Here is a 72089-nt window from a genome sequence, read left to right as displayed (position 1 = left end):
GCCTTTAAAGCACAGGAAAAGCTGCAAAACCTCGAAAATGATGCCCTTGGCCAAAAAGGGCGTATGCGTTTTTTCCTGAATATATTCAGGAAAAAACGCATACGCCCTTTTTGGCCAACCAAGCAACCTGGAAAGGCAAATCAGCACTACAAAGAAGTCTCGCTTCCCATTGGACAAAAGGGTCATGCTGAATAAAGTGTCAAAACCAGAAATGCAGGACAGGCCATGGAGAAACGGGAGCCTTGCTACGCTGATGGGCGGGATGTAAATTGCCAACAGCCACTCTGGAGAAGTGTACGGTGTGTCCTGAAACATCTAAAAAACTCAGCTTACAGAGCATAGGGCACTTCCACTCATGGGCGTATAAATTGGGAAAACTAAAAATCACCAAGAGACAGGCACCCCAAAGTTTACGGCTGCTCTGTTGACAAGAACCTCCACTTCGTTACACCTTAAATATCCCAGGAAAGAGAAAAATGGATAAAGAAGTTGTGGTCCTTATGTACAATGGAATATCACTCAGCCATGAAATCAATGTCCTAAGGCTAGTAGCAGCATGCTGAGTGGATTTAGGTACGCCGATTCTAAGTGAAATAAGTCACACAGAAAAAGACACTTATCATAAGATATCACTTATAGAGGGAATGTAAAAACCGCTACCCATGAACTGAATTACAAAACAGAACAGAGTCACACGTTTAGAAAACACACTGTGGCTGCTTAACGGGAAAGGTGAGGTGGGGTGAAGCATAAAACAAAAGTTTCAAATTAGCTCAGATACCGTTCCATAAACCCGATATGTAATAGACAAGACCTACTCCTTGCTCAGTGAACTGGACTCAACACCCCCTATTCACCGCCCAAGAATATATCTGACTAGTAAGAATCTTAAAACCTATGTATTGATATCTCTCTGTAAGTGAGTCAAGTGGGTGTAAAGCGGCATAAACACAGCAGTGAAAAGCAGCTAAACCCCATTATAAAAATCAATTACTTTGAAAAACCCGTGAAACAAAGACAGTGAAAGAGAGAGAAATTCTTACAAAATTCGTTCAAGGGCTGTGATGCCCCCTGGATTGACCATATCTAGACCCACAGCTGATTGAGACATAAGGGTGGATATTCTTGGGACTGAGAGGTTTGGTGAGCTTGGGTGAGCAAACGCAGACCCTTTAAAGTAATACTGCGTGGTACCCATCCCATGGGTCCCACATCTCCAGGTTCAAGGGCATCTTCCTACATCGAAAACATGCATGAGAAACCCAGAAGATGGTACACCGTGTGATCGGGAAAGGTTTCTAAAACGCACTTCATTTCTCATCTCCTTGTGCTCGGGTTCACCATTCCAGCCGCTTTACTAGCAATCTCCCTCCTTGGAGAATCAGCACCTTTACCTCCTGTTCCGTACAGGCTACAATTTGTCCTGAGGATGAACGGGAAGAGGGGGAACCAATGAGAGACTAGCTCTAGGTGTTGGGACAGGCACAGGTCACTCTATCTTCCCATCAGGAAGAAGAATTAACCACAGGCTCAGTGTGCCGCCCGGAACCAGAATAAGGCCTGAAGCAATCCTGCGCTTTTGCGGCCAGCTCCCAAGAAAGAGAGTTGAAAAATGGAGCTCAGGGGCACTGCAATTCACAAACCTGCAGAGTTATAAATGATAACTCTCGTCCACTAATATATTGAGGGAAGGCAACGAAGAGGATTTGAAAGCAAGGCAGAATTGCAGGAAACAGATTTCAGGAGGTAGATTCGAATCGCCTTTAAAGCACAGGAAAAGCGGCAAAACCTCGACAATGATGCCCTTGGCCAAAAAGGGCGTATGCGTTTTTTCCTGAATATATTCAGGAAAAAACGCATACGCCCTTTTTGGCCAACCAAGCAACCTGGAAAGGCAAATCAGCGCTACAAAGAAGTCTCGCTTCCCATCGCTCAAAAGGGCCATGCTGAATAAAGTGTCAAAACCAGAAATGCAGGACAGGCCATGGAGAAACGGGAGCCTTGCTACGCTGATGGGCGGGATGTAAATTGCCAACAGCCACTCTGGAGAAGTGTACGGTGTGTCTTGAAACATCTAAAAAACTCAGCTTAGAGAGCGTAGGGCACTTCCACTCATGGGCGTATAAATTGGGAAAACTAAAAATCAGCAAGTGACAGGCACCCCAAAGTTTAGGGCTGCTCTGTTGACAAGAACCTCCACTTCGTTACACCTAAAATATTCCAGGAAAGAGAAAAATGGATAAAGAAGTTGTGGTCCTTATGTACAATGGAATATCACTCAGCCATGAAATCAACGTCCTAAGGCTAGTAGCAGCATGATGAGTGGATTTAGGTACGCCGATTCTAAGTGAAATAAGTCACACAGAAAAAGACACTTATCATAAGATATCACTTATAGAGGGAATGTAAAAACCGCTACCCATGAACTGAATTACAAAACAGAACAGAGTCACACGTTTAGAAAACACACTGTGGCTGCTTAACGGGAAAGGTGAGGTGGGGTGAAGCATAAAACAAAAGTTTCAAATTAGCTCAGATACCGTTCCATAAACCCGATATGTAATAGACAAGACCTACTCCTTGCTCAGTGAACTGGACTCAACACCCCCTATTCACCGCCCAAGAATATATCTGACTAGTAAGAATCTTAAAACCTATGTATTGATATCTCTCTGTAAGTGAGTCAAGTGGGTGTAAAGCGGCATAAACACAGCAGTGAAAAGCAGCTAAACCCCATTATAAAAATCAATTACTTTGAAAAACCCGTGAAACAAAGACAGTGAAAGAGAGAGAAATTCTTACAAAATTCGTTCAGGGGCTGTGATGCCCCCTGGATTGACCATATCTAGACCCACAGCTGATTGAGACATAAGGGTGGATATTCTTGGGGCTGAGAGGTTTGGTGAGCTTGGGTGAGCAAACGCAGACCCTTTAAAGTAATACTGCGTGGTACCCATCCCATGGGTCCCACATCTCCAGTTTCAAGGGCATCTTCCTACATCGAAAACATGCATGAGAAACCCAGAAGATGGTACACCGTGTGATCGGGAAAGGTTTCTAAAACGCACTTCATTTCTCATCTCCTTGTGCTCGGGTTCACCATTCCAGCCACTTTACTAGCAATCTCCCTCCTTGGAGAATCAGCACCTTTACCTCCTGTTCCGTACAGGCTACAATTTGTCCTGAGGATGAACGGGAAGAGGGGGAACCAATGAGAGACTAGCTCTAGGTGTTGGGACAGGCACAGGTCACTCTATCTTCCCATCAGGAAGAAGAATTAACCACAGGCTCAGTGTGCCGCCCGGAACCAGAATAAGGCCTGAAGCAATCCTGCGCTTTTGCGGCCAGCTCCCAAGAAAGAGAGTTGAAAAATGGAGCTCAGGGGCACTGCAATTCACAAACCTGCAGAGTTATAAATGATAACTCTCGTCCACAAATATATTGAGGGAAGGCAACGAAGAGGATTTGAAAGCAACGCAGAATTGCAGGAAACAGATTTCAGGAGGTAGATTCGAATCGCCTTTAAAGCACAGGAAAAGCGGCAAAACCTCGACAATGATGCCCTTGGCCAAAAAGGGCGTATGCGTTTTTTCCTGAATATATTCAGGAAAAAACGCATACGCCCTTTTTGGCCAACCAAGCAACCTGGAAAGGCAAATCAGCGCTACAAAGAAGTCTCGCTTCCCATCGCTCAAAAGGGCCATGCTGAATAAAGTGTCAAAACCAGAAATGCAGGACAGGCCATGGAGAAACGGGAGCCTTGCTACGCTGATGGGCGGGATGTAAATTGCCAACAGCCACTCTGGAGAAGTGTACGGTGTGTCCTGAAACATCTCAAAAATTCAGCTTACAGAGCATAGGGCACTTCCACTCATGGGTGTATAAATTGGGAAAACTAAAAATCAGCAAGAGACAGGCACCCCAAAGTTTAGGGCTGCTCTGTTGACAAGAACCTCCACTTCGTTACACCTTAAATATCCCAGGAAAGAGAAAAATGGATAAAGATGTTGTGGTCCTTATGTACAATGGAATATCACTCAGCCATGAAATCAACGTCCTAAGGCTAGTAGCAGCATGATGAGTGGATTTAGGTACGCTGATTCTAAGTGAAATAAGTCACACAGAAAAAGACACTTATCATAAGATATCACTTATAGAGGGAATGTAAAAACCGCTACCCATGAACTGAATTACAAAACAGAACAGAGTCACACGTTTAGAAAACACACTGTGGCTGCTTAACGGGAAAGGTGAGGTGGGGTGAAGCATAAAACAAAAGTTTCAAATTAGCTCAGATACCGTTCCATAAACCCGATATGTAATAGACAAGACCTACTCCTTGCTCAGTGAACTGGACTCAACACCCCCTATTCACCGCCCAAGAATATATCTGACTAGTAAGAATCTTAAAACCTATGTATTGATATCTCTCTGTAAGTGAGTCAAGTGGGTGTAAAGCGGCTTAAACACAGCAGTGAAAAGCAGCTAAACCCCATTATAAAAATCAATTACTTTGAAAAACCCGTGAAACAAAGACAGTGAAAGAGAGAGAAATTCTTACAAAATTCGTTCAGGGGCTGTGATGCCCCCTGGATTGACCATATCTAGACCCACAGCTGATTGAGACATAAGGGTGGATATTCTTGGGGCTGAGAGGTTTGGTGAGCTTGGGTGAGCAAACGCAGACCCTTTAAAGTAATACTGCGTGGTACCCATCCCATGGGTCCCACATCTCCAGGTTCAAGGGCATCTTCCTACATCGAAAACATGCATGAGAAACCCAGAAGATGGTACACCGTGTGATCGGGAAAGGTTTCTAAAACGCACTTCATTTCTCATCTCCTTGTGCTCGGGTTCACCATTCCAGCCGCTTTACTAGCAATCTCCCTCCTTGGAGAATCAGCACCTTTACCTCCTGTTCCGTACAGGCTACAATTTGTCCTGAGGATGAACGGGAAGAGGGGGAACCAATGAGAGACTAGCTCTAGGTGTTGGGACAGGTACAGGTCACTCTATCTTCCCATCAGGAAGAAGAATTAACCACAGGCTCAGTGTGCCGCCCGGAACCAGAATAAGGCCTGAAGCAATCCTGCGCTTTTGCGGCCAGCTCCCAAGAAAGAGAGTTGAAAAATGGAGCTCAGGGGCACTGCAATTCACAAACCTGCAGAGTTATAAATGATAACTCTCGTCCACTAATATATTGAGGGAAGGCAACGAAGAGGATTTGAAAGCAAGGCAGAATTGCAGGAAACAGATTTCAGGAGGTAGATTCGAATCGCCTTTAAAGCACAGGAAAAGCGGCAAAACCTCGACAATGATGCCCTTGGCCAAAAAGGGCGTATGCGTTTTTTCCTGAATATATTCAGGAAAAAACGCATACGCCCTTTTTGGCCAACCAAGCAACCTGGAAAGGCAAATCAGCGCTACAAAGAAGTCTCGCTTCCCATCGCTCAAAAGGGCCATGCTGAATAAAGTGTCAAAACCAGAAATGCAGGACAGGCCATGGAGAAACGGGAGCCTTGCTACGCTGATGGGCGGGATGTAAATTGCCAACAGCCACTCTGGAGAAGTGTACGGTGTGTCTTGAAACATCTAAAAAACTCAGCTTAGAGAGCGTAGGGCACTTCCACTCATGGGCGTATAAATTGGGAAAACTAAAAATCAGCAAGTGACAGGCACCCCAAAGTTTAGGGCTGCTCTGTTGACAAGAACCTCCACTTCGTTACACCTAAAATATTCCAGGAAAGAGAAAAATGGATAAAGAAGTTGTGGTCCTTATGTACAATGGAATATCACTCAGCCATGAAATCAATGTCCTAAGGCTAGTAGCAGCATGCTGAGTGGATTTAGGTACGCCGATTCTAAGTGAAATAAGTCACACAGAAAAAGACACTTATCATAAGATATCACTTATAGAGGGAATGTAAAAACCGCTACCCATGAACTGAATTACAAAACAGAACAGAGTCACACGTTTAGAAAACACACTGTGGCTGCTTAACGGGAAAGGTGAGGTGGGGTGAAGCATAAAACAAAAGTTTCAAATTAGCTCAGATACCGTTCCATAAACCCGATATGTAATAGACAAGACCTACTCCTTGCTCAGTGAACTGGACTCAACACCCCCTATTCACCGCCCAAGAATATATCTGACTAGTAAGAATCTTAAAACCTATGTATTGATATCTCTCTGTAAGTGAGTCAAGTGGGTGTAAAGCGGCATAAACACAGCAGTGAAAAGCAGCTAAACCCCATTATAAAAATCAATTACTTTGAAAAACCCGTGAAACAAAGACAGTGAAAGAGAGAGAAATTCTTACAAAATTCGTTCAAGGGCTGTGATGCCCCCTGGATTGACCATATCTAGACCCACAGCTGATTGAGACATAAGGGTGGATATTCTTGGGACTGAGAGGTTTGGTGAGCTTGGGTGAGCAAACGCAGACCCTTTAAAGTAATACTGCGTGGTACCCATCCCATGGGTCCCACATCTCCAGGTTCAAGGGCATCTTCCTACATCGAAAACATGCATGAGAAACCCAGAAGATGGTACACCGTGTGATCGGGAAAGGTTTCTAAAACGCACTTCATTTCTCATCTCCTTGTGCTCGGGTTCACCATTCCAGCCGCTTTACTAGCAATCTCCCTCCTTGGAGAATCAGCACCTTTACCTCCTGTTCCGTACAGGCTACAATTTGTCCTGAGGATGAACGGGAAGAGGGGGAACCAATGAGAGACTAGCTCTAGGTGTTGGGACAGGCACAGGTCACTCTATCTTCCCATCAGGAAGAAGAATTAACCACAGGCTCAGTGTGCCGCCCGGAACCAGAATAAGGCCTGAAGCAATCCTGCGCTTTTGCGGCCAGCTCCCAAGAAAGAGAGTTGAAAAATGGAGCTCAGGGGCACTGCAATTCACAAACCTGCAGAGTTATAAATGATAACTCTCGTCCACTAATATATTGAGGGAAGGCAACGAAGAGGATTTGAAAGCAAGGCAGAATTGCAGGAAACAGATTTCAGGAGGTAGATTCGAATCGCCTTTAAAGCACAGGAAAAGAGGCAAAACCTCGACAATGATGCCCTTGGCCAAAAAGGGCGTATGCGTTTTTTCCTGAATATATTCAGGAAAAAACGCATACGCCCTTTTTGGCCAACCAAGCAACCTGGAAAGGCAAATCAGCGCTACAAAGAAGTCTCGCTTCCCATCGCTCAAAAGGGCCATGCTGAATAAAGTGTCAAAACCAGAAATGCAGGACAGGCCATGGAGAAACGGGAGCCTTGCTACGCTGATGGGCGGGATGTAAATTGCCAACAGCCACTCTGGAGAAGTGTACGGTGTGTCTTGAAACATCTAAAAAACTCAGCTTAGAGAGCGTAGGGCACTTCCACTCATGGGCGTATAAATTGGGAAAACTAAAAATCAGCAAGTGACAGGCACCCCAAAGTTTAGGGCTGCTCTGTTGACAAGAACCTCCACTTCGTTACACCTAAAATATTCCAGGAAAGAGAAAAATGGATAAAGAAGTTGTGGTCCTTATGTACAATGGAATATCACTCAGCCATGAAATCAACGTCCTAAGGCTAGTAGCAGCATGATGAGTGGATTTAGGTACGCCGATTCTAAGTGAAATAAGTCACAGAGAAAAAGACACTTATCATAAGATATCACTTATAGAGGGAATGTAAAAACCGCTACCCATGAACTGAATTACAAAACAGAACAGAGTCACACGTTTAGAAAACACACTGTGGCTGCTTAACGGGAAAGGTGAGGTGGGGTGAAGCATAAAACAAAAGTTTCAAATTAGCTCAGATACCGTTCCATAAACCCGATATGTAATAGACAAGACCTACTCCTTGCTCAGTGAACTGGACTCAACACCCCCTATTCACCGCCCAAGAATATATCTGACTAGTAAGAATCTTAAAACCTATGTATTGATATCTCTCTGTAAGTGAGTCAAGTGGGTGTAAAGCGGCTTAAACACAGCAGTGAAAAGCAGCTAAACCCCATTATAAAAATCAATTACTTTGAAAAACCCGTGAAACAAAGACAGTGAAAGAGAGAGAAATTCTTACAAAATTCGTTCAGGGGCTGTGATGCCCCCTGGATTGACCATATCTAGACCCACAGCTGATTGAGACATAAGGGTGGATATTCTTGGGGCTGAGAGGTTTGGTGAGCTTGGGTGAGCAAACGCAGACCCTTTAAAGTAATACTGCGTGGTACCCATCCCATGGGTCCCACATCTCCAGGTTCAAGGGCATCTTCCTACATCGAAAACATGCATGAGAAACCCAGAAGATGGTACACCGTGTGATCGGGAAAGGTTTCTAAAACGCACTTCATTTCTCATCTCCTTGTGCTCGGGTTCACCATTCCAGCCGCTTTACTAGCAATCTCCCTCCTTGGAGAATCAGCACCTTTACCTCCTGTTCCGTACAGGCTACAATTTGTCCTGAGGATGAACGGGAAGAGGGGGAACCAATGAGAGACTAGCTCTAGGTGTTGGGACAGGCACAGGTCACTCTATCTTCCCATCAGGAAGAAGAATTAACCACAGGCTCAGTGTGCCGCCCGGAACCAGAATAAGGCCTGAAGCAATCCTGCGCTTTTGCGGCCAGCTCCCAAGAAAGAGAGTTGAAAAATGGAGCTCAGGGGCACTGCAATTCACAAACCTGCAGAGTTATAAATGATAACTCTCGTCCACTAATATATTGAGGGAAGGCAACGAAGAGGATTTGAAAGCAAGGCAGAATTGCAGGAAACAGATTTCAGGAGGTAGATTCGAATCGCCTTTAAAGCACAGGAAAAGCGGCAAAACCTCGACAATGATGCCCTTGGCCAAAAAGGGCGTATGCGTTTTTTCCTGAATATATTCAGGAAAAAACGCATACGCCCTTTTTGGCCAACCAAGCAACCTGGAAAGGCAAATCAGCGCTACAAAGAAGTCTCGCTTCCCATCGCTCAAAAGGGCCATGCTGAATAAAGTGTCAAAACCAGAAATGCAGGACAGGCCATGGAGAAACGGGAGCCTTGCTACGCTGATGGGCGGGATGTAAATTGCCAACAGCCACTCTGGAGAAGTGTACGGTGTGTCTTGAAACATCTAAAAAACTCAGCTTAGAGAGCGTAGGGCACTTCCACTCATGGGCGTATAAATTGGGAAAACTAAAAATCAGCAAGTGACAGGCACCCCAAAGTTTAGGGCTGCTCTGTTGACAAGAACCTCCACTTCGTTACACCTAAAATATTCCAGGAAAGAGAAAAATGGATAAAGAAGTTGTGGTCCTTATGTACAATGGAATATCACTCAGCCATGAAATCAACGTCCTAAGGCTAGTAGCAGCATGATGAGTGGATTTAGGTACGCCGATTCTAAGTGAAATAAGTCACACAGAAAAAGACACTTATCATAAGATATCACTTATAGAGGGAATGTAAAAACCGCTACCCATGAACTGAATTACAAAACAGAACAGAGTCACACGTTTAGAAAACACACTGTGGCTGCTTAACGGGAAAGGTGAGGTGGGGTGAAGCATAAAACAAAAGTTTCAAATTAGCTCAGATACCGTTCCATAAACCCGATATGTAATAGACAAGACCTACTCCTTGCTCAGTGAACTGGACTCAACACCCCCTATTCACCGCCCAAGAATATATCTGACTAGTAAGAATCTTAAAACCTATGTATTGATATCTCTCTGTAAGTGAGTCAAGTGGGTGTAAAGCGGCATAAACACAGCAGTGAAAAGCAGCTAAACCCCATTATAAAAATCAATTACTTTGAAAAACCCGTGAAACAAAGACAGTGAAAGAGAGAGAAATTCTTACAAAATTCGTTCAGGGGCTGTGATGCCCCCTGGATTGACCATATCTAGACCCACAGCTGATTGAGACATAAGGGTGGATATTCTTGGGGCTGAGAGGTTTGGTGAGCTTGGGTGAGCAAACGCAGACCCTTTAAAGTAATACTGCGTGGTACCCATCCCATGGGTCCCACATCTCCAGATTCAAGGGCATCTTCCTACATCGAAAACATGCATGAGAAACCCAGAAGATGGTACACCGTGTGATCGGGAAAGGTTTCTAAAACGCACTTCATTTCTCATCTCCTTGTGCTCGGGTTCACCATTCCAGCCACTTTACTAGCAATCTCCCTCCTTGGAGAATCAGCACCTTTACCTCCTGTTCCGTACAGGCTACAATTTGTCCTGAGGATGAACGGGAAGAGGGGGAACCAATGAGAGACTAGCTCTAGGTGTTGGGACAGGCACAGGTCACTCTATCTTCCCATCAGGAAGAAGAATTAACCACAGGCTCAGTGTGCCGCCCGGAACCAGAATAAGGCCTGAAGCAATCCTGCGCTTTTGCGGCCAGCTCCCAAGAAAGAGAGTTGAAAAATGGAGCTCAGGGGCACTGCAATTCACAAACCTGCAGAGTTATAAATGATAACTCTCGTCCACAAATATATTGAGGGAAGGCAACGAAGAGGATTTGAAAGCAACGCAGAATTGCAGGAAACAGATTTCAGGAGGTAGATTCGAATCGCCTTTAAAGCACAGGAAAAGCGGCAAAACCTCGACAATGATGCCCTTGGCCAAAAAGGGCGTATGCGTTTTTTCCTGAATATATTCAGGAAAAAACGCATACGCCCTTTTTGGCCAACCAAGCAACCTGGAAAGGCAAATCAGCGCTACAAAGAAGTCTCGCTTCCCATCGCTCAAAAGGGCCATGCTGAATAAAGTGTCAAAACCAGAAATGCAGGACAGGCCATGGAGAAACGGGAGCCTTGCTACGCTGATGGGCGGGATGTAAATTGCCAACAGCCACTCTGGAGAAGTGTACGGTGTGTCCTGAAACATCTAAAAAATTCAGCTTACAGAGCATAGGGCACTTCCACTCATGGGTGTATAAATTGGGAAAACTAAAAATCAGCAAGAGACAGGCACCCCAAAGTTTAGGGCTGCTCTGTTGACAAGAACCTCCACTTCGTTACACCTTAAATATCCCAGGAAAGAGAAAAATGGATAAAGATGTTGTGGTCCTTATGTACAATGGAATATCACTCAGCCATGAAATCAACGTCCTAAGGCTAGTAGCAGCATGATGAGTGGATTTAGGTACGCTGATTCTAAGTGAAATAAGTCACACAGAAAAAGACACTTATCATAAGATATCACTTATAGAGGGAATGTAAAAACCGCTACCCATGAACTGAATTACAAAACAGAACAGAGTCACACGTTTAGAAAACACACTGTGGCTGCTTAACGGGAAAGGTGAGGTGGGGTGAAGCATAAAACAAAAGTTTCAAATTAGCTCAGATACCGTTCCATAAACCCGATATGTAATAGACAAGACCTACTCCTTGCTCAGTGAACTGGACTCAACACCCCCTATTCACCGCCCAAGACTATATCTGACTAGTAAGAATCTTAAAACCTATGTATTGATATCTCTCTGTAAGTGAGTCAAGTGGGTGTAAAGCGGCTTAAACACAGCAGTGAAAAGCAGCTAAACCCCATTATAAAAATCAATTACTTTGAAAAACCCGTGAAACAAAGACAGTGAAAGAGAGAGAAATTCTTACAAAATTCGTTCAGGGGCTGTGATGTCCCCTGGATTGACCATATCTAGACCCACAGCTGATTGAGACATAAGGGTGGATATTCTTGGGGCTGAGAGGTTTGGTGAGCTTGGGTGAGCAAACGCAGACCCTTTAAAGTAATACTGCGTGGTACCCATCCCATGGGTCCCACATCTCCAGGTTCAAGGGCATCTTCCTACATCGAAAACATGCATGAGAAACCCAGAAGATGGTACACCGTGTGATCGGGAAAGGTTTCTAAAACGCACTTCATTTCTCATCTCCTTGTGCTCGGGTTCACCATTCCAGCCGCTTTACTAGCAATCTCCCTCCTTGGAGAATCAGCACCTTTACCTCCTGTTCCGTACAGGCTACAATTTGTCCTGAGGATGAACGGGAAGAGGGGGAACCAATGAGAGACTAGCTCTAGGTGTTGGGACAGGCACAGGTCACTCTATCTTCCCATCAGGAAGAAGAATTAACCACAGGCTCAGTGTGCCGCCCGGAACCAGAATAAGGCCTGAAGCAATCCTGCGCTTTTGCGGCCAGCTCCCAAGAAAGAGAGTTGAAAAATGGAGCTCAGGGGCACTGCAATTCACAAACCTGCAGAGTTATAAATGATAACTCTCGTCCACAAATATATTGAGGGAAGGCAACGAAGAGGATTTGAAAGCAACGCAGAATTGCAGGAAACAGATTTCAGGAGGTAGATTCGAATCGCCTTTAAAGCACAGAAAAAGCGGCAAAACCTCGACAATGATGCCCTTGGCCAAAAAGGGCGTATGCGTTTTTTCCTGAATATATTCAGGAAAAAACGCATACGCCCTTTTTGGCCAACCAAGCAACCTGGAAAGGCAAATCAGCGCTACAAAGAAGTCTCGCTTCCCATCGCTCAAAAGGGCCATGCTGAATAAAGTGTCAAAACCAGAAATGCAGGACAGGCCATGGAGAAACGGGAGCCTTGCTACGCTGATGGGCGGGATGTAAATTGCCAACAGCCACTCTGGAGAAGTGTACGGTGTGTCCTGAAACATCTAAAAAATTCAGCTTACAGAGCATAGGGCACTTCCACTCATGGGCGTATAAATTGGGAAAACTAAAAATCAGCAAGAGACAGGCACCCCAAAGTTTAGGGCTGCTCTGTTGACAAGAACCTCCACTTCGTTACACCTTAAATATCCCAGGAAAGAGAAAAATGGATAAAGATGTTGTGGTCCTTATGTACAATGGAATATCACTCAGCCATGAAATCAACGTCCTAAGGCTAGTAGCAGCATGATGAGTGGATTTAGGTACGCTGATTCTAAGTGAAATAAGTCACAGAGAAAAAGACACTTATCATAAGATATCACTTATAGAGGGAATGTAAAAACCGCTACCCATGAACTGAATTACAAAACAGAACAGAGTCACACGTTTAGAAAACACACTGTGGCTGCTTAACGGGAAAGGTGAGGTGGGGTGAAGCATAAAACAAAAGTTTCAAATTAGCTCAGATACCGTTCCATAAACCCGATATGTAATAGACAAGACCTACTCCTTGCTCAGTGAACTGGACTCAACACCCCCTATTCACCGCCCAAGAATATATCTGACTAGTAAGAATCTTAAAACCTATGTATTGATATCTCTCTGTAAGTGAGTCAAGTGGGTGTAAAGCGGCTTAAACACAGCAGTGAAAAGCAGCTAAACCCCATTATAAAAATCAATTACTTTGAAAAACCCGTGAAACAAAGACAGTGAAAGAGAGAGAAATTCTTACAAAATTCGTTCAGGGGCTGTGATGCCCCCTGGATTGACCATATCTAGACCCACAGCTGATTGAGACATAAGGGTGGATATTCTTGGGGCTGAGAGGTTTGGTGAGCTTGGGTGAGCAAACGCAGACCCTTTAAAGTAATACTGCGTGGTACCCATCCCATGGGTCCCACATCTCCAGGTTCAAGGGCATCTTCCTACATTGAAAACATGCATGAGAAACCCAGAAGATGGTACACCGTGTGATCGGGAAAGGTTTCTAAAACGCACTTCATTTCTCATCTCCTTGTGCTCGGGTTCACCATTCCAGACGCTTTACTAGCCATCTCCCTCCTTGGAGAATCAGCACCTTTACCTCCTGTTCCGTACAGGCTACAATTTGTCCTGAGGATGAACGGGAAGAGGGGGAACCAATGAGAGACTAGCTCTAGGTGTTGGGACAGGCACAGGTCACTCTATCTTCCCATCAGGAAGAAGAATTAACCACAGGCTCAGTGTGCCGCCCGGAACCAGAATAAGGCCTGAAGCAATCCTGCGCTTTTGCGGCCAGCTCCCAAGAAAGAGAGTTGAAAAATGGAGCTCAGGGGCACTGCAATTCACAAACCTGCAGAGTTATAAATGATAACTCTCGTCCACAAATATATTGAGGGAAGGCAACGAAGAGGATTTGAAAGCAACGCAGAATTGCAGGAAACAGATTTCAGGAGGTAGATTCGAATCGCCTTTAAAGCACAGGAAAAGCGGCAAAACCTCGACAATGATGCCCTTGGCCAAAAAGGGCGTATGCGTTTTTTCCTGAATATATTCAGGAAAAAACGCATACGCCCTTTTTGGCCAACCAAGCAACCTGGAAAGGCAAATCAGCGCTACAAAGAAGTCTCGCTTCCCATCGCTCAAAAGGGCCATGCTGAATAAAGTGTCAAAACCAGAAATGCAGGACAGGCCATGGAGAAACGGGAGCCTTGCTACGCTGATGGGCGGGATGTAAATTGCCAACAGCCACTCTGGAGAAGTGTACGGTGTGTCTTGAAACATCTAAAAAACTCAGCTTAGAGAGCATAGGGCACTTCCACTCATGGGCGTATAAATTGGGAAAACTAAAAATCAGCAAGTGACAGGCACCCCAAAGTTTAGGGCTGCTCTGTTGACAAGAACCTCCACTTCGTTACACCTAAAATATTCCAGGAAAGAGAAAAATGGACAAATAAGTTGTGCTCCTTATGTACAATGGAATATCACTCAGCCATGAAATCAACGTCCTAAGGCTAGTAGCAGCATGATGAGTGGATTTAGGTACGACGATTCTAAGTGAAATAAGTCACACAGAAATAGACACTTATCATAAGATATCACTTATAGAGGGAATGTAAAAACCGCTACCCATGAACTGAATTACAAAACAGAACAGAGTCACACGTTTAGAAAACACAGTATGGCTGATTAACGGGAAAGGTGAGGTGGGGTGAAGCATAAAACAAGGGTTTCAAATTATCTCAGATACCGTTCCATAAACCCAATATGTAATAGACAAGACCTACTCCTTGCTCAGTGAACTGGACTCAACACCCCCTATTCACCGCCCAAGAATATATCTGACTAGTAAGAATCTTAAAACCTATGTATTGATATCTCTCTGTAAGTGAGTCAAGTGGGTGTAAAGCGGCATAAACACAGCAGTGAAAAGCAGCTAAACCCCATTATAAAAATCAATTACTTTGAAAAACCCGTGAAACAAAGACAGTGAAAGAGAGAGAAATTCTTACAAAATTCGTTCAGGGGCTGTGATGCCCCCTGGATTGACCATATCTAGACCCACAGCTGATTGAGATATAAGGGTGGACACTCTTGGGGCTGAGAGGTTTGGTGAGCTTGGGTGAGCAAACGCAGACCCTTTAAAGTAATACTGCGTGGTACCCATCCCATGGGTCCCAAATCTCCAGGTTCAAGCGCATCTTCCTACATCGAAAACATGCATGAGAAACCCAGAAGATGGTACACTGTGTGATCGGGAAAGGTTTCTAAAACGCACCTCATTTCTCATCTCCTTGTGCTCGGGTTCGCCATTCCAGCTGCTTTACTAGCAATCTCCCTCCTTGGAGAATCAGCACCTTTACCTCCTGTTCCGTACAGGTTGCAATTTGTCCTGAGGATGAACGGGAAGAGGGGGAACCAATGAGAGACTAGCTCTAGGTGTTGGGACAGGCAGAGGTCACTCTATCCTCCCATCAGGAAGAAGAATTAACCACAGGCTCAGTGTGCCGCCCGGAACCAGAATAAGGCCTGAAGCAATCCTGCGCTTTTGCGGCCAGCTCCCAAGAAAGAGAGTTGAAAAATGGAGCTCAGGGGCACTGCAATTCACAAACCTGAAGAGTTATAAATGATAACTCTCGTCCACAAATATACTGAGGGAAGGCAACGAAGAGAATTTGAAAGCAAGGCAGAATTGCAGGAAACAGATTTCAGGAGGTAGATTCGAATCGCCTTTAAAGCAAAGGAAAAGCGGCAAAACCTCGACAATGATGCCCTTGGCCAAAAAGGGCGTATGCGTTTTTTCCTGAATATATTCAGGAAAAAACGCATACGCCCTTTTTGGCCAACCAAGCAACCTGGAAAGGCAAATCAGGCTACAAGGAAGTCTCGCTTCCCATCGGTCAAAAGGGCCATGCTGAATAAAGTGTCAAAACCAGAAATACGGGACAGGCCATGGAGAAACGGGAGCCTTGCTACGCTGATGGGCGGGATGTAAATTGCCAACAGCCACTCTGGAGAAGTGTACGGTGTGTCCTGAAACATCTAAAAAACTCAGCTTAGAGAGCATAGGGCACTTCCACTCATGGGTGTATAAATTGGGAAAACTGAAAATCAGCAAGAGACAGGCACCCCAAAGTTTAGGGCTGCTTTGTTCACAAGAACCTCCACTTCGTTACACCTTAAATATCCCAGGAAAGAGAAAAATGGATATAGAAGTTGTGGTCCTTATGTACAATGGAATATCACTCAGCCATGAAATCAACGTCCTAAGGCTAGTAGCAGCATGATGAGTGGATTTAGGTACGCCCATTCTAAGTGAAATAAGTCACACAGAAAAAGACACTTATCATAAGATATCACTTATAGAGGGAATGTAAAAACCGCTACCCGTGAAGTGAATTACAAAACAGAAAAGAGTCACACGTTTAGAAAACACACTGTGGCTGCTTAACGGGAAAGGTGAGGTGGGGTGAAGCATAAAACCAGGGTTTCAAATTATCTCAGATACCGTTCCATAAACCCGATATGTAATAGACAAGACCTACTCCTTGCTCAGTGAACTGGACTCAACACCCCCTATTCACCGCCCAAGAATATATCTGACTAATAAGAATCTTAAAACCTATGTATTGATATCTCTCTGTAAGTGAGTCAAGTGGGTGTAAAGCGGCATAAACACAGCACTGAAAAGCAGCTAAACCCCATTATAAAAATCAATTACTTTGAAAAACCCATGAAACAAAGACAGTGAAAGAGAGAGAAATTCTTACAAAATTCGTTCAGGGGCTGTGATGCCACCTGGATTGACCATATCTAGACCCACAGCTGATTGAGACATAAGGGTGGACACTCTTGGGGCTGAGAGGTTTGGTGAGGTTGGGTGAGCAAACGCAGACCCTTTAAAGTAATACTGCGTGGTACCCATCCCATGGGTCCCAAATCTCCAGGTTCAAGGGCATCTTCCTACATCGAAAACATGCTAAGAAACCCAGAATATAGTACACCTTGTGATCGGGAAAGGTTTCTAAAACGCACCTCATTTCTCATCTCCTTGTGCTCGGGTTCGCCATTCCAGCCGCTTTACTAGCAATCTCCCTCCTTGGAGAATCAGCAACTTTACCTCCTGTTCCATACAGGTTGCAATTTGTCCTGAGGATGAACGGGAAGAGGGGTAACCAATGAGAGACTAGCTCTAGGTGTTGGGCCAGGCAGAGGTCACTCTATCTTCCCATCAGGAAGAAGAATTCACAACAGGCTCAGCCTGGCGCCCAGAACCAGATCAGGGCCTGAAGCAATCCTGCCCTTTTGCGGCCAGCTCCCAAGAAAGAGAGTTGAAAAATGGAGCTCAGGGGCACTGCAATTCACAGACCTGCAGAGTTATAAATGATAACTCCCGTCCCAAATATACTGAGGGAAGGCAACGAAGAGAATTTGAAAGCAAGGCAGAATTGCAGGAAACAGATTTCAGGAGGTAGATTCGAATCGCCTTTAAAGCACAGGAAAAGTGGCAAAACCTCGACAATGATGCCCTTGGCCAAAAAGGGCGGATGCGTTTTTTCCTGAATATATTCAGGAAAAAACGCATACGGCGTTTTTGGCCAACCAAGCAACCTGGAAAGGCAAATCAGCGCTACAAAGAAGTCTTGCTTCCCATGGGGCAAAAGGGCCATGCTGAATAAAGTGTCAAAACCAGCCATGCAGGACAGGCCATGGAGAAACGGAAGCTTTGCTACGCTGATGGGCGGGATGTAAATTGCCGACAGCCACTCTGGAGAAGTGTACGGTGTGTCCTGAAACATCTAAAAAACTCAGCTTACAGAGAATAGGGCAGTTCCACTCATGGGCGTATAAATTGGGAAAACTAAAAATCAGCAAGAGACAGGCACCCCAAAGTTTAGGGCTGCTCTGTTGACAAGAACCTCCACTTCGTTGCACCTAAAATATCCCAGGAAAGAGAAAAATGGATAAAGAAGTTGTGCTCCTTATGTACAATGGAATATCACTCAGCCATGAAATCAACGTCCTAAGGCTAGTAGCAGCATGATGAGTGGATTTAGGTATGCCGATTCTAAGTGAAATAAGTCACACAGAAAAAGACACTTATCATAAGATATCACTTATAGAGGGAATGTAAAAACCGCTACCTATGAACTGAATTACAAAACAGAACAGAGTCACACGTATAGAAAACACACTGTGGCTGCTTAACGGGAAAGGTGAGGTGGGGTGAAGAATAAAACAAAGGTTTCAAATTAGCTCAGATACCGTTCCATAAACCCAATATGTAATAGACAAGACCTACTCCTTGCTCAGTGAACTGGACTCAACACCCCCTATTCACCCCCCAAGAATATATCTGACTAGTAAGAATCTTAAAACCTATGTATTGATATCTCTCTTTAAGTGAGTCAAGTGGGTGTAAAGAGGCATAAACACAGCAGTGAAAAGCAGCTAAACCCCATTATAAAAATCAATTACTTTGAAAAACCCGTGAAACAAAGACAGTGAAAGAGAGAGAAATTCTTACAAAATTCGTTCAGGGGCTGTGATGCCACCTGGATTGACCATATCTAGACCCACAGCTGATTGAGACATAAGGGTGCCCACTCTTGGGGCTGAGAGGTTTAGTGAGGTTGGGTGAGCAAACGCAGACCCTTTAAAGTAATACTGCGTGGCACCCATCGCATGGGTCCCAAATCTCCAGGTTGACGGGCATCTTCCTACATCGAAAACATGCATGAGAAACCCAGAAGATGGTACACTGTGTGATCGGGAAAGGTTTCTAAAACGCACCTCATTTCTCATCTCCTTGTGCTCGGGTTCGCCATTCCAGCCGCTTTACTAGCAATCTCCTTCCTTGGAGAATCAGCACCTTTACCTCCTGTTCCGTACAGGTTGCAATTTGTCCTGCGGATGAACGGGAAGAGGGGGAACCAGTGATAGGCTAGCTCTAGGTGTTGGGACAGGCAGAGGTCACTCTATCCTTCCATCAGGAAGAAGAATTAACCACAGGCTCAGCGTGCCGCCTGGAACCAGAATAGGGCCTGAAGCAATCCTGCGCTTTTGCGGCCAGCTCCCAAGAAAGAGAGTTGCAAAATGGAGCTCAGGGGCACTGCAATTCACAAACCTGCAGACTTATAAATGATAACTTTCCTCCACAAATATATAGAGGGAAGGCAACGAAGATGATTTGAAAGCAAGGCAGAATTGCAGGAAACAGATTTCAGGAGGTAGATTCGAATCGCCTTTAAAGCACAGGAAAAGCTGCAAAACCTCGAAAATGATGCCCTTGGCCAAAAAGGGCGTATGCGTTTTTTCCTGAATATATTCAGGAAAAAACGCATACGCCCTTTTTGGCCAACCAAGCAACCTGGAAAGGCAAATCAGCACTACAAAGAAGTCTCGCTTCCCATTGGACAAAAGGGTCATGCTGAATAAAGTGTCAAAACCAGAAATGCAGGACAGGCCATGGAGAAACGGGAGCCTTGCTACGCTGATGGGCGGGATGTAAATTGCCAACAGCCACTCTGGAGAAGTGTACGGTGTGTCCTGAAACATCTAAAAAACTCAGCTTACAGAGCATAGGGCACTTCCACTCATGGGCGTATAAATTGGGAAAACTAAAAATCACCAAGAGACAGGCACCCCAAAGTTTACGGCTGCTCTGTTGACAAGAACCTCCACTTCGTTACACCTTAAATATCCCAGGAAAGAGAAAAATGGATAAAGAAGTTGTGGTCCTTATGTACAATGGAATATCACTCAGCCATGAAATCAATGTCCTAAGGCTAGTAGCAGCATGCTGAGTGGATTTAGGTACGCCGATTCTAAGTGAAATAAGTCACACAGAAAAAGACACTTATCATAAGATATCACTTATAGAGGGAATGTAAAAACCGCTACCCATGAACTGAATTACAAAACAGAACAGAGTCACACGTTTAGAAAACACACTGTGGCTGCTTAACGGGAAAGGTGAGGTGGGGTGAAGCATAAAACAAAAGTTTCAAATTAGCTCAGATACCGTTCCATAAACCCGATATGTAATAGACAAGACCTACTCCTTGCTCAGTGAACTGGACTCAACACCCCCTATTCACCGCCCAAGAATATATCTGACTAGTAAGAATCTTAAAACCTATGTATTGATATCTCTCTGTAAGTGAGTCAAGTGGGTGTAAAGCGGCATAAACACAGCAGTGAAAAGCAGCTAAACCCCATTATAAAAATCAATTACTTTGAAAAACCCGTGAAACAAAGACAGTGAAAGAGAGAGAAATTCTTACAAAATTCGTTCAGGGGCTGTGATGCCCCCTGGATTGACCATATCTAGACCCACAGCTGATTGAGATATAAGGGTGGACACTCTTGGGGCTGAGAGGTTTGGTGAGCTTGGGTGAGCAAACGCAGACCCTTTAAAGTAATACTGCGTGGTACCCATCCCATGGGTCCCAAATCTCCAGGTTCAAGCGCATCTTCCTACATCGAAAACATGCATGAGAAACCCAGAAGATGGTACACTGTGTGATCGGGAAAGGTTTCTAAAACGCACCTCATTTCTCATCTCCTTGTGCTCGGGTTCGCCATTCCAGCTGCTTTACTAGCAATCTCCCTCCTTGGAGAATCAGCACCTTTACCTCCTGTTCCGTACAGGTTGCAATTTGTCCTGAGGATGAACGGGAAGAGGGGGAACCAATGAGAGACTAGCTCTAGGTGTTGGGACAGGCAGAGGTCACTCTATCCTCCCATCAGGAAGAAGAATTAACCACAGGCTCAGTGTGCCGCCCGGAACCAGAATAAGGCCTGAAGCAATCCTGCGCTTTTGCGGCCAGCTCCCAAGAAAGAGAGTTGAAAAATGGAGCTCAGGGGCACTGCAATTCACAAACCTGAAGAGTTATAAATGATAACTCTCGTCCACAAATATACTGAGGGAAGGCAACGAAGAGAATTTGAAAGCAAGGCAGAATTGCAGGAAACAGATTTCAGGAGGTAGATTCGAATCGCCTTTAAAGCAAAGGAAAAGCGGCAAAACCTCGACAATGATGCCCTTGGCCAAAAAGGGCGTATGCGTTTTTTCCTGAATATATTCAGGAAAAAACGCATACGCCCTTTTTGGCCAACCAAGCAACCTGGAAAGGCAAATCAGGCTACAAGGAAGTCTCGCTTCCCATCGGTCAAAAGGGCCATGCTGAATAAAGTGTCAAAACCAGAAATACGGGACAGGCCATGGAGAAACGGGAGCCTTGCTACGCTGATGGGCGGGATGTAAATTGCCAACAGCCACTCTGGAGAAGTGTACGGTGTGTCCTGAAACATCTAAAAAACTCAGCTTAGAGAGCATAGGGCACTTCCACTCATGGGTGTATAAATTGGGAAAACTGAAAATCAGCAAGAGACAGGCACCCCAAAGTTTAGGGCTGCTTTGTTCACAAGAACCTCCACTTCGTTACACCTTAAATATCCCAGGAAAGAGAAAAATGGATATAGAAGTTGTGGTCCTTATGTACAATGGAATATCACTCAGCCATGAAATCAACGTCCTAAGGCTAGTAGCAGCATGATGAGTGGATTTAGGTACGCCCATTCTAAGTGAAATAAGTCACACAGAAAAAGACACTTATCATAAGATATCACTTATAGAGGGAATGTAAAAACCGCTACCCGTGAAGTGAATTACAAAACAGAAAAGAGTCACACGTTTAGAAAACACACTGTGGCTGCTTAACGGGAAAGGTGAGGTGGGGTGAAGCATAAAACCAGGGTTTCAAATTATCTCAGATACCGTTCCATAAACCCGATATGTAATAGACAAGACCTACTCCTTGCTCAGTGAACTGGACTCAACACCCCCTATTCACCGCCCAAGAATATATCTGACTAATAAGAATCTTAAAACCTATGTATTGATATCTCTCTGTAAGTGAGTCAAGTGGGTGTAAAGCGGCATAAACACAGCACTGAAAAGCAGCTAAACCCCATTATAAAAATCAATTACTTTGAAAAACCCATGAAACAAAGACAGTGAAAGAGAGAGAAATTCTTACAAAATTCGTTCAGGGGCTGTGATGCCACCTGGATTGACCATATCTAGACCCACAGCTGATTGAGACATAAGGGTGGACACTCTTGGGGCTGAGAGGTTTGGTGAGGTTGGGTGAGCAAACGCAGACCCTTTAAAGTAATACTGCGTGGTACCCATCCCATGGGTCCCAAATCTCCAGGTTCAAGGGCATCTTCCTACATCGAAAACATGCTAAGAAACCCAGAATATAGTACACCTTGTGATCGGGAAAGGTTTCTAAAACGCACCTCATTTCTCATCTCCTTGTGCTCGGGTTCGCCATTCCAGCCGCTTTACTAGCAATCTCCCTCCTTGGAGAATCAGCAACTTTACCTCCTGTTCCATACAGGTTGCAATTTGTCCTGAGGATGAACGGGAAGAGGGGTAACCAATGAGAGACTAGCTCTAGGTGTTGGGCCAGGCAGAGGTCACTCTATCTTCCCATCAGGAAGAAGAATTCACAACAGGCTCAGCCTGGCGCCCAGAACCAGATCAGGGCCTGAAGCAATCCTGCCCTTTTGCGGCCAGCTCCCAAGAAAGAGAGTTGAAAAATGGAGCTCAGGGGCACTGCAATTCACAGACCTGCAGAGTTATAAATGATAACTCCCGTCCCAAATATACTGAGGGAAGGCAACGAAGAGAATTTGAAAGCAAGGCAGAATTGCAGGAAACAGATTTCAGGAGGTAGATTCGAATCGCCTTTAAAGCACAGGAAAAGTGGCAAAACCTCGACAATGATGCCCTTGGCCAAAAAGGGCGGATGCGTTTTTTCCTGAATATATTCAGGAAAAAACGCATACGGCGTTTTTGGCCAACCAAGCAACCTGGAAAGGCAAATCAGCGCTACAAAGAAGTCTTGCTTCCCATGGGGCAAAAGGGCCATGCTGAATAAAGTGTCAAAACCAGCCATGCAGGACAGGCCATGGAGAAACGGAAGCTTTGCTACGCTGATGGGCGGGATGTAAATTGCCGACAGCCACTCTGGAGAAGTGTACGGTGTGTCCTGAAACATCTAAAAAACTCAGCTTACAGAGAATAGGGCAGTTCCACTCATGGGCGTATAAATTGGGAAAACTAAAAATCAGCAAGAGACAGGCACCCCAAAGTTTAGGGCTGCTCTGTTGACAAGAACCTCCACTTCGTTGCACCTAAAATATCCCAGGAAAGAGAAAAATGGATAAAGAAGTTGTGCTCCTTATGTACAATGGAATATCACTCAGCCATGAAATCAACGTCCTAAGGCTAGTAGCAGCATGATGAGTGGATTTAGGTATGCCGATTCTAAGTGAAATAAGTCACACAGAAAAAGACACTTATCATAAGATATCACTTATAGAGGGAATGTAAAAACCGCTACCTATGAACTGAATTACAAAACAGAACAGAGTCACACGTATAGAAAACACACTGTGGCTGCTTAACGGGAAAGGTGAGGTGGGGTGAAGAATAAAACAAAGGTTTCAAATTAGCTCAGATACCGTTCCATAAACCCAATATGTAATAGACAAGACCTACTCCTTGCTCAGTGAACTGGACTCAACACCCCCTATTCACCCCCCAAGAATATATCTGACTAGTAAGAATCTTAAAACCTATGTATTGATATCTCTCTTTAAGTGAGTCAAGTGGGTGTAAAGAGGCATAAACACAGCAGTGAAAAGCAGCTAAACCCCATTATAAAAATCAATTACTTTGAAAAACCCGTGAAACAAAGACAGTGAAAGAGAGAGAAATTCTTACAAAATTCGTTCAGGGGCTGTGATGCCACCTGGATTGACCATATCTAGACCCACAGCTGATTGAGACATAAGGGTGCCCACTCTTGGGGCTGAGAGGTTTAGTGAGGTTGGGTGAGCAAACGCAGACCCTTTAAAGTAATACTGCGTGGCACCCATCGCATGGGTCCCAAATCTCCAGGTTGACGGGCATCTTCCTACATCGAAAACATGCATGAGAAACCCAGAAGATGGTACACTGTGTGATCGGGAAAGGTTTCTAAAACGCACCTCATTTCTCATCTCCTTGTGCTCGGGTTCGCCATTCCAGCCGCTTTACTAGCAATCTCCTTCCTTGGAGAATCAGCACCTTTACCTCCTGTTCCGTACAGGTTGCAATTTGTCCTGCGGATGAACGGGAAGAGGGGGAACCAGTGATAGGCTAGCTCTAGGTGTTGGGACAGGCAGAGGTCACTCTATCCTTCCATCAGGAAGAAGAATTAACCACAGGCTCAGCGTGCCGCCTGGAACCAGAATAGGGCCTGAAGCAATCCTGCGCTTTTGCGGCCAGCTCCCAAGAAAGAGAGTTGCAAAATGGAGCTCAGGGGCACTGCAATTCACAAACCTGCAGACTTATAAATGATAACTTTCCTCCACAAATATATAGAGGGAAGGCAACGAAGATGATTTGAAAGCAAGGCAGAATTGCAGGAAACAGATTTCAGGAGGTAGATTCGAATCGCCTTTAAAGCACAGGAAAAGCTGCAAAACCTCGAAAATGATGCCCTTGGCCAAAAAGGGCGTATGCGTTTTTTCCTGAATATATTCAGGAAAAAACGCATACGCCCTTTTTGGCCAACCAAGCAACCTGGAAAGGCAAATCAGCACTACAAAGAAGTCTCGCTTCCCATTGGACAAAAGGGTCATGCTGAATAAAGTGTCAAAACCAGAAATGCAGGACAGGCCATGGAGAAACGGGAGCCTTGCTACGCTGATGGGCGGGATGTAAATTGCCAACAGCCACTCTGGAGAAGTGTACGGTGTGTCCTGAAACATCTAAAAAACTCAGCTTACAGAGCATAGGGCACTTCCACTCATGGGCGTATAAATTGGGAAAACTAAAAATCACCAAGAGACAGGCACCCCAAAGTTTACGGCTGCTCTGTTGACAAGAACCTCCACTTCGTTACACCTTAAATATCCCAGGAAAGAGAAAAATGGATAAAGAAGTTGTGGTCCTTATGTACAATGGAATATCACTCAGCCATGAAATCAATGTCCTAAGGCTAGTAGCAGCATGCTGAGTGGATTTAGGTACGCCGATTCTAAGTGAAATAAGTCACACAGAAAAAGACACTTATCATAAGATATCACTTATAGAGGGAATGTAAAAACCGCTACCCATGAACTGAATTACAAAACAGAACAGAGTCACACGTTTAGAAAACACACTGTGGCTGCTTAACGGGAAAGGTGAGGTGGGGTGAAGCATAAAACAAAAGTTTCAAATTAGCTCAGATACCGTTCCATAAACCCGATATGTAATAGACAAGACCTACTCCTTGCTCAGTGAACTGGACTCAACACCCCCTATTCACCGCCCAAGAATATATCTGACTAGTAAGAATCTTAAAACCTATGTATTGATATCTCTCTGTAAGTGAGTCAAGTGGGTGTAAAGCGGCATAAACACAGCAGTGAAAAGCAGCTAAACCCCATTATAAAAATCAATTACTTTGAAAAACCCGTGAAACAAAGACAGTGAAAGAGAGAGAAATTCTTACAAAATTCGTTCAGGGGCTGTGATGCCCCCTGGATTGACCATATCTAGACCCACAGCTGATTGAGACATAAGGGTGGATATTCTTGGGGCTGAGAGGTTTGGTGAGCTTGGGTGAGCAAACGCAGACCCTTTAAAGTAATACTGCGTGGTACCCATCCCATGGGTCCCACATCTCCAGGTTCAAGGGCATCTTCCTACATCGAAAACATGCATGAGAAACCCAGAAGATGGTACACCGTGTGATCGGGAAAGGTTTCTAAAACGCACTTCATTTCTCATCTCCTTGTGCTCGGGTTCACCATTCCAGCCACTTTACTAGCAATCTCCCTCCTTGGAGAATCAGCACCTTTACCTCCTGTTCCGTACAGGCTACAATTTGTCCTGAGGATGAACGGGAAGAGGGGGAACCAATGAGAGACTAGCTCTAGGTGTTGGGACAGGCACAGGTCACTCTATCTTCCCATCAGGAAGAAGAATTAACCACAGGCTCAGTGTGCCGCCCGGAACCAGAATAAGGCCTGAAGCAATCCTGCGCTTTTGCGGCCAGCTCCCAAGAAAGAGAGTTGAAAAATGGAGCTCAGGGGCACTGCAATTCACAAACCTGCAGAGTTATAAATGATAACTCTCGTCCACAAATATATTGAGGGAAGGCAACGAAGAGGATTTGAAAGCAACGCAGAATTGCAGGAAACAGATTTCAGGAGGTAGATTCGAATCGCCTTTAAAGCACAGGAAAAGCGGCAAAACCTCGACAATGATGCCCTTGGCCAAAAAGGGCGTATGCGTTTTTTCCTGAATATATTCAGGAAAAAACGCATACGCCCTTTTTGGCCAACCAAGCAACCTGGAAAGGCAAATCAGCGCTACAAAGAAGTCTTGCTTCCCATGGGGCAAAAGGGCCATGCTGAATAAAGTGTCAAAACCAGCCATGCAGGACAGGCCATGGAGAAACGGAAGCTTTGCTACGCTGATGGGCGGGATGTAAATTGCCGACAGCCACTCTGGAGAAGTGTACGGTGTGTCCTGAAACATCTAAAAAACTCAGCTTACAGAGAATAGGGCAGTTCCACTCATGGGCGTATAAATTGGGAAAACTAAAAATCAGCAAGAGACAGGCACCCCAAAGTTTAGGGCTGCTCTGTTGACAAGAACCTCCACTTCGTTGCACCTAAAATATCCCAGGAAAGAGAAAAATGGATAAAGAAGTTGTGCTCCTTATGTACAATGGAATATCACTCAGCCATGAAATCAACGTCCTAAGGCTAGTAGCAGCATGATGAGTGGATTTAGGTATGCCGATTCTAAGTGAAATAAGTCACACAGAAAAAGACACTTATCATAAGATATCACTTATAGAGGGAATGTAAAAACCGCTACCTATGAACTGAATTACAAAACAGAACAGAGTCACACGTATAGAAAACACACTGTGGCTGCTTAACGGGAAAGGTGAGGTGGGGTGAAGAATAAAACAAAGGTTTCAAATTAGCTCAGATACCGTTCCATAAACCCAATATGTAATAGACAAGACCTACTCCTTGCTCAGTGAACTGGACTCAACACCCCCTATTCACCCCCCAAGAATATATCTGACTAGTAAGAATCTTAAAACCTATGTATTGATATCTCTCTTTAAGTGAGTCAAGTGGGTGTAAAGAGGCATAAACACAGCAGTGAAAAGCAGCTAAACCCCATTATAAAAATCAATTACTTTGAAAAACCCGTGAAACAAAGACAGTGAAAGAGAGAGAAATTCTTACAAAATTCGTTCAGGGGCTGTGATGCCACCTGGATTGACCATATCTAGACCCACAGCTGATTGAGACATAAGGGTGCCCACTCTTGGGGCTGAGAGGTTTAGTGAGGTTGGGTGAGCAAACGCAGACCCTTTAAAGTAATACTGCGTGGCACCCATCGCATGGGTCCCAAATCTCCAGGTTGACGGGCATCTTCCTACATCGAAAACATGCATGAGAAACCCAGAAGATGGTACACTGTGTGATCGGGAAAGGTTTCTAAAACGCACCTCATTTCTCATCTCCTTGTGCTCGGGTTCGCCATTCCAGCCGCTTTACTAGCAATCTCCTTCCTTGGAGAATCAGCACCTTTACCTCCTGTTCCGTACAGGTTGCAATTTGTCCTGCGGATGAACGGGAAGAGGGGGAACCAGTGATAGGCTAGCTCTAGGTGTTGGGACAGGCAGAGGTCACTCTATCCTTCCATCAGGAAGAAGAATTAACCACAGGCTCAGCGTGCCGCCTGGAACCAGAATAGGGCCTGAAGCAATCCTGCGCTTTTGCGGCCAGCTCCCAAGAAAGAGAGTTGCAAAATGGAGCTCAGGGGCACTGCAATTCACAAACCTGCAGACTTATAAATGATAACTTTCCTCCACAAATATATAGAGGGAAGGCAACGAAGATGATTTGAAAGCAAGGCAGAATTGCAGGAAACAGATTTCAGGAGGTAGATTCGAATCGCCTTTAAAGCACAGGAAAAGCTGCAAAACCTCGAAAATGATGCCCTTGGCCAAAAAGGGCGTATGCGTTTTTTCCTGAATATATTCAGGAAAAAACGCATACGCCCTTTTTGGCCAACCAAGCAACCTGGAAAGGCAAATCAGCACTACAAAGAAGTCTCGCTTCCCATTGGACAAAAGGGTCATGCTGAATAAAGTGTCAAAACCAGAAATGCAGGACAGGCCATGGAGAAACGGGAGCCTTGCTACGCTGATGGGCGGGATGTAAATTGCCAACAGCCACTCTGGAGAAGTGTACGGTGTGTCCTGAAACATCTAAAAAACTCAGCTTACAGAGCATAGGGCACTTCCACTCATGGGCGTATAAATTGGGAAAACTAAAAATCACCAAGAGACAGGCACCCCAAAGTTTACGGCTGCTCTGTTGACAAGAACCTCCACTTCGTTACACCTTAAATATCCCAGGAAAGAGAAAAATGGATAAAGAAGTTGTGGTCCTTATGTACAATGGAATATCACTCAGCCATGAAATCAATGTCCTAAGGCTAGTAGCAGCATGCTGAGTGGATTTAGGTACGCCGATTCTAAGTGAAATAAGTCACACAGAAAAAGACACTTATCATAAGATATCACTTATAGAGGGAATGTAAAAACCGCTACCCATGAACTGAATTACAAAACAGAACAGAGTCACACGTTTAGAAAACACACTGTGGCTGCTTAACGGGAAAGGTGAGGTGGGGTGAAGCATAAAACAAAAGTTTCAAATTAGCTCAGATACCATTCCATAAACCCGATATGTAATAGACAAGACCTACTCCTTGCTCAGTGAACTGGACTCAACACCCCCTATTCACCGCCCAAGAATATATCTGACTAGTAAGAATCTTAAAACCTATGTATTGATATCTCTCTGTAAGTGAGTCAAGTGGGTGTAAAGCGGCATAAACACAGCAGTGAAAAGCAGCTAAACCCCATTATAAAAATCAATTACTTTGAAAAACCCGTGAAACAAAGACAGTGAAAGAGAGAGAAATTCTTACAAAATTCGTTCAGGGGCTGTGATGCCCCCTGGATTGACCATATCTAGACCCACAGCTGATTGAGACATAAGGGTGGATATTCTTGGGGCTGAGAGGTTTGGTGAGCTTGGGTGAGCAAACGCAGACCCTTTAAAGTAATACTGCGTGGTACCCATCCCATGGGTCCCACATCTCCAGGTTCAAGGGCATCTTCCTACATCGAAAACATGCATGAGAAACCCAGAAGATGGTACACCGTGTGATCGGGAAAGGTTTCTAAAACGCACTTCATTTCTCATCTCCTTGTGCTCGGGTTCACCATTCCAGCCACTTTACTAGCAATCTCCCTCCTTGGAGAATCAGCACCTTTACCTCCTGTTCCGTACAGGCTACAATTTGTCCTGAGGATGAACGGGAAGAGGGGGAACCAATGAGAGACTAGCTCTAGGTGTTGGGACAGGCACAGGTCACTCTATCTTCCCATCAGGAAGAAGAATTAACCACAGGCTCAGTGTGCCGCCCGGAACCAGAATAAGGCCTGAAGCAATCCTGCGCTTTTGCGGCCAGCTCCCAAGAAAGAGAGTTGAAAAATGGAGCTCAGGGGCACTGCAATTCACAAACCTGCAGAGTTATAAATGATAACTCTCGTCCACAAATATATTGAGGGAAGGCAACGAAGAGGATTTGAAAGCAACGCAGAATTGCAGGAAACAGATTTCAGGAGGTAGATTCGAATCGCCTTTAAAGCACAGGAAAAGCGGCAAAACCTCGACAATGATGCCCTTGGCCAAAAAGGGCGTATGCGTTTTTTCCTGAATATATTCAGGAAAAAACGCATACGCCCTTTTTGGCCAACCAAGCAACCTGGAAAGGCAAATCAGCGCTACAAAGAAGTCTTGCTTCCCATGGGGCAAAAGGGCCATGCTGAATAAAGTGTCAAAACCAGCCATGCAGGACAGGCCATGGAGAAACGGAAGCTTTGCTACGCTGATGGGCGGGATGTAAATTGCCGACAGCCACTCTGGAGAAGTGTACGGTGTGTCCTGAAACATCTAAAAAACTCAGCTTACAGAGAATAGGGCAGTTCCACTCATGGGCGTATAAATTGGGAAAACTAAAAATCAGCAAGAGACAGGCACCCCAAAGTTTAGGGCTGCTCTGTTGACAAGAACCTCCACTTCGTTACACCTAAAATATCCCAGGAAAGAGAAAAATGGATAAAGAAGTTGTGCTCCTTATGTACAATGGAATATCACTCAGCCATGAAATCAACGTCCTAAGGCTAGTAGCAGCATGATGAGTGGATTTAGGTATGCCGATTCTAAGTGAAATAAGTCACACAGAAAAAGACACTTATCATAAGATATCACTTATAGAGGGAATGTAAAAACCGCTACCTATGAACTGAATTACAAAACAGAACAGAGTCACACGTATAGAAAACACACTGTGGCTGCTTAACGGGAAAGGTGAGGTGGGGTGAAGCATAAAACAAAAGTTTCAAATTAGCTCAGATACCGTTCCATAAACCCAATATGTAATAGACAAGACCTACTCCTTGCTCAGTGAACTGGACTCAACACCCCCTATTCACCCCCCAAGAATATATCTGACTAGTAAGAATCTTAAAACCTATGTATTGATATCTCTCTTTAAGTGAGTCAAGTGCGTGTAAAGAGGCATAAACACAGCAGTGAAAAGCAGCTAAACCCCATTATAAAAATCAATTACTTTGAAAAACCCGTGAAACAAAGACAGTGAAAGAGAGAGAAATTCTTACAAAATTCGTTCAGGGGCTGTGATGCCACCTGGATTGACCATATCTAGACCCACAGCTGATTGAGACATAAGGGTGCCCACTCTTGGGGCTGAGAGGTTTAGTGAGGTTGGGTGAGCAAACGCAGACCCTTTAAAGTAATACTGCGTGGCACCCATCGCATGGGTCCCAAATCTCCAGGTTGACGGGCATCTTCCTACATCGAAAACATGCATGAGAAACCCAGAAGATGGTACACTGTGTGATCGGGAAAGGTTTCTAAAACGCACCTCATTTCTCATCTCCTTGTGCTCGGGTTCGCCATTCCAGCCGCTTTACTAGCAATCTCCTTCCTTGGAGAATCAGCACCTTTACCTCCTGTTCCGTACAGGTTGCAATTTGTCCTGCGGATGAACGGGAAGAGGGGGAACCAGTGATAGGCTAGCTCTAGGTGTTGGGACAGGCAGAGGTCACTCTATCCTTCCATCAGGAAGAAGAATTAACCACAGGCTCAGCGTGCCGCCCGGAACCAGAATAGGGCCTGAAGCAATCCTGCGCTTTTGCGGCCAGCTCCCAAGAAAGAGAGTTGCAAAATGGAGCTCAGGGGCACTGCAATTCACAAACCTGCAGACTTATAAATGATAACTTTCCTCCACAAATATATAGAGGGAAGGCAACGAAGATGATTTGAAAGCAAGGCAGAATTGCAGGAAACAGATTTCAGGAGGTAGATTCGAATCGCCTTTAAAGCACAGGAAAAGCTGCAAAACCTCGAAAATGATGCCCTTGGCCAAAAAGGGCGTATGCGTTTTTTCCTGAATATATTCAGGAAAAAACGCATACGCCCTTTTTGGCCAACCAAGCAACCTGGAAAGGCAAATCAGCACTACAAAGAAGTCTCGCTTCCCATTGGACAAAAGGGTCATGCTGAATAAAGTGTCAAAACCAGAAATGCAGGACAGGCCATGGAGAAACGGGAGCCTTGCTACGCTGATGGGCGGGATGTAAATTGCCAACAGCCACTCTGGAGAAGTGTACGGTGTGTCCTGAAACATCTAAAAAACTCAGCTTACAGAGCATAGGGCACTTCCACTCATGGGCGTATAAATTGGGAAAACTAAAAATCACCAAGAAACAGGCACCCCAAAGTTTACGGCTGCTCTGTTGACAAGAACCTCCACTTCGTTACACCTTAAATATCCCAGGAAAGAGAAAAATGGATAAAGAAGTTGTGGTCCTTATGTACAATGGAATATCACTCAGCCATGAAATCAATGTCCTAAGGCTAGTAGCAGCATGCTGAGTGGATTTAGGTACGCCGATTCTAAGTGAAATAAGTCACACAGAAAAAGACACTTATCATAAGATATCACTTATAGAGGGAATGTAAAAACCGCTACCCATGAACTGAATTACAAAACAGAACAGAGTCACACGTTTAGAAAACACACTGTGGCTGCTTAACGGGAAAGGTGAGGTGGGGTGAAGCATAAAACAAAAGTTTCAAATTAGCTCAGATACCGTTCCATAAACCCGATATGTAATAGACAAGACCTACTCCTTGCTCAGTGAACTGGACTCAACACCCCCTATTCACCGCCCAAGAATATATCTGACTAGTAAGAATCTTAAAACCTATGTATTGATATCTCTCTGTAAGTGAGTCAAGTGGGTGTAAAGCGGCATAAACACAGCAGTGAAAAGCAGCTAAACCCCATTATAAAAATCAATTACTTTGAAAAACCCGTGAAACAAAGACAGTGAAAGAGAGAGAAATTCTTACAAAATTCGTTCAAGGGCTGTGATGCCCCCTGGATTGACCATATCTAGACCCACAGCTGATTGAGACATAAGGGTGGATATTCTTGGGACTGAGAGGTTTGGTGAGCTTGGGTGAGCAAACGCAGACCCTTTAAAGTAATACTGCGTGGTACCCATCCCATGGGTCCCACATCTCCAGGTTCAAGGGCATCTTCCTACATCGAAAACATGCATGAGAAACCCAGAAGATGGTACACCGTGTGATCGGGAAAGGTTTCTAAAACGCACTTCATTTCTCATCTCCTTGTGCTCGGGTTCACCATTCCAGCCGCTTTACTAGCAATCTCCCTCCTTGGAGAATCAGCACCTTTACCTCCTGTTCCGTACAGGCTACAATTTGTCCTGAGGATGAACGGGAAGAGGGGGAACCAATGAGAGACTAGCTCTAGGTGTTGGGACAGGCACAGGTCACTCTATCTTCCCATCAGGAAGAAGAATTAACCACAGGCTCAGTGTGCCGCCCGGAACCAGAATAAGGCCTGAAGCAATCCTGCGCTTTTGCGGCCAGCTCCCAAGAAAGAGAGTTGAAAAATGGAGCTCAGGGGCACTGCAATTCACAAACCTGCAGAGTTATAAATGATAACTCTCGTCCACTAATATATTGAGGGAAGGCAACGAAGAGGATTTGAAAGCAAGGCAGAATTGCAGGAAACAGATTTCAGGAGGTAGATTCGAATCGCCTTTAAAGCACAGGAAAAGCGGCAAAACCTCGACAATGATGCCCTTGGCCAAAAAGGGCGTATGCGTTTTTTCCTGAATATATTCAGGAAAAAACGCATACGCCCTTTTTGGCCAACCAAGCAACCTGGAAAGGCAAATCAGCGCTACAAAGAAGTCTCGCTTCCCATCGCTCAAAAGGGCCATGCTGAATAAAGTGTCAAAACCAGAAATGCAGGACAGGCCATGGAGAAACGGGAGCCTTGCTACGCTGATGGGCGGGATGTAAATTGCCAACAGCCACTCTGGAGAAGTGTACGGTGTGTCTTGAAACATCTAAAAAACTCAGCTTAGAGAGCGTAGGGCACTTCCACTCATGGGCGTATAAATTGGGAAAACTAAAAATCAGCAAGTGACAGGCACCCCAAAGTTTAGGGCTGCTCTGTTGACAAGAACCTCCACTTCGTTACACCTAAAATATTCCAGGAAAGAGAAAAATGGATAAAGAAGTTGTGGTCCTTATGTACAATGGAATATCACTCAGCCATGAAATCAACGTCCTAAGGCTAGTAGCAGCATGATGAGTGGATTTAGGTACGCCGATTCTAAGTGAAATAAGTCACACAGAAAAAGACACTTATCATAAGATATCACTTATAGAGGGAATGTAAAAACCGCTACCCATGAACTGAATTACAAAACAGAACAGAGTCACACGTTTAGAAAACACACTGTGGCTGCTTAACGGGAAAGGTGAGGTGGGGTGAAGCATAAAACAAAAGTTTCAAATTAGCTCAGATACCGTTCCATAAACCCGATATGTAATAGACAAGACCTACTCCTTGCTCAGTGAACTGGACTCAACACCCCCTATTCACCGCCCAAGAATATATCTGACTAGTAAGAATCTTAAAACCTATGTATTGATATCTCTCTGTAAGTGAGTCAAGTGGGTGTAAAGCGGCATAAACACAGCAGTGAAAAGCAGCTAAACCCCATTATAAAAATCAATTACTTTGAAAAACCCGTGAAACAAAGACAGTGAAAGAGAGAGAAATTCTTACAAAATTCGTTCAAGGGCTGTGATGCCCCCTGGATTGACCATATCTAGACCCACAGCTGATTGAGACATAAGGGTGGATATTCTTGGGGCTGAGAGGTTTGGTGAGCTTGGGTGAGCAAACGCAGACCCTTTAAAGTAATACTGCGTGGTACCCATCCCATGGGTCCCACATCTCCAGGTTCAAGGGCATCTTCCTACATCGAAAACATGCATGAGAAACCCAGAAGATGGTACACCGTGTGATCGGGAAAGGTTTCTAAAACGCACTTCATTTCTCATCTCCTTGTGCTCGGGTTCACCATTCCAGCCACTTTACTAGCAATCTCCCTCCTTGGAGAATCAGCACCTTTACCTCCTGTTCCGTACAGGCTACAATTTGTCCTGAGGATGAACGGGAAGAGGGGGAACCAATGAGAGACTAGCTCTAGGTGTTGGGACAGGCACAGGTCACTCTATCTTCCCATCAGGAAGAAGAATTAACCACAGGCTCAGTGTGCCGCCCGGAACCAGAATAAGGCCTGAAGCAATCCTGCGCTTTTGCGGCCAGCTCCCAAGAAAGAGAGTTGAAAAATGGAGCTCAGGGGCACTGCAATTCACAAACCTGCAGAGTTATAAATGATAACTCTCGTCCACAAATATATTGAGGGAAGGCAACGAAGAGGATTTGAAAGCAACGCAGAATTGCAGGAAACAGATTTCAGGAGGTAGATTCGAATCGCCTTTAAAGCACAGGAAAAGCGGCAAAACCTCGACAATGATGCCCTTGGCCAAAAAGGGCGTATGCGTTTTTTCCTGAATATATTCAGGAAAAAACGCATACGCCCTTTCTGGCCAACCAAGCAACCTGGAAAGGCAAATCAGCGCTACAAAGAAGTCTCGCTTCCCATCGCTCAAAAGGGCCATGCTGAATAAAGTGTCAAAACCAGAAATGCAGGACAGGCCATGGAGAAACGGGAGCCTTGCTACGCTGATGGGCGGGATGTAAATTGCCAACAGCCACTCTGGAGAAGTGTACGGTGTGTCCTGAAACATCTAAAAAATTCAGCTTACAGAGCATAGGGCACTTCCACTCATGGGTGTATAAATTGGGAAAACTAAAAATCAGCAAGAGACAGGCACCCCAAAGTTTAGGGCTGCTCTGTTGACAAGAACCTCCACTTCGTTACACCTTAAATATCCCAGGAAAGAGAAAAATGGATAAAGATGTTGTGGTCCTTATGTACAATGGAATATCACTCAGCCATGAAATCAACGTCCTAAGGCTAGTAGCAGCATGATGAGTGGATTTAGGTACGCTGATTCTAAGTGAAATAAGTCACACAGAAAAAGACACTTATCATAAGATATCATTTATAGAGGGAATGTAAAAACCGCTACCCATGAACTGAATTACAAAACAGAACAGAGTCACACGTTTAGAAAACACACTGTGGCTGCTTAACGGGAAAGGTGAGGTGGGGTGAAGCATAAAACAAAAGTTTCAAATTAGCTCAGATACCGTTCCATAAACCCGATATGTAATAGACAAGACCTACTCCTTGCTCAGTGAACTGGACTCAACACCCCCTATTCACCGCCCAAGAATATATCTGACTAGTAAGAATCTTAAAACCTATGTATTGATATCTCTCTGTAAGTGAGTCAAGTGGGTGTAAAGCGGCTTAAACACAGCAGTGAAAAGCAGCTAAACCCCATTATAAAAATCAATTACTTTGAAAAACCCGTGAAACAAAGACAGTGAAAGAGAGAGAAATTCTTACAAAATTCGTTCAGGGGCTGTGATGCCCCCTGGATTGACCATATCTAGACCCACAGCTGATTGAGACATAAGGGTGGATATTCTTGGGGCTGAGAGGTTTGGTGAGCTTGGGTGAGCAAACGCAGACCCTTTAAAGTAATACTGCGTGGTACCCATCCCATGGGTCCCACATCTCCAGGTTCAAGGGCATCTTCCTACATCGAAAACATGCATGAGAAACCCAGAAGATGGTACACCGTGTGATCGGGAAAGGTTTCTAAAACGCACTTCATTTCTCATCTCCTTGTGCTCGGGTTCACCATTCCAGCCGCTTTACTAGCAATCTCCCTCCTTGGAGAATCAGCACCTTTACCTCCTGTTCCGTACAGGCTACAATTTGTCCTGAGGATGAACGGGAAGAGGGGGAACCAATGAGAGACTAGCTCTAGGTGTTGGGACAGGCACAGGTCACTCTATCTTCCCATCAGGAAGAAGAATTAACCACAGGCTCAGTGTGCCGCCCGGAACCAGAATAAGGCCTGAAGCAATCCTGCGCTTTTGCGGCCAGCTCCCAAGAAAGAGAGTTGAAAAATGGAGCTCAGGGGCACTGCAATTCACAAACCTGCAGAGTTATAAATGATAACTCTCGTCCACAAATATATTGAGGGAAGGCAACGAAGAGGATTTGAAAGCAACGCAGAATTGCAGGAAACAGATTTCAGGAGGTAGATTCGAATCGCCTTTAAAGCACAGGAAAAGCGGCAAAACCTCGACAATGATGCCCTTGGCCAAAAAGGGCGTATGCGTTTTTTCCTGAATATATTCAGGAAAAAACGCATACGCCCTTTTTGGCCAACCAAGCAACCTGGAAAGGCAAATCAGCGCTACAAAGAAGTCTCGCTTCCCATCGCTCAAAAGGGCCATGCTGAATAAAGTGTCAAAACCAGAAATGCAGGACAGGCCATGGAGAAACGGGAGCCTTGCTACGCTGATGGGCGGGATGTAAATTGCCAACAGCCACTCTGGAGAAGTGTACGGTGTGTCCTGAAACATCTAAAAAATTCAGCTTACAGAGCATAGGGCACTTCCACTCATGGGCGTATAAATTGGGAAAACTAAAAATCAGCAAGAGACAGGCACCCCAAAGTTTAGGGCTGCTCTGTTGACAAGAACCTCCACTTCGTTACACCTTAAATATCCCAGGAAAGAGAAAAATGGATAAAGATGTTGTGGTCCTTATGTACAATGGAATATCACTCAGCCATGAAATCAACGTCCTAAGGCTAGTAGCAGCATGATGAGTGGATTTAGGTACGCTGATTCTAAGTGAAATAAGTCACAGAGAAAAAGACACTTATCATAAGATATCACTTATAGAGGGAATGTAAAAACCGCTACCCATGAACTGAATTACAAAACAGAACAGAGTCACACGTTTAGAAAACACACTGTGGCTGCTTAACGGGAAAGGTGAGGTGGGGTGAAGCATAAAACAAAAGTTTCAAATTAGCTCAGATACCGTTCCATAAACCCGATATGTAATAGACAAGACCTACTCCTTGCTCAGTGAACTGGACTCAACACCCCCTATTCACCGCCCAAGAATATATCTGACTAGTAAGAATCTTAAAACCTATGTATTGATATCTCTCTGTAAGTGAGTCAAGTGGGTGTAAAGCGGCTTAAACACAGCAGTGAAAAGCAGCTAAACCCCATTATAAAAATCAATTACTTTGAAAAACCCGTGAAACAAAGACAGTGAAAGAGAGAGAAATTCTTACAAAATTCGTTCAGGGGCTGTGATGCCCCCTGGATTGACCATATCTAGACCCACAGCTGATTGAGACATAAGGGTGGATATTCTTGGGGCTGAGAGGTTTGGTGAGCTTGGGTGAGCAAACGCAGACCCTTTAAAGTAATACTGCGTGGTACCCATCCCATGGGTCCCACATCTCCAGGTTCAAGGGCATCTTCCTACATCGAAAACATGCATGAGAAACCCAGAAGATGGTACACCGTGTGATCGGGAAAGGTTTCTAAAACGCACTTCATTTCTCATCTCCTTGTGCTCGGGTTCACCATTCCAGCCGCTTTACTAGCAATCTCCCTCCTTGGAGAATCAGCACCTTTACCTCCTGTTCCGTACAGGCTACAATTTGTCCTGAGGATGAACGGGAAGAGGGGGAACCAATGAGAGACTAGCTCTAGGTGTTGGGACAGGCACAGGTCACTCTATCTTCCCATCAGGAAGAAGAATTAACCACAGGCTCAGTGTGCCGCCCGGAACCAGAATAAGGCCTGAAGCAATCCTGCGCTTTTGCGGCCAGCTCCCAAGAAAGAGAGTTGAAAAATGGAGCTCAGGGGCACTGCAATTCACAAACCTGCAGAGTTATAAATGATAACTCTCGTCCACAAATATATTGAGGGAAGGCAACGAAGAGGATTTGAAAGCAACGCAGAATTGCAGGAAACAGATTTCAGGAGGTAGATTCGAATCGCCTTTAAAGCACAGGAAAAGCGGCAAAACCTCGACAATGATGCCCTTGGCCAAAAAGGGCGTATGCGTTTTTTCCTGAATATATTCAGGAAAAAACGCATACGCCCTTTTTGGCCAACCAAGCAACCTGGAAAGGCAAATCAGCGCTACAAAGAAGTCTCGCTTCCCATCGCTCAAAAGGGCCATGCTGAATAAAGTGTCAAAACCAGAAATGCAGGACAGGCCATGGAGAAACGGGAGCCTTGCTACGCTGATGGGCGGGATGTAAATTGCCAACAGCCACTCTGGAGAAGTGTACGGTGTGTCTTGAAACATCTAAAAAATTCAGCTTACAGAGCATAGGGCACTTCCACTCATGGGTGTATAAATTGGGAAAACTAAAAATCAGCAAGAGACAGGCACCCCAAAGTTTAGGGCTGCTCTGTTGACAAGAACCTCCACTTCGTTACACCTTAAATATCCCAGGAAAGAGAAAAATGGATAAAGATGTTGTGGTCCTTATGTACAATGGAATATCACTCAGCCATGAAATCAACGTCCTAAGGCTAGTAGCAGCATGATGAGTGGATTTAGGTACGCTGATTCTAAGTGAAATAAGTCACACAGAAAAAGACACTTATCATAAGATATCACTTATAGAGGGAATGTAAAAACCGCTACCCATGAACTGAATTACAAAACAGAACAGAGTCACACGTTTAGAAAACACACTGTGGCTGCTTAACGGGAAAGGTGAGGTGGGGTGAAGCATAAAACAAAAGTTTCAAATTAGCTCAGATACCGTTCCATAAACCCGATATGTAATAGACAAGACCTACTCCTTGCTCAGTGAACTGGACTCAACACCCCCTATTCACCGCCCAAGAATATATCTGACTAGTAAGAATCTTAAAACCTATGTATTGATATCTCTCTGTAAGTGAGTCAAGTGGGTGTAAAGCGGCTTAAACACAGCAGTGAAAAGCAGCTAAACCCCATTATAAAAATCAATTACTTTGAAAAACCCGTGAAACAAAGACAGTGAAAGAGAGAGAAATTCTTACAAAATTCGTTCAGGGGCTGTGATGCCCCCTGGATTGACCATATCTAGACCCACAGCTGATTGAGACATAAGGGTGGATATTCTTGGGGCTGAGAGGTTTGGTGAGCTTGGGTGAGCAAACGCAGACCCTTTAAAGTAATACTGCGTGGTACCCATCCCATGGGTCCCACATCTCCAGGTTCAAGGGCATCTTCCTACATCGAAAACATGCATGAGAAACCCAGAAGATGGTACACCGTGTGATCGGGAAAGGTTTCTAAAACGCACTTCATTTCTCATCTCCTTGTGCTCGGGTTCACCATTCCAGCCGCTTTACTAGCAATCTCCCTCCTTGGAGAATCAGCACCTTTACCTCCTGTTCCGTACAGGCTACAATTTGTCCTGAGGATGAACGGGAAGAGGGGGAACCAATGAGAGACTAGCTCTAGGTGTTGGGACAGGCACAGGTCACTCTATCTTCCCATCAGGAAGAAGAATTAACCACAGGCTCAGTGTGCCGCCCGGAACCAGAATAAGGCCTGAAGCAATCCTGCGCTTTTGCGGCCAGCTCCCAAGAAAGAGAGTTGAAAAATGGAGCTCAGGGGCACTGCAATTCACAAACCTGCAGAGTTATAAATGATAACTCTCGTCCACAAATATATTGAGGGAAGGCAACGAAGAGGATTTGAAAGCAACGCAGAATTGCAGGAAACAGATTTCAGGAGGTAGATTCGAATCGCCTTTAAAGCACAGGAAAAGCGGCAAAACCTCGACAATGATGCCCTTGGCCAAAAAGGGCGTATGCGTTTTTTCCTGAATATATTCAGGAAAAAACGCATACGCCCTTTTTGGCCAACCAAGCAACCTGGAAAGGCAAATCAGCGCTACAAAGAAGTCTCGCTTCCCATCGCTCAAAAGGGCCATGCTGAATAAAGTGTCAAAACCAGAAATGCAGGACAGGCCATGGAGAAACGGGAGCCTTGCTACGCTGATGGGCGGGATGTAAATTGCCAACAGCCACTCTGGAGAAGTGTACGGTGTGTCCTGAAACATCTAAAAAATTCAGCTTACAGAGCATAGGGCACTTCCACTCATGGGCGTATAAATTGGGAAAACTAAAAATCAGCAAGAGACAGGCACCCCAAAGTTTAGGGCTGCTCTGTTGACAAGAACCTCCACTTCGTTACACCTTAAATATCCCAGGAAAGAGAAAAATGGATAAAGATGTTGTGGTCCTTATGTACAATGGAATATCACTCAGCCATGAAATCAACGTCCTAAGGCTAGTAGCAGCATGATGAGTGGATTTAGGTACGCTGATTCTAAGTGAAATAAGTCACAGAGAAAAAGACACTTATCATAAGATATCACTTATAGAGGGAATGTAAAAACCGCTACCCATGAACTGAATTACAAAACAGAACAGAGTCACACGTTTAGAAAACACACTGTGGCTGCTTAACGGGAAAGGTGAGGTGGGGTGAAGCATAAAACAAAAGTTTCAAATTAGCTCAGATACCGTTCCATAAACCCGATATGTAATAGACAAGACCTACTCCTTGCTCAGTGAACTGGACTCAACACCCCCTATTCACCGCCCAAGAATATATCTGACTAGTAAGAATCTTAAAACCTATGTATTGATATCTCTCTGTAAGTGAGTCAAGTGGGTGTAAAGCGGCTTAAACACAGCAGTGAAAAGCAGCTAAACCCCATTATAAAAATCAATTACTTTGAAAAACCCGTGAAACAAAGACAGTGAAAGAGAGAGAAATTCTTACAAAATTCGTTCAGGGGCTGTGATGCCCCCTGGATTGACCATATCTAGACCCACAGCTGATTGAGACATAAGGGTGGATATTCTTGGGGCTGAGAGGTTTGGTGAGCTTGGGTGAGCAAACGCAGACCCTTTAAAGTAATACTGCGTGGTACCCATCCCATGGGTCCCACATCTCCAGGTTCAAGGGCATCTTCCTACATTGAAAACATGCATGAGAAACCCAGAAGATGGTACACCGTGTGATCGGGAAAGGTTTCTAAAACGCACTTCATTTCTCATCTCCTTGTGCTCGGGTTCACCATTCCAGACGCTTTACTAGCAATCTCCCTCCTTGGAGAATCAGCACCTTTACCTCCTGTTCCGTACAGGCTACAATTTGTCCTGAGGATGAACGGGAAGAGGGGGAACCAATGAGAGACTAGCTCTAGGTGTTGGGACAGGCACAGGTCACTCTATCTTCCCATCAGGAAGAAGAATTAACCACAGGCTCAGCGTGCCGCCCGGAACCAGAATAGGGGCTGAAGCAATCCTGCGCTTTTGCGGCCAGCTCCCAAGAAAGAGAGTTGCAAAATGGAGCTCAGGGGCACTGCAATTCACAAACCTGCAGAGTTATAAATGATAACTCTCGTCCACAAATATATTGAGGGAAGGCAACGAAGAGGATTTGAAAGCAAGGCAGAATTGCAGGGAACAGATTTCAGGAGGTAGATTCAAATCGCATTTAAAGCACAGGAAAAGCGGCAAAACCTCGACAATGACGCCCTTGGCCAAAAAGGGCGTATGCGTTTTTTTCCTGAATATATTCAGGAAAAAACGCATACGCCCTTTTTGGCCAATCAAGCAACCTGGAAAGGCAAATCAGCGCTACAAAGAAGTCTCGCTTCCCATCGGTCAAAAGGGCCATGCTGAATAAAGTGTCAAAACCAGAAATGCAGGACAGGCCATGGAGAAACGGGAGCCATGCTACGCTGATGTGCGGGATGTAAATTGCCAACAGCCACTCTGGAGAAGTGTACGGTGTGTCTTGAAACATCTAAAAAACTCAGCTTAGAGAGCATAGGGCACTTCCACTCATGGGCGTATAAATTGGGAAAACTAAAAATCAGCAAGTGACAGGCACCCCAAAGTTTAGGGCTGCTCTGTTGACAAGAACCTCCACTTCGTTACACCTAAAATATTCCAGGAAAGAGAAAAATGGACAAATAAGTTGTGCTCCTTATGTACAATGGAATATCACTCAGCCATGAAATCAACGTCCTAAGGCTAGTAGCAGCATGATGAGTGGATTTAGGTACGACGATTCTAAGTGAAATAAGTCACACAGAAATAGACACTTATCATAAGATATCACTTATAGAGGGAATGTAAAAACCGCTACCCATGAACTGAATTACAAAACAGAACAGAGTCACACGTTTAGAAAACACAGTATGGCTGATTAACGGGAAAGGTGAGGTGGGGTGAAGCATAAAACAAGGGTTTCAAATTATCTCAGATACCGTTCCATAAACCCAATATGTAATAGACAAGACCTACTCCTTGCTCAGTGAACTGGACTCAACACCCCCTATTCACCGCCCAAGAATATATCTGACTAGTAAGAATCTTAAAACCTATGTATTGATATCTCTCTGTAAGTGAGTCAAGTGGGTGTAAAGCGGCATAAACACAGCAGTGAAAAGCAGCTAAACCCCATTATAAAAATCAATTACTTTGAAAAACCCGTGAAACAAAGACAGTGAAAGAGAGAGAAATTCTTACAAAATTCGTTCAGGGGCTGTGATGCCCCCTGGATTGACCATATCTAGACCCACAGCTGATTGAGATATAAGGGTGGACACTCTTGGGGCTGAGAGGTTTGGTGAGCTTGGGTGAGCAAACGCAGACCCTTTAAAGTAATACTGCGTGGTACCCATCCCATGGGTCCCAAATCTCCAGGTTCAAGGGCATCTTCCTACATCGAAAACATGCATGAGAAACCCAGAAGATGGTACACTGTGTGATCGGGAAAGGTTTCTAAAACGCACCTCATTTCTCATCTCCTTGTGCTCGGGTTCGCCATTCCAGCTGCTTTACTAGCAATCTCCCTCCTTGGAGAATCAGCACCTTTACCTCCTGTTCCGTACATGTTGCAATTTGTCCTGAGGATGAACGGGAAGAGGGGGAACCAATGAGAGACTAGCTCTAGGTGTTGGGACAGGCAGAGGTCACTCTATCCTCCCATCAGGATGAAGAATTAACCACAGGCTCAGCGTGCCGCCCGGAACCAGAATAGGGGCTGAAGCAATCCTGCGCTTTTGCGGCCAGCTCCCAAGAAAGAGAGTTGCAAAATGGAGCTCAGGGGCACTGCAATTCACAAACCTGCAGAGTTATAAATGATAACTCTCGTCCACAAATATATTGAGGGAAGGCAACGAAGAGGATTTGAAAGCAAGGCAGAATTGCAGGGAACAGATTTCAGGAGGTAGATTCAAATCGCATTTAAAGCACAGGAAAAGCGGCAAAACCTCGACAATGACGCCCTTGGCCAAAAAGGGCGTATGCGTTTTTTTCCTGAATATATTCAGGAAAAAACGCATACGCCCTTTTTGGCCAATCAAGCAACCTGGAAAGGCAAATCAGCGCTACAAAGAAGTCTCGCTTCCCATCGGTCAAAAGGGCCATGCTGAATAAAGTGTCAAAACCAGAAATGCAGGACAGGCCATGGAGAAACGGGAGCCATGCTACGCTGATGTGCGGGATGTAAATTGCCAACAGCCACTCTGGAGAAGTGTACGGTGTGTCCTGAAACATCTAAAAAACTCAGCTTACAGAGCATAGGGCACTTCCACTCATGGGCGTATAAATTGGGAAAATTAAAAATCACCAAGAGACAGGCACCCCAAAGTTTACGGCTGCTCTGTTGACAAGAACCTCCACTTCGTTACGCCTAAAATATCCAAGGAAAGAGAAAAATGGATAAAGAAGTTGTGGTCCTTATGTACAATGGAATATCACTCAGCCATGAAATCAACGTCCTAAGGATAGTGGCAGCAGGATGAGTGGATTTAGGTACGACGATTCTAAGTGAAATAAGTCACACAGAAAAAGACACTTATCATAAGATATCACTTATAGAGGGAATGTAAAAACCGCTACCCATGAACTGAATTACAAAACAGAACAGAGTCACACGTTTAGAAAACTCACTGTGGCTGCTTAACGGGAAAGGTGAGGTGGGGTGAAGCATAAAACAAAAGTTTCAAATTAGCTCAGATACCGTTCCATAAACCCGATATGTAATAGACAAGACCTACTCCTTGCTCAGTGAACTGGACTCAACACCCCCTATTCACCGCCCAAGAATATATCTGACTAGTAAGAATCTTAAAACCTATGTATTGATATCTCTCTGTAAGTGAGTCAAGTGGGTGTAAAGCGGCTTAAACACAGCAGTGAAAAGCAGCTAAACCCCATTATAAAAATCAATTACTTTGAAAAACCCGTGAAACAAAGACAGTGAAAGAGAGAGAAATTCTTACAAAATTCGTTCAGGGGCTGTGATGCCCCCTGGATTGACCATATCTAGACCCACAGCTGATTGAGACATAAGGGTGGATATTCTTGGGGCTGAGAGGTTTGGTGAGCTTGGGTGAGCAAACGCAGACCCTTTAAAGTAATACTGCGTGGTACCCATCCCATGGGTCCCACATCTCCAGGTTCAAGGGCATCTTCCTACATCGAAAACATGCATGAGAAACCCAGAAGATGGTACACCGTGTGATCGGGAAAGGTTTCTAAAACGCACTTCATTTCTCATCTCCTTGTGCTCGGGTTCACCATTCCAGCCGCTTTACTAGCAATCTCCCTCCTTGGAGAATCAGCACCTTTACCTCCTGTTCCGTACAGGCTACAATTTGTCCTGAGGATGAACGGGAAGAGGGGGAACCAATGAGAGACTAGCTCTAGGTGTTGGGACAGGCACAGGTCACTCTATCTTCCCATCAGGAAGAAGAATTAACCACAGGCTCAGTGTGCCGCCCGGAACCAGAATAAGGCCTGAAGCAATCCTGCGCTTTTGCGGCCAGCTCCCAAGAAAGAGAGTTGAAAAATGGAGCTCAGGGGCACTGCAATTCACAAACCTGCAGAGTTATAAATGATAACTCTCGTCCACAAATATATTGAGGGAAGGCAACGAAGAGGATTTGAAAGCAACGCAGAATTGCAGGAAACAGATTTCAGGAGGTAGATTCGAATCGCCTTTAAAGCACAGGAAAAGCGGCAAAACCTCGACAATGATGCCCTTGGCCAAAAAGGGCGTATGCGTTTTTTCCTGAATATATTCAGGAAAAAACGCATACGCCCTTTTTGGCCAACCAAGCAACCTGGAAAGGCAAATCAGCGCTACAAAGAAGTCTCGCTTCCCATCGCTCAAAAGGGCCATGCTGAATAAAGTGTCAAAACCAGAAATGCAGGACAGGCCATGGAGAAACGGGAGCCTTGCTACGCTGATGGGCGGGATGTAAATTGCCAACAGCCACTCTGGAGAAGTGTACGGTGTGTCCTGAAACATCTAAAAAATTCAGCTTACAGAGCATAGGGCACTTCCACTCCATGGGCGTATAAATTGGGAAAACTAAAATCAGCAAGAGACAGGCACCCCAAAGTTTAGGGCTGCTCTGTTGACAAGAACCTCCACTTCGTTACACCTTAAATATCCCAGGAAAGAGAAAAATGGATAAAGATGTTGTGGTCCTTATGTACAATGGAATATCACTCAGCCATGAAATCAACGTCCTAAGGCTAGTAGCAGCATGATGAGTGGATTTAGGTACGCTGATTCTAAGTGAAATAAGTCACAGAGAAAAAGACACTTATCATAAGATATCACTTATAGAGGGAATGTAAAAACCGCTACCCATGAACTGAATTACAAAACAGAACAGAGTCACACGTTTAGAAAACACACTGTGGCTGCTTAACGGGAAAGGTGAGGTGGGGTGAAGCATAAAACAAAAGTTTCAAATTAGCTCAGATACCGTTCCATAAACCCGATATGTAATAGACAAGACCTACTCCTTGCTCAGTGAACTGGACTCAACACCCCCTATTCACCGCCCAAGAATATATCTGACTAGTAAGAATCTTAAAACCTATGTATTGATATCTCTCTGTAAGTGAGTCAAGTGGGTGTAAAGCGGCTTAAACACAGCAGTGAAAAGCAGCTAAACCCCATTATAAAAATCAATTACTTTGAAAAACCCGTGAAACAAAGACAGTGAAAGAGAGAGAAATTCTTACAAAATTCGTTCAGGGGCTGTGATGCCCCCTGGATTGACCATATCTAGACCCACAGCTGATTGAGACATAAGGGTGGATATTCTTGGGGCTGAGAGGTTGGTGAGCTTGGGTGAGCAAACGCAGACCCTTTAAAGTAATACTGCGTGGTACCCATCCCATGGGTCCCACATCTCCAGGTTCAAGGGCATCTTCCTACATCGAAAACATGCATGAGAAACCCAGAAGATGGTACACCGTGTGATCGGGAAAGGTTTCTAAAACGCACTTCATTTCTCATCTCCTTGTGCTCGGGTTCACCATTCCAGCCGCTTTACTAGCAATCTCCCTCCTTGGAGAATCAGCACCTTTACCTCCTGTTCCGTACAGGCTACAATTTGTCCTGAGGATGAACGGGAAGAGGGGGAACCAATGAGAGACTAGCTCTAGGTGTTGGGACAGGCACAGGTCACTCTATCTTCCCATCAGGAAGAAGAATTAACCACAGGCTCAGTGTGCCGCCCGGAACCAGAATAAGGCCTGAAGCAATCCTGCGCTTTTGCGGCCAGCTCCCAAGAAAGAGAGTTGAAAAATGGAGCTCAGGGGCACTGCAATTCACAAACCTGCAGAGTTATAAATGATAACTCTCGTCCACAAATATATTGAGGGAAGGCAACGAAGAGGATTTGAAAGCAACGCAGAATTGCAGGAAACAGATTTCAGGAGGTAGATTCGAATCGCCTTTAAAGCACAGGAAAAGCGGCAAAACCTCGACAATGATGCCCTTGGCCAAAAAGGGCGTATGCGTTTTTTCCTGAATATATTCAGGAAAAAACGCATACGCCCTTTTTGGCCAACCAAGCAACCTGGAAAGGCAAATCAGCGCTACAAAGAAGTCTCGCTTCCCATCGCTCAAAAGGGCCATGCTGAATAAAGTGTCAAAACCAGAAATGCAGGACAGGCCATGGAGAAACGGGAGCCTTGCTACGCTGATGGGCGGGATGTAAATTGCCAACAGCCACTCTGGAGAAGTGTACGGTGTGTCCTGAAACATCTAAAAATTCAGCTTACAGAGCATAGGGCACTTCCACTCATGGGCGTATAAATTGGGAAAACTAAAAATCAGCAAGAGACAGGCACCCCAAAGTTTAGGGCTGCTCTGTTGACAAGAACCTCCACTTCGTTACACCTTAAATATCCCAGGAAAGAGAAAAATGGATAAAGATGTTGTGGTCCTTATGTACAATGGAATATCACTCAGCCATGAAATCAACGTCCTAAGGCTAGTAGCAGCATGATGAGTGGATTTAGGTACGCTGATTCTAAGTGAAATAAGTCACAGAGAAAAAGACACTTATCATAAGATATCACTTATAGAGGGAATGTAAAAACCGCTACCCATGAACTGAATTACAAAACAGAACAGAGTCACACGTTTAGAAAACACACTGTGGCTGCTTAACGGGAAAGGTGAGGTGGGGTGAAGCATAAAACAAAAGTTTCAAATTAGCTCAGATACCGTTCCATAAACCCGATATGTAATAGACAAGACCTACTCCTTGCTCAGTGAACTGGACTCAACACCCCCTATTCACCGCCCAAGAATATATCTGACTAGTAAGAATCTTAAAACCTATGTATTGATATCTCTCTGTAAGTGAGTCAAGTGGGTGTAAAGCGGCTTAAACACAGCAGTGAAAAGCAGCTAAACCCCATTATAAAAATCAATTACTTTGAAAAACCCGTGAAACAAAGACAGTGAAAGAGAGAGAAATTCTTACAAAATTCGTTCAGGGGCTGTGATGCCCCCTGGATTGACCATATCTAGACCCACAGCTGATTGAGACATAAGGGTGGATATTCTTGGGGCTGAGAGGTTTGGTGAGCTTGGGTGAGCAAACGCAGACCCTTTAAAGTAATACTGCGTGGTACCCATCCCATGGGTCCCACATCTCCAGGTTCAAGGGCATCTTCCTACATTGAAAACATGCATGAGAAACCCAGAAGATGGTACACCGTGTGATCGGGAAAGGTTTCTAAAACGCACTTCATTTCTCATCTCCTTGTGCTCGGGTTCACCATTCCAGACGCTTTACTAGCAATCTCCCTCCTTGGAGAATCAGCACCTTTACCTCCTGTTCCGTACAGGCTACAATTTGTCCTGAGGATGAACGGGAAGAGGGGGAACCAATGAGAGACTAGCTCTAGGTGTTGGGACAGGCACAGGTCACTCTATCTTCCCATCAGGAAGAAGAATTAACCACAGGCTCAGTGTGCCGCCCGGAACCAGAATAAGGCCTGAAGCAATCCTGCGCTTTTGCGGCCAGCTCCCAAGAAAGAGAGTTGAAAAATGGAGCTCAGGGGCACTGCAATTCACAAACCTGCAGAGTTATAAATGATAACTCTCGTCCACAAATATATTGAGGGAAGGCAACGAAGAGGATTTGAAAGCAACGCAGAATTGCAGGAAACAGATTTCAGGAGGTAGATTCGAATCGCCTTTAAAGCACAGGAAAAGCGGCAAAACCTCGACAATGATGCCCTTGGCCAAAAAGGGCGTATGCGTTTTTTCCTGAATATATTCAGGAAAAAACGCATACGCCCTTTTTGGCCAACCAAGCAACCTGGAAAGGCAAATCAGCGCTACAAAGAAGTCTCGCTTCCCATCGCTCAAAAGGGCCATGCTGAATAAAGTGTCAAAACCAGAAATGCAGGACAGGCCATGGAGAAACGGGAGCCTTGCTACGCTGATGGGCGGGATGTAAATTGCCAACAGCCACTCTGGAGAAGTGTACGGTGTGTCTTGAAACATCTAAAAAACTCAGCTTAGAGAGCATAGGGCACTTCCACTCATGGGCGTATAAATTGGGAAAACTAAAAATCAGCAAGTGACAGGCACCCCAAAGTTTAGGGCTGCTCTGTTGACAAGAACCTCCACTTCGTTACACCTAAAATATTCCAGGAAAGAGAAAAATGGACAAAGAAGTTGTGCTCCTTATGTACAATGGAATATCACTCAGCCATGAAATCAACGTCCTAAGGCTAGTAGCAGCATGATGAGTGGATTTAGGTACGACGATTCTAAGTGAAATAAGTCACACAGAAATAGACACTTATCATAAGATATCACTTATAGAGGGAATGTAAAAACCGCTACCCATGAACTGAATTACAAAACAGAACAGAGTCACACGTTTAGAAAACACAGTATGGCTGATTAACGGGAAAGGTGAGGTGGGGTGAAGCATAAAACAAGGGTTTCAAATTATCTCAGATACCGTTCCATAAACCCAATATGTAATAGACAAGACCTACTCCTTGCTCAGTGAACTGGACTCAACACCCCCTATTCACCGCCCAAGAATATATCTGACTAGTAAGAATCTTAAAACCTATGTATTGATATCTCTCTGTAAGTGAGTCAAGTGGGTGTAAAGCGGCATAAACACAGCAGTGAAAAGCAGCTAAACCCCATTATAAAAATCAATTACTTTGAAAAACCCGTGAAACAAAGACAGTGAAAGAGAGAGAAATTCTTACAAAATTCGTTCAGGGGCTGTGATGCCCCCTGGATTGACCATATCTAGACCCACAGCTGATTGAGATATAAGGGTGGACACTCTTGGGGCTGAGAGGTTTGGTGAGCTTGGGTGAGCAAACGCAGACCCTTTAAAGTAATACTGCGTGGTACCCATCCCATGGGTCCCAAATCTCCAGGTTCAAGGGCATCTTCCTACATCGAAAACATGCATGAGAAACCCAGAAGATGGTACACTGTGTGATCGGGAAAGGTTTCTAAAACGCACCTCATTTCTCATCTCCTTGTGCTCGGGTTCGCCATTCCAGCTGCTTTACTAGCAATCTCCCTCCTTGGAGAATCAGCACCTTTACCTCCTGTTCCGTACAGGTTGCAATTTGTCCTGAGGATGAACGGGAAGAGGGGGAACCAATGAGAGACTAGCTCTAGGTGTTGGGACAGGCAGAGGTCACTCTATCCTCCCATCAGGATGAAGAATTAACCACAGGCTCAGCGTGCCGCCCGGAACCAGAATAGGGGCTGAAGCAATCCTGCGCTTTTGCGGCCAGCTCCCAAGAAAGAGAGTTGCAAAATGGAGCTCAGGGGCACTGCAATTCACAAACCTGCAGAGTTATAAATGATAACTCTCGTCCACAAATATATTGAGGGAAGGCAACGAAGAGGATTTGAAAGCAAGGCAGAATTGCAGGGAACAGATTTCAGGAGGTAGATTCAAATCGCATTTAAAGCACAGGAAAAGCGGCAAAACCTCGACAATGACGCCCTTGGCCAAAAAGGGCGTATGCGTTTTTTTCCTGAATATATTCAGGAAAAAACGCATACGCCCTTTTTGGCCAATCAAGCAACCTGGAAAGGCAAATCAGCGCTACAAAGAAGTCTCGCTTCCCATCGGTCAAAAGGGCCATGCTGAATAAAGTGTCAAAACCAGAAATGCAGGACAGGCCATGGAGAAACGGGAGCCATGCTACGCTGATGTGCGGGATGTAAATTGCCAACAGCCACTCTGGAGAAGTGTACGGTGTGTCCTGAAACATCTAAAAAACTCAGCTTACAGAGCATAGGGCACTTCCACTCATGGGCGTATAAATTGGGAAAATTAAAAATCACCAAGAGACAGGCACCCCAAAGTTTACGGCTGCTCTGTTGACAAGAACCTCCACTTCGTTACGCCTAAAATATCCAAGGAAAGAGAAAAATGGATAAAGAAGTTGTGGTCCTTATGTACAATGGAATATCACTCAGCCATGAAATCAACGTCCTAAGGCTAGTGGCAGCAGGATGAGTGGATTTAGGTACGGCGATTCTAAGTGAAATAAGTCACACAGAAAAAGACACTTATCATAAGATATCACTTATAGAGGGAATGTAAAAACCGCTACCCATGAACTGAATTACAAAACAGAACAGAGTCACACGTTTAGAAAACACACTGTGGCTGCTTAACGGGAAAGGTGAGGTGGGGTGAAGCATAAAACAAAAGTTTCAAATTAGCTCAGATACCGTTCCATAAACCCGATATGTAATAGACAAGACCTACTCCTTGCTCAGTGAACTGGACTCAACACCCCCTATTCACCGCCCAAGAATATATCTGACTAGTAAGAATCTTAAAACCTATGTATTGATATCTCTCTGTAAGTGAGTCAAGTGGGTGTAAAGCGGCATAAACACAGCAGTGAAAAGCAGCTAAACCCCATTATAAAAATCAATTACTTTGAAAAACCCGTGAAACAAAGACAGTGAAAGAGAGAGAAATTCTTACAAAATTCGTTCAGGGGCTGTGATGCCCCCTGGATTGACCATATCTAGACCCACAGCTGATTGAGACATAAGGGTGGATATTCTTGGGGCTGAGAGGTTTGGTGAGCTTGGGTGAGCAAACGCAGACCCTTTAAAGTAATACTGCGTGGTACCCATCCCATGGGTCCCACATCTCCAGGTTCAAGGGCATCTTCCTACATCGAAAACATGCATGAGAAACCCAGAAGATGGTACACCATGTGATCGGGAAAGGTTTCTAAAACGCACTTCATTTCTCATCTCCTTGTGCTCGGGTTCACCATTCCAGCCGCTTTACTAGCAATCTCCCTCCTTGGAGAATCAGCACCTTTACCTCCTGTTCCGTACAGGCTACAATTTGTCCTGAGGATGAAAGGGAAGAGGAGTAACCAATGAGAGACTAGCTCTAGGTGTTGGGACAGGCACAGGTCACTCTATCTTCCCATCAGGAAGAAGTACTAACCACAGGCTCAGTGTGCTGCCCGGAACCAGAATAAGGCCTGAAGCAATCCTGCGCTTTTGCGGCCAGCTCCCAAGAAAGAGAGTTGAAAAATGGAGCTCAGGGGCACTGCAATTCACAAACCTGCAGAGTTATAAATGATAACTCTCGTCCACAAATATATTGAGGGAAGGCAACGAAGAGGATTTGAAAGCCACGCAGAATTGCAGGAAACAGATTTCAGTAGGTAGATTCGAATCGCCTTTAAAGCACAGGAAAAGCGGCAAAACCTCGACAATGATGCCCTTGGCCAAAAAGGGCGTATGCGTTTTTTCCTGAATATATTCAGGAAAAAACGCATACGCCCTTTTTGGCCAACCAAGCAACCTGGAAAGGCAAATCAGCGCTACAAAGAAGTCTCGCTTCCCATCGCTCAAAAGGGCCATGCTGAATAAAGTGTCAAAACCAGAAATGCAGGACAGGCCATGGAGAAACGGGAGCCTTGCTACGCTGATGGGCGGGATGTAAATTGCCAACAGCCACTCTGGAGAAGTGTACGGTGTGTCTTGAAACACCTAAAAAACTCAGCTTAGAGAGCGTAGGGCACTTCCACTCATGGACGTATAAATTGGGAAAACTAAAAATCAGCAAGTGACAGGCACCCCAAAGTTTAGGGCTGCTCTGTTGACAAGAACCTCCACTTCGTTACACCTAAAATATTCCAGGAAAGAGAAAAATGGATAAAGAAGTTGTGGTCCTTATGTACAATGGAATATCACTCAGCCATGAAATCAACGTCCTAAGGCTAGTAGCAGCATGATGAGTGGATTTAGGTACGCCGATTCTAAGTGAAATAAGTCACACAGAAAAAGACACTTATCATAAGATATCACTTATAGAGGGAATGTAAAAACCGCTACCCATGAACTGAATTACAAAACAGAACAGAGTCACACGTTTAGAAAACACACTGTGGCTGCTTAACGGGAAAGGTGAGGTGGGGTGAAGCATAAAACAAAAGTTTCAAATTAGCTCAGATACCGTTCCATAAACCCGATATGTAATAGACAAGACCTACTCCTTGCTCAGTGAACTGGACTCAACACCCCCTATTCACCGCCCAAGAATATATCTGACTAGTAAGAATCTTAAAACCTATGTATTGATATCTCTCTGTAAGTGAGTCAAGTGGGTGTAAAGCGGCATAAACACAGCAGTGAAAAGCAGCTAAACCCCATTATAAAAATCAATTACTTTGAAAAACCCGTGAAACAAAGACAGTGAAAGAGAGAGAAATTCTTACAAAATTCGTTCAGGGGCTGTGATGCCCCCTGGATTGACCATATCTAGACCCACAGCTGATTGAGACATAAGGGTGGATATTCTTGGGGCTGAGAGGTTTGGTGAGCTTGGGTGAGCAAACGCAGACCCTTTAAAGTAATACTGCGTGGTACCCATCCCATGGGTCCCACATCTCCAGGTTCAAGGGCATCTTCCTACATCGAAAACATGCATGAGAAACCCAGAAGATGGTACACCGTGTGATCGGGAAAGGTTTCTAAAACGCACTTCATTTCTCATCTCCTTGTGCTCGGGTTCACCATTCCAGCCGCTTTACTAGCAATCTCCCTCCTTGGAGAATCAGCACCTTTACCTCCTGTTCCGTACAGGCTACAATTTGTCCTGAGGATGAACGGGAAGAGGGGGAACCAATGAGAGACTAGCTCTAGGTGTTGGGACAGGCACAGGTCACTCTATCTTCCCATCAGGAAGAAGAATTAACCACAGGCTCAGTGTGCCGCCCGGAACCAGAATAAGGCCTGAAGCAATCCTGCGCTTTTGCGGCCAGCTCCCAAGAAAGAGAGTTGAAAAATGGAGCTCAGGGGCACTGCAATTCACAAACCTGCAGAGTTATAAATGATAACTCTCGTCCACAAATATATTGAGGGAAGGCAACGAAGAGGATTTGAAAGCAACGCAGAATTGCAGGAAACAGATTTCAGGAGGTAGATTCGAATCGCCTTTAAAGCACAGGAAAAGCGGCAAAACCTCGACAATGATGCCCTTGGCCAAAAAGGGCGTATGCGTTTTTTCCTGAATATATTCAGGAAAAAACGCATACGCCCTTTTTGGCCAACCAAGCAACCTGGAAAGGCAAATCAGCGCTACAAAGAAGTCTCGCTTCCCATCGCTCAAAAGGGCCATGCTGAATAAAGTGTCAAAACCAGAAATGCAGGACAGGCCATGGAGAAACGGGAGCCTTGCTACGCTGATGGGCGGGATGTAAATTGCCAACAGCCACTCTGGAGAAGTGTACGGTGTGTCCTGAAACATCTAAAAAATTCAGCTTACAGAGCATAGGGCACTTCCACTCATGGGCGTATAAATTGGGAAAACTAAAAATCAGCAAGAGACAGGCACCCCAAAGTTTAGGGCTGCTCTGTTGACAAGAACCTCCACTTCGTTACACCTTAAATATCCCAGGAAAGAGAAAAATGGATAAAGATGTTGTGGTCCTTATGTACAATGGAATATCACTCAGCCATGAAATCAACGTCCTAAGGCTAGTAGCAGCATGATGAGTGGATTTAGGTACGCTGATTCTAAGTGAAATAAGTCACAGAGAAAAAGACACTTATCATAAGATATCACTTATAGAGGGAATGTAAAAACCGCTACCCATGAACTGAATTACAAAACAGAACAGAGTCACACGTTTAGAAAACACACTGTGGCTGCTTAACGGGAAAGGTGAGGTGGGGTGAAGCATAAAACAAAAGTTTCAAATTAGCTCAGATACCGTTCCATAAACCCGATATGTAATAGACAAGACCTACTCCTTGCTCAGTGAACTGGACTCAACACCCCCTATTCACCGCCCAAGAATATATCTGACTAGTAAGAATCTTAAAACCTATGTATTGATATCTCTCTGTAAGTGAGTCAAGTGGGTGTAAAGCGGCTTAAACACAGCAGTGAAAAGCAGCTAAACCCCATTATAAAAATCAATTACTTTGAAAAACCCGTGAAACAAAGACAGTGAAAGAGAGAGAAATTCTTACAAAATTCGTTCAGGGGCTGTGATGCCCCCTGGATTGACCATATCTAGACCCACAGCTGATTGAGACATAAGGGTGGATATTCTTGGGGCTGAGAGGTTTGGTGAGCTTGGGTGAGCAAACGCAGACCCTTTAAAGTAATACTGCGTGGTACCCATCCCATGGGTCCCACATCTCCAGGTTCAAGGGCATCTTCCTACATCGAAAACATGCATGAGAAACCCAGAAGATGGTACACCGTGTGATCGGGAAAGGTTTCTAAAACGCACTTCATTTCTCATCTCCTTGTGCTCGGGTTCACCATTCCAGACGCTTTACTAGCAATCTCCCTCCTTGGAGAATCAGCACCTTTACCTCCTGTTCCGTACAGGCTACAATTTGTCCTGAGGATGAACGGGAAGAGGGGGAACCAATGAGAGACTAGCTCTAGGTGTTGGGACAGGCACAGGTCACTCTATCTTCCCATCAGGAAGAAGAATTAACCACAGGCTCAGTGTGCCGCCCGGAACCAGAATAAGGCCTGAAGCAATCCTGCGCTTTTGCGGCCAGCTCCCAAGAAAGAGAGTTGAAAAATGGAGCTCAGGGGCACTGCAATTCACAAACCTGCAGAGTTATAAATGATAACTCTCGTCCACAAATATATTGAGGGAAGGCAACGAAGAGGATTTGAAAGCAACGCAGAATTGCAGGAAACAGATTTCAGGAGGTAGATTCGAATCGCCTTTAAAGCACAGGAAAAGCGGCAAAACCTCGACAATGATGCCCTTGGCCAAAAAGGGCGTATGCGTTTTTTCCTGAATATATTCAGGAAAAAACGCATACGCCCTTTTTGGCCAACCAAGCAACCTGGAAAGGCAAATCAGCGCTACAAAGAAGTCTCGCTTCCCATCGCTCAAAAGGGCCATGCTGAATAAAGTGTCAAAACCAGAAATGCAGGACAGGCCATGGAGAAACGGGAGCCTTGCTACGCTGATGGGCGGGATGTAAATTGCCAACAGCCACTCTGGAGAAGTGTACGGTGTGTCTTGAAACATCTAAAAAACTCAGCTTAGAGAGCATAGGGCACTTCCACTCATGGGCGTATAAATTGGGAAAACTAAAAATCAGCAAGTGACAGGCACCCCAAAGTTTAGGGCTGCTCTGTTGACAAGAACCTCCACTTCGTTACACCTAAAATATTCCAGGAAAGAGAAAAATGGACAAAGAAGTTGTGGTCCTTATGTACAATGGAATATCACTCAGCCATGAAATCAACGTCCTAAGGCTAGTAGCAGCATGATGAGTGGATTTAGGTACGACGATTCTAAGTGAAATAAGTCACACAGAAATAGACACTTATCATAAGATATCACTTATAGAGGGAATGTAAAAACCGCTACCCATGAACTGAATTACAAAACAGAACAGAGTCACACGTTTAGAAAACACAGTATGGCTGATTAACGGGAAAGGTGAGGTGGGGTGAAGCATAAAACAAGGGTTTCAAATTATCTCAGATACCGTTCCATAAACCCAATATGTAATAGACAAGACCTACTCCTTGCTCAGTGAACTGGACTCAACACCCCCTATTCACCGCCCAAGAATATATCTGACTAGTAAGAATCTTAAAACCTATGTATTGATATCTCTCTGTAAGTGAGTCAAGTGGGTGTAAAGCGGCATAAACACAGCAGTGAAAAGCAGCTAAACCCCATTATAAAAATCAATTACTTTGAAAAACCCGTGAAACAAAGACAGTGAAAGAGAGAGAAATTCTTACAAAATTCGTTCAGGGGCTGTGATGCCCCCTGGATTGACCATATCTAGACCCACAGCTGATTGAGATATAAGGGTGGACACTCTTGGGGCTGAGAGGTTTGGTGAGCTTGGGTGAGCAAACGCAGACCCTTTAAAGTAATACTGCGTGGTACCCATCCCATGGGTCCCAAATCTCCAGGTTCAAGGGCATCTTCCTACATCGAAAACATGCATGAGAAACCCAGAAGATGGTACACTGTGTGATCGGGAAAGGTTTCTAAAACGCACCTCATTTCTCATCTCCTTGTGCTCGGGTTCGCCATTCCAGCTGCTTTACTAGCAATCTCCCTCCTTGGAGAATCAGCACCTTTACCTCCTGTTCCGTACAGGTTGCAATTTGTCCTGAGGATGAACGGGAAGAGGGGGAACCAATGAGAGACTAGCTCTAGGTGTTGGGACAGGCAGAGGTCACTCTATCCTCCCATCAGGATGAAGAATTAACCACAGGCTCAGCGTGCCGCCCGGAACCAGAATAGGGGCTGAAGCAATCCTGCGCTTTTGCGGCCAGCTCCCAAGAAAGAGAGTTGCAAAATGGAGCTCAGGGGCACTGCAATTCACAAACCTGCAGAGTTATAAATGATAACTCTCGTCCACAAATATATTGAGGGAAGGCAACGAAGAGGATTTGAAAGCAAGGCAGAATTGCAGGGAACAGATTTCAGGAGGTAGATTCAAATCGCATTTAAAGCACAGGAAAAGCGGCAAAACCTCGACAATGACGCCCTTGGCCAAAAAGGGCGTATGCGTTTTTTTCCTGAATATATTCAGGAAAAAACGCATACGCCCTTTTTGGCCAATCAAGCAACCTGGAAAGGCAAATCAGCGCTACAAAGAAGTCTCGCTTCCCATCGGTCAAAAGGGCCATGCTGAATAAAGTGTCAAAACCAGAAATGCAGGACAGGCCATGGAGAAACGGGAGCCATGCTACGCTGATGTGCGGGATGTAAATTGCCAACAGCCACTCTGGAGAAGTGTACGGTGTGTCCTGAAACATCTAAAAAACTCAGCTTACAGAGCATAGGGCACTTCCACTCATGGGCGTATAAATTGGGAAAATTAAAAATCACCAAGAGACAGGCACCCCAAAGTTTACGGCTGCTCTGTTGACAAGAACCTCCACTTCGTTACGCCTAAAATATCCAAGGAAAGAGAAAAATGGATAAAGAAGTTGTGGTCCTTATGTACAATGGAATATCACTCAGCCATGAAATCAACGTCCTAAGGCTAGTGGCAGCAGGATGAGTGGATTTAGGTACGGCGATTCTAAGTGAAATAAGTCACACAGAAAAAGACACTTATCATAAGATATCACTTATAGAGGGAATGTAAAAACCGCTACCCATGAACTGAATTACAAAACAGAACAGAGTCACACGTTTAGAAAACACACTGTGGCTGCTTAACGGGAAAGGTGAGGTGGGGTGAAGCATAAAACAAAAGTTTCAAATTAGCTCAGATACCGTTCCATAAACCCGATATGTAATAGACAAGACCTACTCCTTGCTCAGTGAACTGGACTCAACACCCCCTATTCACCGCCCAAGAATATATCTGACTAGTAAGAATCTTAAAACCTATGTATTGATATCTCTCTGTAAGTGAGTCAAGTGGGTGTAAAGCGGCATAAACACAGCAGTGAAAAGCAGCTAAACCCCATTATAAAAATCAATTACTTTGAAAAACCCGTGAAACAAAGACAGTGAAAGAGAGAGAAATTCTTACAAAATTCGTTCAGGGGCTGTGATGCCCCCTGGATTGACCATATCTAGACCCACAGCTGATTGAGACATAAGGGTGGATATTCTTGGGGCTGAGAGGTTTGGTGAGCTTGGGTGAGCAAACGCAGACCCTTTAAAGTAATACTGCGTGGTACCCATCCCATGGGTCCCACATCTCCAGGTTCAAGGGCATCTTCCTACATCGAAAACATGCATGAGAAACCCAGAAGATGGTACACCATGTGATCGGGAAAGGTTTCTAAAACGCACTTCATTTCTCATCTCCTTGTGCTCGGGTTCACCATTCCAGCCGCTTTACTAGCAATCTCCCTCCTTGGAGAATCAGCACCTTTACCTCCTGTTCCGTACAGGCTACAATTTGTCCTGAGGATGAAAGGGAAGAGGAGTAACCAATGAGAGACTAGCTCTAGGTGTTGGGACAGGCACAGGTCACTCTATCTTCCCATCAGGAAGAAGTACTAACCACAGGCTCAGTGTGCTGCCCGGAACCAGAATAAGGCCTGAAGCAATCCTGCGCTTTTGCGGCCAGCTCCCAAGAAAGAGAGTTGAAAAATGGAGCTCAGGGGCACTGCAATTCACAAACCTGCAGAGTTATAAATGATAACTCTCGTCCACAAATATATTGAGGGAAGGCAACGAAGAGGATTTGAAAGCCACGCAGAATTGCAGGAAACAGATTTCAGTAGGTAGATTCGAATCGCCTTTAAAGCACAGGAAAAGCGGCAAAACCTCGACAATGATGCCCTTGGCCAAAAAGGGCGTATGCGTTTTTTCCTGAATATATTCAGGAAAAAACGCATACGCCCTTTTTGGCCAACCAAGCAACCTGGAAAGGCAAATCAGCGCTACAAAGAAGTCTCGCTTCCCATCGCTCAAAAGGGCCATGCTGAATAAAGTGTCAAAACCAGAAATGCAGGACAGGCCATGGAGAAACGGGAGCCTTGCTACGCTGATGGGCGGGATGTAAATTGCCAACAGCCACTCTGGAGAAGTGTACGGTGTGTCTTGAAACACCTAAAAAACTCAGCTTAGAGAGCGTAGGGCACTTCCACTCATGGACGTATAAATTGGGAAAACTAAAAATCAGCAAGTGACAGGCACCCCAAAGTTTAGGGCTGCTCTGTTGACAAGAACCTCCACTTCGTTACACCTAAAATATTCCAGGAAAGAGAAAAATGGATAAAGAAGTTGTGGTCCTTATGTACAATGGAATATCACTCAGCCATGAAATCAACGTCCTAAGGCTAGTAGCAGCATGATGAGTGGATTTAGGTACGCCGATTCTAAGTGAAATAAGTCACACAGAAAAAGACACTTATCATAAGATATCACTTATAGAGGGAATGTAAAAACCGCTACCCATGAACTGAATTACAAAACAGAACAGAGTCACACGTTTAGAAAACACACTGTGGCTGCTTAACGGGAAAGGTGAGGTGGGGTGAAGCATAAAACAAAAGTTTCAAATTAGCTCAGATACCGTTCCATAAACCCGATATGTAATAGACAAGACCTACTCCTTGCTCAGTGAACTGGACTCAACACCCCCTATTCACCGCCCAAGAATATATCTGACTAGTAAGAATCTTAAAACCTATGTATTGATATCTCTCTGTAAGTGAGTCAAGTGGGTGTAAAGCGGCATAAACACAGCAGTGAAAAGCAGCTAAACCCCATTATAAAAATCAATTACTTTGAAAAACCCGTGAAACAAAGACAGTGAAAGAGAGAGAAATTCTTACAAAATTCGTTCAGGGGCTGTGATGCCCCCTGGATTGACCATATCTAGACCCACAGCTGATTGAGACATAAGGGTGGATATTCTTGGGGCTGAGAGGTTTGGTGAGCTTGGGTGAGCAAACGCAGACCCTTTAAAGTAATACTGCGTGGTACCCATCCCATGGGTCCCACATCTCCAGGTTCAAGGGCATCTTCCTACATCGAAAACATGCATGAGAAACCCAGAAGATGGTACACCGTGTGATCGGGAAAGGTTTCTAAAACGCACTTCATTTCTCATCTCCTTGTGCTCGGGTTCACCATTCCAGAAACTTTACTAGCAATCTCCCTCCTTGGAGAATCAGCACCTTTACCTCCTGTTCCGTACAGGCTACAATTTGTCCTGAGGATGAACGGGAAGAGGGGGAACCAATGAGAGACTAGCTCTAGGTGTTGGGACAGGCACAGGTCACTCTATCTTCCCATCAGGAAGAAGAATTAACCACAGGCTCAGTGTGCCGCCCGGAACCAGAATAAGGCCTGAAGCAATCCTGCGCTTTTGCGGCCAGCTCCCAAGAAAGAGAGTTGAAAAATGGAGCTCAGGGGCACTGCAATTCACAAACCTGCAGAGTTATAAATGATAACTCTCGTCCACAAATATATTGAGGGAAGGCAACGAAGAGGATTTGAATGCAACGCAGAATTGCAGGAAACAGATTTCAGGAGGTAGATTCGAATCGCCTTTAAAGCACAGGAAAAGCGGCAAAACCTCGACAATGATGCCCTTGGCCAAAAAGGGCGTATGCGTTTTTTCCTGAATATATTCAGGAAAAAACGCATACGCCCTTTTTGGCCAACCAAGCAACCTGGAAAGGCAAATCAGCGCTACAAAGAAGTCTCGCTTCCCATCGCTCAAAAGGGCCATGCTGAATAAAGTGTCAAAACCAGAAATGCAGGACAGGCCATGGAGAAACGGGAGCCTTGCTACGCTGATGGGCGGGATGTAAATTGCCAACAGCCACTCTGGAGAAGTGTACGGTGTGTCCTGAAACATCTAAAAAATTCAGCTTACAGAGCATAGGGCACTTCCACTCATGGGTGTATAAATTGGGAAAACTAAAAATCAGCAAGAGACAGGCACCCCAAAGTTTAGGGCTGCTCTGTTGACAAGAACCTCCACTTCGTTACACCTTAAATATCCCAGGAAAGAGAAAAATGGATAAAGATGTTGTGGTCCTTATGTACAATGGAATATCACTCAGCCATGAAATCAACGTCCTAAGGCTAGTAGCAGCATGATGAGTGGATTTAGGTACGCTGATTCTAAGTGAAATAAGTCACACAGAAAAAGACACTTATCATAAGATATCACTTATAGAGGGAATGTAAAAACCGCTACCCATGAACTGAATTACAAAACAGAACAGAGTCACACGTTTAGAAAACACACTGTGGCTGCTTAACGGGAAAGGTGAGGTGGGGTGAAGCATAAAACAAAAGTTTCAAATTAGCTCAGATACCGTTCCATAAACCCGATATGTAATAGACAAGACCTACTCCTTGCTCAGTGAACTGGACTCAACACCCCCTATTCACCGCCCAAGAATATATCTGACTAGTAAGAATCTTAAAACCTATGTATTGATATCTCTCTGTAAGTGAGTCAAGTGGGTGTAAAGCGGCTTAAACACAGCAGTGAAAAGCAGCTAAACCCCATTATAAAAATCAATTACTTTGAAAAACCCGTGAAACAAAGACAGTGAAAGAGAGAGAAATTCTTACAAAATTCGTTCAGGGGCTGTGATGCCCCCTGGATTGACCATATCTAGACCCACAGCTGATTGAGACATAAGGGTGGATATTCTTGGGGCTGAGAGGTTTGGTGAGCTTGGGTGAGCAAACGCAGACCCTTTAAAGTAATACTGCGTGGTACCCATCCCATGGGTCCCACATCTCCAGGTTCAAGGGCATCTTCCTACATCGAAAACATGCATGAGAAACCCAGAAGATGGTACACCGTGTGATCGGGAAAGGTTTCTAAAACGCACTTCATTTCTCATCTCCTTGTGCTCGGGTTCACCATTCCAGCCGCTTTACTAGCAATCTCCCTCCTTGGAGAATCAGCACCTTTACCTCCTGTTCCGTACAGGCTACAATTTGTCCTGAGGATGAACGGGAAGAGGGGGAACCAATGAGAGACTAGCTCTAGGTGTTGGGACAGGCACAGGTCACTCTATCTTCCCATCAGGAAGAAGAATTAACCACAGGCTCAGTGTGCCGCCCGGAACCAGAATAAGGCCTGAAGCAATCCTGCGCTTTTGCGGCCAGCTCCCAAGAAAGAGAGTTGAAAAATGGAGCTCAGGGGCACTGCAATTCACAAACCTGCAGAGTTATAAATGATAACTCTCGTCCACAAATATATTGAGGGAAGGCAACGAAGAGGATTTGAAAGCAACGCAGAATTGCAGGAAACAGATTTCAGGAGGTAGATTCGAATCGCCTTTAAAGCACAGGAAAAGCGGCAAAACCTCGACAATGATGCCCTTGGCCAAAAAGGGCGTATGCGTTTTTTCCTGAATATATTCAGGAAAAAACGCATACGCCCTTTTTGGCCAACCAAGCAACCTGGAAAGGCAAATCAGCGCTACAAAGAAGTCTCGCTTCCCATCGCTCAAAAGGGCCATGCTGAATAAAGTGTCAAAACCAGAAATGCAGGACAGGCCATGGAGAAACGGGAGCCTTGCTACGCTGATGGGCGGGATGTAAATTGCCAACAGCCACTCTGGAGAAGTGTACGGTGTGTCCTGAAACATCTAAAAAATTCAGCTTACAGAGCATAGGGCACTTCCACTCATGGGCGTATAAATTGGGAAAACTAAAAATCAGCAAGAGACAGGCACCCCAAAGTTTAGGGCTGCTCTGTTGACAAGAACCTCCACTTCGTTACACCTTAAATATCCCAGGAAAGAGAAAAATGGATAAAGATGTTGTGGTCCTTATGTACAATGGAATATCACTCAGCCATGAAATCAACGTCCTAAGGCTAGTAGCAGCATGATGAGTGGATTTAGGTACGCTGATTCTAAGTGAAATAAGTCACAGAGAAAAAGACACTTATCATAAGATATCACTTATAGAGGGAATGTAAAAACCGCTACCCATGAACTGAATTACAAAACAGAACAGAGTCACACGTTTAGAAAACACACTGTGGCTGCTTAACGGGAAAGGTGAGGTGGGGTGAAGCATAAAACAAAAGTTTCAAATTAGCTCAGATACCGTTCCATAAACCCGATATGTAATAGACAAGACCTACTCCTTGCTCAGTGAACTGGACTCAACACCCCCTATTCACCGCCCAAGAATATATCTGACTAGTAAGAATCTTAAAACCTATGTATTGATATCTCTCTGTAAGTGAGTCAAGTGGGTGTAAAGCGGCTTAAACACAGCAGTGAAAAGCAGCTAAACCCCATTATAAAAATCAATTACTTTGAAAAACCCGTGAAACAAAGACAGTGAAAGAGAGAGAAATTCTTACAAAATTCGTTCAGGGGCTGTGATGCCCCCTGGATTGACCATATCTAGACCCACAGCTGATTGAGACATAAGGGTGGATATTCTTGGGGCTGAGAGGTTTGGTGAGCTTGGGTGAGCAAACGCAGACCCTTTAAAGTAATACTGCGTGGTACCCATCCCATGGGTCCCACATCTCCAGGTTCAAGGGCATCTTCCTACATTGAAAACATGCATGAGAAACCCAGAAGATGGTACACCGTGTGATCGGGAAAGGTTTCTAAAACGCACTTCATTTCTCATCTCCTTGTGCTCGGGTTCACCATTCCAGCCGCTTTACTAGCAATCTCCCTCCTTGGAGAATCAGCACCTTTACCTCCTGTTCCGTACAGGCTACAATTTGTCCTGAGGATGAACGGGAAGAGGGGGAACCAATGAGAGACTAGCTCTAGGTGTTGGGACAGGCACAGGTCACTCTATCTTCCCATCAGGAAGAAGAATTAACCACAGGCTCAGTGTGCCGCCCGGAACCAGAATAAGGCCTGAAGCAATCCTGCGCTTTTGCGGCCAGCTCCCAAGAAAGAGAGTTGAAAAATGGAGCTCAGGGGCACTGCAATTCACAAACCTGCAGAGTTATAAATGATAACTCTCGTCCACAAATATATTGAGGGAAGGCAACGAAGAGGATTTGAAAGCAACGCAGAATTGCAGGAAACAGATTTCAGGAGGTAGATTCGAATCGCCTTTAAAGCACAGGAAAAGCGGCAAAACCTCGACAATGATGCCCTTGGCCAAAAAGGGCGTATGCGTTTTTTCCTGAATATATTCAGGAAAAAACGCATACGCCCTTTTTGGCCAACCAAGCAACCTGGAAAGGCAAATCAGCGCTACAAAGAAGTCTCGCTTCCCATCGCTCAAAAGGGCCATGCTGAATAAAGTGTCAAAACCAGAAATGCAGGACAGGCCATGGAGAAACGGGAGCCTTGCTACGCTGATGGGCGGGATGTAAATTGCCAACAGCCACTCTGGAGAAGTGTACGGTGTGTCTTGAAACATCTAAAAAACTCAGCTTAGAGAGCGTAGGGCACTTCCACTCATGGACGTATAAATTGGGAAAACTAAAAATCAGCAAGTGACAGGCACCCCAAAGTTTAGGGCTGCTCTGTTGACAAGAACCTCCACTTCGTTACACCTAAAATATTCCAGGAAAGAGAAAAATGGATAAAGAAGTTGTGGTCCTTATGTACAATGGAATATCACTCAGCCATGAAATCAACGTCCTAAGGCTAGTAGCAGCATGCTGAGTGGATTTAGGTACGCCGATTCTAAGTGAAATAAGTCACACAGAAAAAGACACTTATCATAAGATATCACTTATAGAGGGAAGGTAAAAACCGCTACCCATGAACTGAATTACAAAACAGAACAGAGTCACACGTTTAGAAAACACACTGTGGCTGCTTAACGGGAAAGGTGAGGTGGGGTGAAGCATAAAACAAAAGTTTCAAATTAGCTCAGATACCGTTCCATAAACCCGATATGTAATAGACAAGACCTACTCCTTGCTCAGTGAACTGGACTCAACACCCCCTATTCACCGCCCAAGAATATATCTGACTAGTAAGAATCTTAAAACCTATGTATTGATATCTCTCTGTAAGTGAGTCAAGTGGGTGTAAAGCGGCATAAACACAGCAGTGAAAAGCAGCTAAACCCCATTATAAAAATCAATTACTTTGAAAAACCCGTGAAACAAAGACAGTGAAAGAGAGAGAAATTCTTACAAAATTCGTTCAGGGGCTGTGATGCCCCCTGGATTGACCATATCTAGACCCACAGCTGATTGAGACATAAGGGTGGATATTCTTGGGGCTGAGAGGTTTGGTGAGCTTGGGTGAGCAAACGCAGACCCTTTAAAGTAATACTGCGTGGTACCCATCCCATGGGTCCCACATCTCCAGGTTCAAGGGCATCTTCCTACATCGAAAACATGCATGAGAAACCCAGAAGATGGTACACCGTGTGATCGGGAAAGGTTTCTAAAACGCACTTCATTTCTCATCTCCTTGTGCTCGGGTTCACCATTCCAGAAACTTTACTAGCAATCTCCCTCCTTGGAGAATCAGCACCTTTACCTCCTGTTCCGTACAGGCTACAATTTGTCCTGAGGATGAACGGGAAGAGGGGGAACCAATGAGAGACTAGCTCTAGGTGTTGGGACAGGCACAGGTCACTCTATCTTCCCATCAGGAAGAAGAATTAACCACAGGCTCAGTGTGCCGCCCGGAACCAGAATAAGGCCTGAAGCAATCCTGCGCTTTTGCGGCCAGCTCCCAAGAAAGAGAGTTGAAAAATGGAGCTCAGGGGCACTGCAATTCACAAACCTGCAGAGTTATAAATGATAACTCTCGTCCACAAATATATTGAGGGAAGGCAACGAAGAGGATTTGAAAGCAACGCAGAATTGCAGGAAACAGATTTCAGGAGGTAGATTCGAATCGCCTTTAAAGCACAGGAAAAGCGGCAAAACCTCGACAATGATGCCCTTGGCCAAAAAGGGCGTATGCGTTTTTTCCTGAATATATTCAGGAAAAAACGCATACGCCCTTTTTGGCCAACCAAGCAACCTGGAAAGGCAAATCAGGGCTACAAAGAAGTCTCGCTTCCCATCGCTCAAAAGGGCCATGCTGAATAAAGTGTCAAAACCAGAAATGCAGGACAGGCCATGGAGAAACGGGAGCCTTGCTACGCTGATGGGCGGGATGTAAATTGCCAACAGCCACTCTGGAGAAGTGTACGGTGTGTCTTGAAACATCTAAAAAACTCAGCTTAGAGAGCATAGGGCACTTCCACTCATGGGCGTATAAATTGGGAAAACTAAAAATCAGCAAGGGACAGGCACCCCAAAGTTTAGGGCTGCTCTGTTGACAAGAACCTCCACTTCGTTACACCTAAAATATTCCAGGAAAGAGAAAAATGGACAAATAAGTTGTGCTCCTTATGTACAATGGAATATCACTCAGCCATGAAATCAACGTCCTAAGGCTAGTAGCAGCATGATGAGTGGATTTAGGTACGACGATTCTAAGTGAAATAAGTCACACAGAAATAGACACTTATCATAAGATATCACTTATAGAGGGAATGTAAAAACCGCTACCCATGAACTGAATTACAAAACAGAACAGAGTCACACGTTTAGAAAACACAGTATGGCTGATTAACGGGAAAGGTGAGGTGGGGTGAAGCATAAAACAAGGGTTTCAAATTATCTCAGATACCGTTCCATAAACCCAATATGTAATAGACAAGACCTACTCCTTGCTCAGTGAACTGGACTCAACACCCCCTATTCACCGCCCAAGAATATATCTGACTAGTAAGAATCTTAAAAGCTATGTATTGATATCTCTCTGTAAGTGAGTCAAGTGGGTGTAAAGCGGCATAAACACAGCAGTGAAAAGCAGCTAAACCCCATTATAAAAATCAATTACTTTGAAAAACCAGTGAAACAAAGACAGTGAAAGAGAGAGAAATTCTTACAAAATTCGTTCAGGGGCTGTGATGCCCCCTGGATTGACCATATCTAGACCCACAGCTGATTGAGATATAAGGGTGGACACTCTTGGGGCTGAGAGGTTTGGTGAGCTTGGGTGAGCAAACGCAGACCCTTTAAAGTAATACTGCGTGGTACCCATCCCATGGGTCCCAAATCTCCAGGTTCAAGGGCATCTTCCTACATCGAAAACATGCATGAGAAACCCAGAAGATGGTACACTGTGTGATCGGGAAAGGTTTCTAAAACGCACCTCATTTCTCATCTCCTTGTGCTCGGGTTCGCCATTCCAGCTGCTTTACTAGCAATCTCCCTCCTTGGAGAATCAGCACCTTTACCTCCTGTTCCGTACAGGTTGCAATTTGTCCTGAGGATGAACGGGAAGAGGGTGAACCAATGAGAGACTAGCTCTAGGTGTTGGGACAGGCAGAAGTCACTCTATCCTCCCATCAGGATGAAGAATTAACCACAGGCTCAGCGTGCCGCCCGGAACCAGAATAGGGGCTGAAGCAATCCTGCGCTTTTGCGGCCAGCTCCCAAGAAAGAGAGTTGCAAAATGGAGCTCAGGGGCACTGCAATTCACAAACCTGCAGAGTTATAAATGATAACTCTCGTCCACAAATATATTGAGGGAAGGCAACGAAGAGGATTTGAAAGCAACGCAGAATTGCAGGAAACAGATTTCAGGAGGTAGATTCGAATCGCCTTTAAAGCACAGGAAAAGCGGCAAAACCTCGACAATGATGCCCTTGGCCAAAAAGGGCGTATGCGTTTTTTCCTGAATATATTCAGGAAAAAACGCATACGCCCTTTTTGGCCAACCAAGCAACCTGGAAAGGCAAATCAGCGCTACAAAGAAGTCTCGCTTCCCATCGGTCAAAAGGGCCATGCTGAATAAAGTGTCAAAACCAGAAATGCAGGACAGGCCATGGAGAAACGGGAGCCTTGCTACGCTGATGGGCGGGATGTAAATTGCCAACAGCCACTCTGGAGAAGTGTACGGTGTGTCCTGAAACATCTAAAAAACTCAGCTTACAGAGCATAGGGCACTTCCACTCATGGGCGTATAAATTGGGAAAACTAAAAATCAGCAAGTGACAGGCACCCCAAAGTTTAGGGCTGCTCTGTTGACAAGAACCTCCACTTCGTTACACCTAAAATATTCCAGGAAAGAGAAAAATGGATAAAGAAGTTGTGGTCTTTATGTACAATGGAATATCACTCAGCCATGAAATCAACGTCCTAAGGCTAGTAGCAGCATGATGAGTGGATTTAGGTACGCCGATTCTAAGTGAAATAAGTCACACAGAAAAAGACACTTATCATAAGATATCACTTATAGAGGGAATGTAAAAACCGCTACCCATGAACTGAATTACAAAACAGAACAGAGTCACACGTTTAGAAAACACACTGTGGCTGCTTAACGGGAAAGGTGAGGTGGGGTGAAGCATAAAACAAAAGTTTCAAATTAGCTCAGATACCGCTCCATAAACCCGATATGTAATAGACAAGACCTACTCCTTGCTCAGTGAACTGGACTCAACACCCCCTATTCACCGCCCAAGAATATATCTGACTAGTAAGAATCTTAAAACCTATGTATTGATATCTCTCTGTAAGTGAGTCAAGTGGGTGTAAAGCGGCATAAACACAGCAGTGAAAAGCAGCTAAACCCCATTATAAAAATCAATTACTTTGAAAAACCCGTGAAACAAAGACAGTGAAAGAGAGAGAAATTCTTACAAAATTCGTTCAGGGGCTGTGATGCCCCCTGGATTGACCATATCTAGACCCACAGCTGATTGAGACATAAGGGTGGATATTCTTGGGGCTGAGAGGTTTGGTGAGCTTGGGTGAGCAAACGCAGACCCTTTAAAGTAATACTGCGTGGTACCCATCCCATGGGTCCCACATCTCCAGGTTCAAGGGCATCTTCCTACATCGAAAACATGCATGAGAAACCCAGAAGATGGTACACCGTGTGATCGGGAAAGGTTTCTAAAACGCACTTCATTTCTCATCTCCTTGTGCTCGGGTTCACCATTCCAGCCACTTTACTAGCAATCTCCCTCCTTGGAGAATCAGCACCTTTACCTCCTGTTCCGTACAGGCTACAATTTGTCCTGAGGATGAACGGGAAGAGGGGGAACCAATGAGAGACTAGCTCTAGGTGTTGGGACAGGCACAGGTCACTCTATCTTCCCATCAGGAAGAAGAATTAACCACAGGTTCAGTGTGCCGCCCGGAACCAGAATAAGGCCTGAAGCAATCCTGCGCTTTTGCGGCCAGCTCCTAAGAAAGAGAGTTGAAAAATGGAGCTCAGGGGCACTGCAATTCACAAACCTGCAGAGTTATAAATGATAAGTCTCGTCCACAAATATATTGAGGGAAGGCAACGAAGAGGATTTGAAAGCAACGCAGAATTGCAGGAAACAGATTTCAGGAGGTAGATTCGAATCGCCTTTAAAGCACAGGAAAAGCGGCAAAACCTCGACAATGATGCCCTTGGCCAAAAAGGGCGTATGCGTTTTTTCCTGAATATATTCAGGAAAAAACGCATACGCCCTTTTTGGCCAACCAAGCAACCTGGAAAGGCAAATCAGCGCTACAAAGAAGTCTCGCTTCCCATCGCTCAAAAGGGCCATGCTGAATAAAGTGTCAAAACCAGAAATGCAGGACAGGCCATGGAGAAACGGGAGCCTTGCTACGCTGATGGGCGGGATGTAAATTGCCAACAGCCACTCTGGAGAAGTGTACGGTGTGTCCTGAAACATCTAAAAAATTCAGCTTACAGAGCATAGGGCACTTCCACTCATGGGCGTATAAATTGGGAAAACTAAAAATCAGCAAGAGACAGGCACCCCAAAGTTTAGGGCTGCTCTGTTGACAAGAACCTCCACTTTGTTACACCTTAAATATCCCAGGAAAGAGAAAAATGGATAAAGATGTTGTGGTCCTTATGTACAATGGAATATCACTCAGCCATGAAATCAACGTCCTAAGGCTAGTAGCAGCATGATGAGTGGATTTAGGTACGCTGATTCTAAGTGAAATAAGTCACACAGAAAAAGACACTTATCATAAGATATCACTTATAGAGGGAATGTAAAAACCGCTACCCATGAACTGAATTACAAAACAGAACAGAGTCACACGTTTAGAAAACACACTGTGGCTGCTTAACGGGAAAGGTGAGGTGGGGTGAAGCATAAAACAAAAGTTTCAAATTAGCTCAGATACCGTTCCATAAACCCGATATGTAATAGACAAGACCTACTCCTTGCTCAGTGAACTGGACTCAACACCCCCTATTCACCGCCCAAGAATATATCTGACTAGTAAGAATCTTAAAACCTATGTATTGATATCTCTCTGTAAGTGAGTCAAGTGGATGTAAAGCGGCTTAAACACAGCAGTGAAAAGCAGCTAAACCCCATTATAAAAATCAATTACTTTGAAAAACCCGTGAAACAAAGACAGTGAAAGAGAGAGAAATTCTTACAAAATTCGTTCAGGGGCTGTGATGCCCCCTGGATTGACCATATCTAGACCCACAGCTGATTGAGACATAAGGGTGGATATTCTTGGGGCTGAGAGGTTTGGTGAGCTTGGGTGAGCAAACGCAGACCCTTTAAAGTAATACTGCGTGGTACCCATCCCATGGGTCCCACATCTCCAGGTTCAAGGGCATCTTCCTACATCGAAAACATGCATGAGAAACCCAGAAGATGGTACACCGTGTGATCGGGAAAGGTTTCTAAAACGCACTTCATTTCTCATCTCCTTGTGCTCGGGTTCACCATTCCAGCCGCTTTACTAGCAATCTCCCTCCTTGGAGAATCAGCACCTTTACCTCCTGTTCCGTACAGGCTACAATTTGTCCTGAGGATGAACGGGAAGAGGGGGAACCAATGAGAGACTAGCTCTAGGTGTTGGGACAGGCACAGGTCACTCTATCTTCCCATCAGGAAGAAGAATTAACCACAGGCTCAGTGTGCCACCCGGAACCAGAATAAGGCCTGAAGCAATCCTGCGCTTTTGCGGCCAGCTCCCAAGAAAGAGAGTTGAAAAATGGAGCTCAGGGGCACTGCAATTCACAAACCTGCAGAGTTATAAATGATAAGTCTCCTCCACAAATATATTGAGGGAAGGCAACGAAGAGGATTTGAAAGCAACGCAGAATTACAGGAAA

Source organism: Balaenoptera physalus, assembly GCF_965194825.1.
Source record: "Balaenoptera physalus genome assembly, chromosome: 6".
Lineage (NCBI taxonomy): Eukaryota > Metazoa > Chordata > Mammalia > Artiodactyla > Balaenopteridae > Balaenoptera > Balaenoptera physalus.
The sequence above is the reverse complement of the archived record's forward strand: the minus strand, read 5'-3'. Positions refer to the sequence as shown.